At 43.6% G+C, this 66,283-nt stretch overlaps 11 protein-coding genes and 1 pseudogene across 11 annotated transcripts; all 12 read right to left on the bottom strand.

Annotated features, from left to right (window-relative positions):
- Positions 1–10,041, bottom strand: part of LOC136694980 (protocadherin alpha-3-like) — a 116,164-nt pseudogene extending 106,123 nt beyond the window's left edge.
- Positions 10,042–13,354: 3,313 nt separating this feature from the next.
- On the bottom strand, positions 13,355–15,742 carry LOC136694979 (protocadherin gamma-A11-like). Its single transcript, XM_066668792.1, has one exon. It carries the CDS (start codon positions 15,740–15,742, stop codon positions 13,355–13,357), a length of 2,388 nt encoding a protein of 795 aa, XP_066524889.1.
- A 2,269-nt stretch (positions 15,743–18,011) lies between these two features.
- On the bottom strand, positions 18,012–20,399 carry LOC136694978 (protocadherin alpha-8-like). The gene has a single exon (XM_066668791.1). It carries the CDS (start codon positions 20,397–20,399, stop codon positions 18,012–18,014), a length of 2,388 nt encoding a protein of 795 aa, XP_066524888.1.
- A 3,556-nt stretch (positions 20,400–23,955) lies between these two features.
- LOC136694977 (protocadherin alpha-3-like) lies at positions 23,956–26,328 on the bottom strand. Its single transcript, XM_066668789.1, has one exon. It carries the CDS (start codon positions 26,326–26,328, stop codon positions 23,956–23,958), a length of 2,373 nt encoding a protein of 790 aa, XP_066524886.1.
- A 1,823-nt stretch (positions 26,329–28,151) lies between these two features.
- Positions 28,152–30,551, bottom strand: LOC136694976 (protocadherin alpha-13-like). The gene has a single exon (XM_066668788.1). It carries the CDS (start codon positions 30,549–30,551, stop codon positions 28,200–28,202), a length of 2,352 nt encoding a protein of 783 aa, XP_066524885.1. The 3' UTR covers positions 28,152–28,199.
- A 98-nt stretch (positions 30,552–30,649) lies between these two features.
- LOC136694975 (protocadherin alpha-3-like) lies at positions 30,650–34,649 on the bottom strand. Its single transcript, XM_066668787.1, has 2 exons — positions 32,286–34,649; positions 30,650–30,724 (listed from the first exon to the last, which is right to left on the bottom strand). The coding sequence occupies exons 1-2, from the start codon at positions 34,647–34,649 to the stop codon at positions 30,650–30,652; spliced, it is 2,439 nt and encodes an 812-aa protein (XP_066524884.1).
- A 1,552-nt stretch (positions 34,650–36,201) lies between these two features.
- On the bottom strand, positions 36,202–38,649 carry LOC136694973 (protocadherin alpha-3-like). The gene has a single exon (XM_066668786.1). It carries the CDS (start codon positions 38,647–38,649, stop codon positions 36,202–36,204), a length of 2,448 nt encoding a protein of 815 aa, XP_066524883.1.
- A 224-nt stretch (positions 38,650–38,873) lies between these two features.
- Positions 38,874–42,619, bottom strand: LOC136694972 (protocadherin gamma-A11-like). Its single transcript, XM_066668785.1, has 2 exons — positions 40,256–42,619; positions 38,874–38,888 (listed from the first exon to the last, which is right to left on the bottom strand). Exons 1-2 carry the CDS (start codon positions 42,617–42,619, stop codon positions 38,874–38,876), a joined length of 2,379 nt encoding a protein of 792 aa, XP_066524882.1.
- A 2,439-nt stretch (positions 42,620–45,058) lies between these two features.
- LOC136694971 (protocadherin alpha-7-like) lies at positions 45,059–47,482 on the bottom strand. The gene has a single exon (XM_066668784.1). It carries the CDS (start codon positions 47,480–47,482, stop codon positions 45,059–45,061), a length of 2,424 nt encoding a protein of 807 aa, XP_066524881.1.
- A 1,989-nt stretch (positions 47,483–49,471) lies between these two features.
- Positions 49,472–51,900, bottom strand: LOC136694970 (protocadherin alpha-7-like). Its single transcript, XM_066668783.1, has one exon. The coding sequence runs from the start codon at positions 51,869–51,871 to the stop codon at positions 49,472–49,474; it is 2,400 nt and encodes a 799-aa protein (XP_066524880.1). The 5' UTR covers positions 51,872–51,900.
- Positions 51,901–57,312: 5,412 nt separating this feature from the next.
- LOC136694969 (protocadherin alpha-7-like) lies at positions 57,313–59,700 on the bottom strand. The gene has a single exon (XM_066668781.1). It carries the CDS (start codon positions 59,698–59,700, stop codon positions 57,313–57,315), a length of 2,388 nt encoding a protein of 795 aa, XP_066524878.1.
- Positions 59,701–61,327: 1,627 nt separating this feature from the next.
- On the bottom strand, positions 61,328–64,498 carry LOC136694968 (protocadherin alpha-3-like). The gene is made up of 2 exons (XM_066668780.1): positions 62,135–64,498; positions 61,328–61,363 (listed from the first exon to the last, which is right to left on the bottom strand). Exons 1-2 carry the CDS (start codon positions 64,496–64,498, stop codon positions 61,328–61,330), a joined length of 2,400 nt encoding a protein of 799 aa, XP_066524877.1.
- Between the last annotated feature and the right edge of the window lie 1,785 nt (positions 64,499–66,283).

Here is a 66,283-nt window from a genome sequence, read left to right as displayed (position 1 = left end):
CTCAGTAACAAAATCAGTGCCTACAAGCAACCAGTCATGAAGCTTATAGATCAGAATAAATCAGAACCAAGGTTAAACAGTCGACTCTGAGTATTGTCACAGTCGGGACAAAACACTGTATCTCTGCTGTTGACATAATGTGTGCAGGTGAGCTGTGAACGTTTCATGAAGAGTGGACTGAAAGAAAGAGTCCACAAGTTCTTGAATTGTTATATTTGTTATTATTATTATTTTTTAATATCAACATTTAATACATGTAAAATGTGTCCTTCATTTTCTCTTGAAAAAGAAAATAATTTGAAAATGTGTTATTTGCAGGCTGTACAACTAAACAACAGCTGGCTTCACTGTGTGTCCAAAATAAAAGAGCAGTCAACATCATGGGAAAAATAAACATAATATGCTCTGAAACCATTATGTATGTGATTCTTTTCCAATTGTTACTAAGAGCTAAAATGGATTATATCAGCAATCTGTCTGCAGTCAATTCCCATTTGAATGATTTACTCCCACTGAAAAAGGAGTGAAGACCAGCAAAGGCCTCGGGAATCACTGACCTGCATCACTGCAACAACCAACGGCCTGAGAAAGACGTTGTGAAGCTCACCACAAATATTCACTACTGAAGAGACATTTCCTACCGGATGTCCTCATCCAGGCCGTTTAAAACACTTACATCTATTTTAATCCTACAGCAGTGAACCATAGTAAAGACTATGAACCATATAATGTAAGTCCCTGTGATGCAGAAAAGAAATATACACAAGGATGCTGTCTAAGCCCAAATGGACTCATCTGCTCTTACCCTTCGACAGAATCACTGACCACCTCCTGCTTCCTCTCACATCTTCATCACTAATTTATTTACCTTCACATTACCTATACCTCATTATCTCTATCAGTACACTTTTTCTGTTCTGTTGTTTGCTGTGCTCTCTGCTGTCAATAGAGGAGGGTGGGTTACCCCTTATGAGTCTTGGTTCCCACAATGGATTATTATCTTTCAACCTTTCTACAGTGAATTATCACCTATAATGTGTGAAGTATTACTTCAGAGGGTTCATCATTGGACCTCCTGTGGATAAATGAGGGACAGGCTATTTATTAATGGAACCAAAAGTGGTTCTTCCATGGAACCAATCAAATAACCTTTCAAAGCACTGTATAAATATGTATAAATGTAGTGTCGTACCTGAGCAGGGAATTGAACCGTCAGTTCTTATGGGTATGCTTTACCCAAGTTCTGTTTGGGATAAAAGCTGGATAGAATTCTCTATTTATACATTATATGGGACCAAATAATCGTGGATTCACACACCCCTACTGTAAAAGGTGAAATGATAAATTACTAGCCACTGTATGGTTATGACCCCTAAAAGTACAATGAGAGAGAGAGAGAGAGAGAGAGAGAGAGAGAGAGAGAGAGAGAGAGAGAGAGAGAGAGAGAGCATAAAAGCACAGTGATACACTTGAGGCCAGCTGCAGACAGAGATAAAAGGGGCACAGCTACTTATAGCAGAGTGGGATAGAAGTGGAACTGACATGACCCACTAAAGTACTGAACTCCTGTGTTCCTGAGCTGACCCCCTGTGGATCATGGTCCCTGAAGAACTGTCAGCAATTCAATCTCACTGCAGAAATAACAGACTTGCATTCTCCTGTATTCATACTAACCCATTTTCCCCATACTTCTGATTTTTAAACTGATCAAGAAGCTTCATTACCAAACCGGATTACAAGTAGGAACTAAGTGGACTACTTTAAAGAAGCTAACTAAGACCATACACAAAGCAATTAACTGACACCATCACTGGAACAGAATCAGTAAGGACTGAATTGACTGAATTATACTAGAACAAAGAGGTGTCTAATGTTGTGGTGCTCAGCGCAGTTATAGGATCAGATAACATGAGCTTAGTGGAGTTCTGGACCTGAACACATAGGGTATCATTGCTCTGAAATACGTGATGTTCTTATTAAGCCCATATACAGTAATGTTTCAAAATCATAAAGCTGAGGAAGATATCTGCTGTATGTTTCTCATCATATCAACTATTCGAGAACAGAATATGGGGGATAACTGTCCTCTAAACACGTTCAGAATACTGGAGCTCTCTGTACCCAAGAGACCCACTGTCATGCAAGACCTTGGTTGAGTACAGTCCTAAGCCCCTCTCACATCTCAGTAACACACCAGGTCACACTGCTATCAGTTCAGCACCACGGACAGGGCAAAATCCACTACTACCAGTGCACTATCCACACATTCAAAGCCTTTCATTAAGAGCATGCTGACCACTTACTACACTCTCCCCCTCTCCAGAGAGGTTTAAAGGCATCTGTCATTGTCTCAGAGTGCTCTGGTTTCATGTGCACCTCTCTGAAGACACACACACCTTTCACACTCTTACACACAGAGAATGCAGTGGTTGTGTAGTTTTGCTTCCATCGCAAATATTTCAGAACAGAACACAATGTGTTCCAGTGGTCTGTTGCCATGGTAACCATTAAAAAAATCATAAAGTTAGGTGCTTTTGAGGTCAGTTACCATGGCAACTACACAAAATTGTAAGGCGGAAGCTAACAATGCCCCCAGAGTCTGACACCATAGCAACCATTCAGTTTCAGATTTAGAGCACACCCTATTCTGTAGCTCTGGTAAACAGAGCATTCCTGTTACTACCTATATCAATAGAGCTTTATAATATGAAAGCCTAAAATAAATAAATAATAAAATCATGCCACAGTTTGAGAGCACATTGGGGATTGGGAGGATTGTTTCCATGGTTATCCAAAACCTTCACAGAGCATAGTAGTAATGTGGACTGCTAGACAGTGGACATCTTTGTTCTAAAGTTCTCACAGCAGCCTCTCAGAGTTGGATTGTGGTCAAGCAGTGGTTTTTAGTTTTTGGGGACGCTGCACAATTTCCACCAGGGCCAAAAGATGAATCCTATTAATCAGAATGAACAAAAGATGATGTGCTAAACTGATTCAAGTACAGACACAATGTGGCATCGTCCTTTTAATTTCAAACACATACACACAGTGAGAGAGGCAGTGCTGTTTTTGAGAACAGTCAACTACATTAGTCAGAAAGCTTGACACACTGATCCACAGGGCATCTGGCTGAGGCGAGTCATGGGCTTATGTGACGTTGCAGTGGATGATGAATGAAGAGAAAGTGCATGCACAGTGCATGCTAAGAGGGCTGATGTTTATGTTTGATGAAGTGTGTGCAGCTCCACAAACTAAACACACACCTGGAAGATGTTATAACAGATGTATTAATCTAGGGCCATAACATAAAAATATCTCATATTGGTTTACAAATACAGTGGACGTCTGTTGTCATGACAGCCGTTTAGCCTCCGCCTGGAACTTTGTTACTGTGGTTACAAAAATACTAAAGCAACTACCTTTAGCAAATACTAAAGCAAGTACCCGTGTTAAGGAAGTTGCAATGGGATTAAACATTCAGTCCTTCATCATGGTCGGTTACCACAGCAACCAAAGCTGAGCACAACACAGAGGGCCTCGTTTTTCCTGTGCTGAGATTTCAGAAAGTAAGTTCTGACACTGTCAGTGTGCATGCGCATAGGCCCCTGACCAGTAGCACTGCAGTATCTGGAGTAGGACACAGGCTGTTGACCAGGACACAGACTGCACGGAGATCTAGGTGCAGAGCAGAACACGCTGTAAAACTTTACTGCAGTTGACACAGCAGTTCTCTGTCCGTATATCAGTTCAGGAACCTCAGCACTGAGGTAAAGATAGGGATTTCTGAAGCACTCAGATTTCAGTCTGCAGTAATATAATAAAAGTGATACAATGAAAAAAGGAGAGAGAGAGAGAGAGAGAGATGCGTTACTGTTAAGACACAATCGTGTACTTCCAGGTTTTGTAATTATTTAAAAAAAAAATAAATAAAATAAAAATAATAAAAGAAAAAATAAATAAATAAATAAATAATTGACAATTAAATTTTATAAATTCACTCTCCTTTACTTTTGAAATACTTTCAAAATAAATGGACACATAGAAATGGTCCAAGATTATGTAGGGAAAAAAAACATCATAAATTTTCATAAATTCCCTAAATTTTCCTTTTAATTTAAGGATATTATTGTACTTCTGAAAAATTGTAAAGAGTCAAGGTTATTATCTGATATTGAATATAATGTTTACACTATATTTTGTTTATAAAAAAGACTCATGTGCAACAGAACAAACTCAAAGCCATGGCCCCTGCCAAACGTTTCTTGTTGCAGATGTTTCTTCAAATGTAAAATAATAAAAAAAAATAAATTAAATAAAATCACTGTCTATGGAATTGCTACATTGTGTGTGTGTGTGTGTGTGTGTGTGTGTGTGTCACATCACATACTTATCCACTGAGAAAAAGGACAGGACGAAGGAACTAAAGAGGGAGGGGTAGTAGGACTGAGGGAGAGAGAGAGAGAGAGAGAGAGAGAAAGGGATTGATAGACGCAATTGTTAAATCAGAATGATCAGAGCAGATACCACTGGAATTTAAAACAGTACACGTCAAAGACCAGGATCCTTGGGTTTGGTTCTGCTGCAGAAACCGAATCTCAGTCCAGAGGTTTTGAATTTTTAGTTTTGGCAAAAATATTAATTATACCTTCTATATTTTGGCTGATTTTGCCTTATGTAGCATTTAATCTGCTCTCTGTGGTCTGGAAGCCCTGTTCAGAACTTACATCCCAACCACTGAGAGAAACCGCCCCATGGCCTGTGCTTTACACGACTCTGTAGTGTCTGAGGAAATTAATTTGAATATGATTTTTTAATTCAGACTATCCTTTCTACAGCCATATGCAAATATCCAAACGCCCAAGGCCAATGCACATGCTTTGTTGGTTTTCTACGTAAAAATATAAGCACACATCCTCTCAGAGAACACACTGCTGCACACATCCACATAATTACTGTTCATCTGCTGAATGTAATATCCATATGTGTACATATTTAGGTAAAAGAAATGTGTAAAAGATATGACATATTTAGATTTGTTGTTAAAACGTTGATAAACAGAAGAAAAAACACATTTTATCTTGACAGAAATCTATATAACTACTCTATAACTAATATAGAGTTATAACATATGTTTATGAACAAGGGAGAAAAAAGACACAGGGTGTATGTTGTTCCCTACCGGCTGTTTTAAATTTTATATGTACATTAAAAGAACACCCTGCTCATAACAAAGAGAGTGAAGCTAATTCTGAAAACAGATAAGATAAGATAAAAAGAGATGGCGTGAATACAAATCGTTTCCTAAAGATAAATGTGACTCTAATCAGGATGACCGTGGTCACTGCACTGAACCCAGCCCAGAACCACACCACAACTTTACTCCACACTTCTGCAGCTACTCATCCATATTCACTCAAACCGTACCCAAGTGTTTTATTACACTTCCTGATTCACTTCCTGATTCACTTCCTCTGCATGTGCTCCAACAGCCTTATCTTACATCATGGCTAGTATAAAAGTACAGTCGCCTCTGCATCAGGTAGTTTGTAGAGAAAGGCTTGCCGTCCAGTAGAAAGGTGTTAAACACATATATAGGTGTGTGCAGTGTACAATGATCAAACCCCTGCGACATTACACTGATCTAAAACAGTGCTCAACATAAATATGTTTACCTGGGTAAAATACTGACTGCAGTAATTGTACATCCCAGACATCATTTCAGGAGAAGTAAAATAAACAAATAAATAAATAATTTACAGATCTGCAGTGGATCTTCACTACATCTATATCACTCTCACGCTACTCGTGTTTTTATTGGATCTGTTTACACTGTTTTTTATTGGATCTGTTTTGAAGTGAATTTATTTTGTAGTGTTTTGCAGAAACAAAACACACATTAAATGACAGTGAAGCCACATGAGTCCCCAAGCTTTTCCTAAGTGTTTACATGAAACCCAACATTGCTCCAATCGGTTACAACCTGATGCCCAGATCTCACCAAAGACAATCGCCATTCCTCCCTCCTCCCCCTCTTCCTCTCTCCTCATGCTCAGGCTCCTCATTATCCTTTGTTAAAAGGAGTAAAATGTGGGGGTGAAATTAATACTCTACACATAACCTACGTCCTCCTCCAGACTCTGAGGGACTGGAAATGTGAATATATATATATATATATATATATATATATATATATATATATATATATATATATATATATATATATATATATATATATATATATATATATATATATGTGTGTGTGTGTGTGTGTGTGTGTGTGTGTGTATGTTCTCTTTGTACTGCCCAGTGAAATAAAGATTAGTAATGTGCAGAAGCACAGGAGCTGGAAAAGAGAAGCCACTGTCAGCGGTGTTCGCAGCAGTGAATCCGCAGTGGGCTCGGCAGTGTAATTATTTATGCTTATCCTTTCAACCAAAGATCTGAGTGTACAGCTTCATCTGTGAGGTTCTCATCATGCTGAGCATAAGCAATCATCTCTGAATTACAGCAGTGCACTTACTTTAACCACACCTAGTGTGTGATGGACATATCGAGTGAGGTGTAATGCAACATCCTCAAAGTCCTGGTTTAATCTTGTGCTCTGTAATTGTCACCTGAACTTCTGATCAACGTGGGATTATGTTAGAGATGATAAGATATGGGAAATATAAAATTCCATATATTCAAAAGATGTGAAGTATTATAGCACAACTCATGAAAGGGGTAGAGTGTGTGTGTATGTGTGTACCAGATTAAACTAGCATTGTGGGGACCAACATTGACCAAGTTTACACACTCACGTTACAGGGTGCTTCCCTTGCTAGGGTCTACAAGCTATTCACAAAGAAATAATCCATTTACTCTTAGGGTAAAGCATTGAGTTAAGGTTTAAGAAGGTGGGGCAGCAGAGAGAGACACAGAGAGAAAGAGAGAGAGAGAGAGAGAGAGAGAGAGAGAGAGAGAGAGAGAGAAAGAGAGAGAGAGTGAGAGAGAGAGGAGAGAGAGAGAGGAGAGAGAGAGAGAGAGAGAGAGAGGAGAGAGGAGAGCGAGAGAGAGAGAGAGAGGAGAGAGCGAGAGAGAGGAGAGAGAGAGAGAGAGGAGAGAGAGGAGAGAGACAGAGAGAGAGAGAGAGAGAGAGAGAGAGAGAGAGAGAGAGAGGAGAGAAAGAGAGGAGAGAGAGAGAGGAGAGAGAGAGAGAGAGAGAGAGAGAGAGAGAGAGAGAGAGAGAGAGAGGAGAGAGAGATTAGTTTCCCAGTGATGATGGTAGATATTAATCATTCACTGAGGTGAATCACGTTATGAAAGCATTCATAAAGTACTCATTCTTGTTAAAGAGAGTGATGATGGGGAAGTGCATAGTGAAGATCCTTTCGAGAGCAGCCTTCTCTAACAGCCAACACACAGAGAACTGCATAGTGTCTTATTTTACTTGTTTTCCACCTAAACATGAGCAAACACGAGAACATCAGCAATGGCAGTTTAAAAGCTCTTCCTTCATATGCTCCATCTTTCAATCAAACATCTTAGAAACATCATTCAATTGTCCATTTCTCTATTATAAACATGTCCTGCCCTACTATCATTCCATTCCTGTCTCATCCCTCAGTACTTTCTCCATCCTAATTCTGTTCATTAAAAGACATTGAGTCACAAGTTGGACCACAGTACAAGTGACCCACAGCTTACCTCCCCAGAGGCTCTGCTCCTGCGGTCCGGTACCACCAGAGTGTTCCCGTTACTGCCCGGTACTATAGTAGAACCGATACTCATTCTGGGGCCCACTAACATGTAGCGCTTATCTCCGGATCTGTACTGGATGCTGTGGCACAGAGTCCCGTCATAATTTGTATCTTGTAAATCCTTGGAGAAATAGTGTGTAGATTTGGAGCACTGCATTACAATCAGGACAATGACACTGAGCACAAACAGCACTGAGACCGAGCCCAGAGTGATGGTCAGATAAAAAGTCACGTCACTGTCCTCCTCGTCTTTGACTGCGTTGGGAACATCAGAAGCTGCAAAAGCCTCTTTGGGCTCCACAACTTTGATGAGCACAGTCGCTGTCGCCGAGAGGGACACGTTGCCGTTGTCTTTGACCAGTACGAGCAGTTTATGCCGAGCCTCGTCTGTTTCCGTGAACGGCCGAAGGGTCCTTATCTGTCCCGTGTAGCGCTCCAGACCAAACAGACTGTGGTCACTCACTTCCTGCAGGGAGAACAGCAGCCAGCCGTTGTAGCCGATATCTGCGTCGTAGGCTCGGACCTTAGTGACCAGATGTCCTGCGTTCACGTTGCGGGGGACCTCCTCCAGCCCTTCAGCAGATCCGTTAGCGCTGACTGGAGATAAGATCACTGGAGCATTGTCGTTCTGATCCAGAATGAACACCTTCACTGAGACGTTGCTGCTCAGAGCTGGACTTCCAGAGTCTGTAGCGAGCACGTGGAACTGGAACCACTTCACGCTCTCAAAGTCGAAGCTCCTCAGCGCGTGGATGACGCCGGTTTCCGGGTTGATGTTTAAGAAAGTCAAAAACTTATTCTCCTCACCAGAACCTCTCAGTAGGTGGTAGGTTAGTGCAGAGTTTTCATCTAAATCAAGGTCACTGGCCGACACAGAGAACAAGGACGAGCCAGGTACGTTATTTTCAGGTATGTAGAAGGTGTAAGGGTTGAGGGAAAATTCTGGGCTGTTATCGTTTACATCAGATATGAGCACAGAGATGGTTTTAATGGATGATAAAGGTGGATGCCCAGCATCTTTGGCAACAAAGGTAATGTCATACTGGGACACTTTCTCTCGGTCCAGTGGAGACGTGGTCACCAGGGAGTAAATGTTCTCTTGGGAGGACTGCATTAAACTGAACGGTACGTTTTCAGGAACTGAGCAGGACACCTTCCCATTCATCCCCGAGTCTAAATCACTCACGCTGATCAACGCTACCGTTGTCCCGGACTTGGAGTTCTCAGGCACTGTGCTTGAAAATGACGTCACTTCTATTGACGGCGCATTGTCGTTCACGTCAACGATTTGAATGAGGACGCTCTTCTCTGTCGTCAGAGGTGCCAATGCTTTATCCGATGCCTGGATATCAATCTCATACTGGTCTTTGTGCTCGAAATCGATCGGTCCTTTCACCACTATTTCCCCCGTGACAGGGTCGAGATCAAAGAGCCGGCGCATGTCATCGTCCACGTCGTGTCCAAAGCTATAAAACACTTCACCGTTCGCCCCGTCGTCCAGGTCGGTGGCGTTGACCCGGATGACCGTTGTTCCAATCGGAGCGTTTTCACTAAGCTTCACTGAATACGAGTCTTTTGTGAAAACCGGGACGTTGTCGTTTACGTCTATAACATCCACGGTTATCTCCATGGTGCCGGACTTGGGGGGTCTCCCACCGTCCACTGCGGTGAGGAGGAGCTTGAGGCGCGCGCTGCTTTCTCTATCTAACGGTTTCTGCAAAATTAAGAAAGGCATTTTCCGGTCAGAGCCGCGGTCTTTAACCTCGACCCGAAAGTGCTCGTTATGGCTGAGTTTATACATCTGCACCGAATTCATCCCCGCATCTGCATCGCGAGCCGCTTGTAGCTGAAAGCGCGCGCCAACTACCGCTATCTCGGATATTTCTAAACGCTTCTCTTTCTCGGGAAACAGCGGGGAATGATCATTGATATCCGCCACCTCCACCGTCACGTAGTGAATCTCCAGAGGGTTTTCAAGCGCGATTTTCAGGTTGATCGTGCACGAGCTGCTCCTCTCGCACACCTCCTCTCGGTCCAAGTGCCCGTGCACCTGTAAAACCCCGTCATCCTGATTCACCCTGAACAGAGGCTCGCCTGCGGTGGACACGATACGAAACCCTCGCTCCTTCAAAGTTCTGGGATCAATCCCCAGGTCCTTGGCGACGTTTCCCACCACGGTGCCGTTCTTCTGCTCCTCGAGGACCGTGTACCGCGTCTGCGCAAATATCCCCCGCCAAAACACAAGAGTCAGCGCCGCCAGCGCGAGCCTCGGTCGCCATGCTGGGTTCCGCCTTTGCTCCATATTGCAGTTCGAGGAATTAATCCAGAGCTTGTGCACGTCAACGCAGATAACACACGCACCGTACAGCCATGTTATTCGTCGTTAATTCTCATTTAAAAGTAAGCAAGCGCAGAGATGTCCCTCCTAGGACGACGACCCTGCTTCTGTTTGGGAGCGAGTGAAGCCCACGGAGGAGGTTCAGCAACTGAGACAAAGGATTCAGAGCCTTATTTTAGTTTACACTGACACCGTGCGACTCTAGAATTCACTGCAGGAAAACCAACAGTGGGGAAGAGGAGACCACAAATGTAATAACAGTCTCAGAAGAAAAAGTATGTGCAGGTGCAGCGCCACCGTGTAAATGTTCCCTCAAATGTAGCACGGGCGACTTGGGTCTCGTTGTGTACCTTAAAGGAGTAATTCAGCAAAAATCAGACTGACATAATTTGCTACTCAACCCAGACGCAGACAACTGGCTCAAACATATCTGGCGTCCAAGTGTTGCTTCTTTAGTTTAGAACTGGAGCTGCAAGGCTAACAAAGCTAACAAACACTAAAAGTCAATAGTCACCTAATTAGCCTTGGCAAATACATGCCCACTCTCAACCACCTCAAAACACAAACAGGTTTGATTGTGTGCACAATAGACCAGACAAAAGGTTTTAGGACAAAAAACATGAGATATAAAACCAACCACAATTCACAATGCGACTGTCATTTCTGATGAACCGGAATCACAATTATTAATATCGTCCCACACAAGAAGACTGTGAAGTCGTACAGCATGCCCCTGCACTACCACAGGAGGTGCTCATATAAGGCTGAATAGGAAAGTGATATACAATGCAGACAACAATGTAGTTCCAAGGTCACATGGTTTATCAGCAGATTTTGGTGGAAATATGTGAATGTTTTGCCGTGTAAATAAGAAGTCTATTTGGGAGACTATTCACATATAGTTTTTGTTAGTAACATTAGCCACATTTCAGCTCTAAACCTAAATAAAATCTACACTCATTTTTCAAAGAATAGATGGAAGATAGCACCTTTTCACACGATAAACTTCTTAAAATTAAAAAAATATATATATAACAAGAAGCCTGCAGTCAGTGTAACTTAATATTAAAAACTTTCAATGGAGAAAAGAACAGCTCATGGCACAGGCCGTGACAATCCACTATCTATTTTTCAGAGTGTGCCCAAAAAAACTAAAACCACTGCCAAGATCTTAAAAATATAACAATGATCTGAAACACAAAAAAAGCCTAATATTCCAGGTTCTGATTCATGACACACAGCAAATTCACCAGTGATAAATCAACACTACTACTGTTTAATTAACACTGTGAGTGTAAACAGTTAACACTGGTGGATCTGCTGTGCAGAAGTGAAGTTTTGTGCTGTTGATCTGTTTTGGTTAAGATTACAGCTAAAGCAGTAGCGTGTGTGTATAATCAGTACATGTGTGTGTCCCAACTGCAGAGTGTAGTTCCCTTTTAGCACTGTCCTGGAATCACGGTGAAGGGAGAGAAATGGGAACATTGTTTTCCTACCCTCCTCTAAAAGTTACATAGTGCAGCGTCTGCAGTGCTGAGCAGCAACAGAGGTGCTAGTCTCCATATTACAGGTGAGTGAAACATCACAGCCTTGTTGGAGAATTCTAAGGTAAATATATTATTTAGTGCTGGTATAAGTCAAAATATTATCATGAAAAGGGACCATTAAAGTCACGTATCTTTTTAATAGAAAATATGGAATCGATTACATTGTTCCCAGTACACTACTCATTCTAATACCTCAGCTTAACTACATTCCAACTGTCAACAGGTTAATTCTTGTTTACAGTCTTCTAAAAGGGTCTTTAAGGTCACATTTAAGAACATAAACTGATAAGAATCATGATCACAATCCCACAACAATCAGAAACTATCATCTTGTTAACTCCACAGGTGCTAAGCCAGGTGTTGCACTGGGGTGGGTGAGTATTGAAAAATGTTAAAAAAGAAAATTAAAAAAAATATATATATATATATTAAACATCTTGATGGGGTCATGATTTCTCTAAGACAATGAGGTTATAAAGCCTCATACCACATGAAATTATGTGAAGGTCTGGGTATGGATCCAAACTTACACAGAAGAACAAGTTGCTTAGGTTTTTATCAGGTGCAGAACAGACAATCTATTAATAAATCAATCAATCAAAAAATAAATCAAACATTCCCCATTCTCACCTTTCCAGAAGCTCTGCTCCTGAACATCTAACGACTGGAGAGACCAGCCCAAATCTGTCCCAGCCATTGTTTTACAGAAGTATAAAACACACACAGCGTCAAACAATGTTTCATTCCAGTCCCATTCCACTAAGAGGAGCATATTTAAGGCAGAGGTATTAAACTTTATTTCAGTGGAGTCCTCCATAGCTAGTGTTCTTAACACACCCATACCCACACACACACACACACAGACACACACCACACCCACACACACCCACACAGACACACACATACACACACCCACACCAACCGAAACAAACCTGTTTATATGCAGAACTACTACAGCACATGCTTAAACAACTGAGGTCAAACCATCGTATTTGGCCAGATATTTTATGTATTATTATTAACTGACAGTAAAATGTGATAAATGAAGCCATGTTACGATAAGAGCTTCTCCACTTTTCTGCACATATGAAAACCACACTTGCTCCTGCTCTGGGGGGCATTATACCCTCATCCAGGCCTTCAGACGTAGCCTATACCCCCTGATGCTACATGTATGTAACATAAATGTTGGCTAATTATTCGATAAAATAAGCCAATTTTAATAAAAATAAAAGTGTGTTAAAGTGAATATATAAAGAGTAAAAATAGAATAAAATCATGACAGAATGTTTAAAATAACTATTTCTTGCAGTCAGAAATCTTCCTCTCATCACCACACCACCACCACCACAACTTTCTTCAGGGCGCACGCACATTTGGGTTAAACACAAGGCCTGAAGGACAATGGACAGCGCCTGGTCTCACTGCAGAGATGAAGCAGCGTGGAACTGACTGAGAAGTGGTTTTAACCTGAAGAGAGTTACATTTCTGCTGCTGGTGAAAAAACAACATTTTCATTTGCATTATTTTTATAAATAAATAAATTAATACATTATCACACACACTATTTTAATCTGACCAACAATCAATATTTCTAGTTATTTTTTATTTTAAACTTGAGATGATTTCTTTAGTAAGTGATTTTAACTGAGCTTTATATGAGTCACTGTCACAGCATTTTAATGACTATAGAATAGCTGCTAAAACAGCCAAAGAAGCCCAAATAAAAATTATATATCCCTCTTTCTCACCTCCCCAGAGGCTCTGCTCCTGCGGTCCGGTACCACCAGAGTGTTCCCGTTACTGCCCGGTACTATAGTAGAACCGATACTCATTCTGGGGCCCACTAACATGTAGCGCTTATCTCCTGATCTGTACTGGATGCTGTGGCACAGAGTCCCGTCATAATTTGTATCTTGTAAATCCTTGGAGGAATAGTGTGTAGATTTGGAGCACTGCATTACAATCAGGACAATGACACTGAGCACAAACAGCACTGAGACCGAGCCCAGAGTGATGGTCAGATAAAAAGTCACGTCACTGTCCTCCTCGTCTTTGACTGCGTTGGGAACATCAGAAGCTGCAAAAGCCTCTTTGGGCTCCACAACTTTGATGAGCACAGTCGCTGTCGCCGAGAGGGACACGTTGCCGTTGTCTTTGACCAGTACGAGCAGTTTATGCTGAGCCTCGTCTGTTTCCGTGAACGGCCGAAGGGTCCTTATCTGTCCCGTGTAGCGCTCCAGACCAAACAGACTGTGGTCACTCACTTCCTGCAGGGAGAACAGCAGCCAGCCGTTGTAGCCGATATCTGCGTCGTAGGCTCGGACCTTAGTGACCAGATGTCCTGCGTTCACGTTGCGGGGGACCTCCTCCAGCCCTTCAGCAGATCCGTTAGCGCTGACTGGAGATAAGATCACTGGAGCGTTGTCGTTCTGATCCAGAATGAACACCTTCACTGAGACGTTGCTGCTCAGAGCTGGACTTCCAGAGTCTGTAGCGAGCACGTGGAACTGGAACCACTTCACGCTCTCAAAGTCGAAGCTCTTCAGCGCGTGGATGACGCCGGTCTCTGGGTTGATGTTGATGAAGGACGTGTGTTTGTTGTTTTCTTCGTTGTTTTCTCTGAGTATTTCGTAAGTGATGGCAGCGTTTTCATGCGTATCTCGGTCTGAAGCTGAGACAGAAAATAAAGATGAGCCTGGGGAGTTATTTTCTGTCACGTAAAACGTGTACGGGGACAGAGAAAACTGGGGGCTGTTGTCATTCACATCAGAAACTAAAACAGTTATAGTTTTCAATGAAGATAATGGTGGCACTCCTGCGTCTTTGGCAATCAGTGTGATGTCATACTCATACGTTGTCTCTCTGTCCAGAGGTGATGTAGTAACTAAGGAGTAAATATTATCCTGCGTTGAGGGCAGTAGTTTAAAAGGTAATCCCTGTGGAAGAAGGCAGAAGACCTTCCCGTTAGCTCCAGAGTCTAAGTCAGACACGCTTATCAAAGCCACTGTGGTGCCAGGCTTGGAGTCTTCAGAAATGGCGTTTGAAAATGATGCCACCTCTATCTCTGGCGCGTTGTCATTGACGTCCACTATTTTAATGATCACGCTCTTGTCTGATGTCTGGGGTATGGTGCCTTTATCCGAGGCCTGGATGTCAATCTCATACGTGCTCATGGATTCATAGTCGATGTTACCCTTAACAACAATCTCCCCAGTGATGGAGTCGATATCAAAAAGACCGCGCAGGTTAGCGTCCACGTTATTAGCGAATGCGTAAAAGACCTCTCCGTTCGAGCCCTCGTCCAAATCCGTGGCGTTGACCCGTATTACCGTGGAACCGATTGGCGCGTTCTCGTTCAGCGTCACCGAGTACACGTCCTTACTAAACACCGGTATGTTGTCGTTCACATCCAGGACACGCACAGCTATCTCCATCGTTCCAGACCTGGCAGGTTTCCCCCCATCCACTGCGGTGAGTAACATGCTCATGCTCTGCACGGATTCTCGGTCTAAGGACTTCTGTAAGACCAGGATGGGGGTCTTCCCCACTTCTCCGCGGTCCTTCACCTCGAGGCGAAAATGGTCGTTCGGACTGAGTTTATACGTTTGAATGGAGTTGGATCCACTGTCCGGGTCGCGCGCTGCGGGGAGCTGGAAACGCGTCCCCGGTAACGCAGACTCCCATATTTCAAAAACGGTCCTTTTATCCGAGAACAAAGGCGCGTGATCATTTACATCCACGATCTCCACCGTCACATAGTGGATCTCCAGTGGATTCTCCAGAGCGATTTTCAGATTCACCAAACACGGAGCGCTTTTTTCGCACACCTTCTCTCGGTCCAAATGTCCGCCCACAGACAGCGCCCCGTCATTCTGGTTCACCGTGAACAGCGACTCGCCCGAGGTCGACACCAGGCGGAAACCTCGCTCCTTCAGGCTCCTCTGATCAATTCCCATATCCTTCGCGAGGTTTCCGATCACAGTGCCCTCTTTCTGCTCCTCAGACACGGAGTAGCGGACTTGCGCCCACACCGCGCTCCCGAACCACAGCGACAGGATCACGAAGGCCAGCTTCACGCGGGATTTCAGACACGAGCCGCGTCCCCTTTGTTCCATAGCGGGGTCTTTACAACGACGCTCCAAGCAAAATAAAAAAGAAAAAACACTCACCACCGTCGAGCGGGATTAATCCCGTGACCAAACAACAGCTGATCACAACATCTTCAGTGTGGGAGAGCAATGGAGCTAATGCAATGTAGCATCTCACCGAATCAAAATATTCAGCAAATGCAGTAGGGCACTGAAGGGGCGGACACACACACACACCGCCTTAGTCTACGTCATTAAGCTTCTTCTAGTTCTACACTGACATCTAGTGAAACACATATGTCTTGCATCTTTATGCTGTAAACTAGAACAACTAACAACTCACACTGCATGTGTTTAAAGCTCTGTTTACTATACAGTGGGTCCTCGACTTATGACGTTGATCCGTTCCTACGTCGCGTTGTAAACCGATTTTCGGTGTAAGTCGGAACATACGTACATACTGTACGTAAAGAACATACTGTAAGCACTTTTCCTATCCTCACACCTATCCTCCTCGGTCCCGAGCCGCGTAACCGTGTATTCTTCCGCCGCGCCGCGCACACCAAACACGGAGTTCGCGTTACGACGTTTACGACGCAAAACCACTTAAGTCAAAACAAGGCTTTATACAGTAAATGGGAGATGTGTCGTAACCACGAAACGACGTAACCCGAGGACCTCCTGTAATAAGTCCTTCACGTGCTGGGTCAAGTGTGTTAGAAGAAACGCAATACTGAGCAGACCATTGAAACCCCCCAAGTCTGGAAAGGGAAAGCTCTGTTTACTGAGAAGTGTTCAGCACCAGTGTTGTGGACAGGTCCCATTCACAACCTTCCTGAGTATATACCGAGGACAGAGGATCAAAGACCCCATCATAGTGACATTTACAACAGCATGATCAGTGGTAACACTGAATATATTGTTCAGTTTTATACAGTGAACATAAGGATAGCGCATGCACAAGTAGGCCACTTCTAACAAAATGATTCCCATTGCTAGCCCATTGTCTAACTGGCAAACTACCTGTGACCCACATCTGGAAAACATGGTCCACAAGTCACAAATCAGATATGGCTGTACTGACAAAGCGAGCGTGAGTCCAAAAACTGACTCCTGACATCATGTGGCCTTCACACTGCAAGTGGAAATGGTCCCACCAAGTCTCCTAAATCCATTTGGCAACTGAGATAATGAAGTGGAGGGTGTGAGCCAGACAAAGTCCAGAAGGTTTTGCAATCTGGGCTCACATTATATTTGAAAAATCCACAAGTAACTGTAAACGTCTAATGCCTGGAGAGACAAGGCCAAATCTGTCCGAGCCATTGTTTTACAGAAGCATAAAATAAACAGAATGTCAAACAAAACAATGTTTCATTCAAGTCATATTCCACTAAGAGGAGTACATTTAAGGCAGAGGTATCAAACTTTATTTCATTGGAGGCCTCCATAGCCAGTTGTTTTGAGAACACACCACACACACACACACACACACACACACACACACCAAAACAAACCTGTTTATATGCTCAACTACTACAGCACATGCATAAACTAATGAGGTCAGACATTTGTATATATTGTTAACCGACTATAAAATTTGATAAATGCAGCCATGTTACAATAAGAGCTTCTCCACTTTTCTGCACATATGAAAACCACACTTGTTCCTGCACTAGGGGGCATTATACCCTCATCCAGGCCTTCAGACGTAGCCTATACCCCCCCACCCCCCCCCCCCATGCTACATGTATGTAACATAAATGTTGCCTATTTATTCGATAAAATAAGCCAATTTTAATGAAAATAAAAGTGTGTTAAAGTGAATATATAAAGACTGAAAATAGAATAAAATCATGACAGAATGTTTAAAATAACTATTTCTTGCAGTCAGAAATCTTCCTCTCATCACCACACCACCACCACCACAACTTCCTTCAGGGCGCACACACATTTGGGTTAAACACAAGGCCTGAAGGACAATGGACAGCGCCTGGTCTCACTGCAGAGATGAAGTAGCGTGGAACTGACTGAGAAGTGGTTTTAACCTGAAGAGAGTTACATTTCTGCTGCTGGTGATAAAACAACATTTTCATTTATACTTTAATAAATAAATTAATACATTATCACACACACTATTTTAATCTGACCATCAATCTATTTCTAGTTATTTTTTCTTTTAAACTTGAGATGATTTCTTTAGTAAGTGGTTTTAACTGAGCTTTATATGAGTCACTGTCACAGCATTTTAATGACTATAGAATAGCTGCTAAAACAGCCAAAGAAGCCCAAATAAAAATTATATATCCCTCTTTCTCACCTCCCCAGAGGCTCTGCTCCTGCGGTCCGGTACCACCAGAGTGTTCCCGTTACTGCCCGGTACTATAGTAGAACCGATACTCATTCTGGGGCCCACTAACATGTAGCGCTTATCTCCGGATCTGTACTGGATGCTGTGGCACAGAGTCCCGTCATAATTTGTATCTTGTAAATCCTTGGAGGAATAGTGTGTAGATTTGGAGCACTGCATTACAATCAGGACAATGACACTGAGCACAAACAGCACTGAGACCGAGCCCAGAGTGATGGTCAGATAAAAAGTCACGTCACTGTCCTCCTCGTCTTTGACTGCGTTGGGAACATCAGAAGCTGCAAAAGCCTCTTTGGGCTCCACAACTTTGATGAGCACAGTCGCTGTCGCCGAGAGGGACACGTTGCCGTTGTCTTTGACCAGTACGAGCAGTTTGTGCTGAGCCTCGTCTGTTTCCGTGAACGGCCGAAGGGTCCTTATCTGTCCCGTGTAGCGCTCCAAACCAAACAGACTGTGGTCACTCACTTCCTGCAGGGAGAACAGCAGCCAGCCGTTGTAGCCGATATCTGCGTCGTAGGCTCGGACCTTAGTGACCAGATGTCCTGCGTTCACGTTGCGGGGCACCTCCTCCAGCCCTTCAGCAGATCCGTTAGCGCTGACTGGAGATAAGATCACTGGAGCGTTGTCGTTCTGATCCAGAATGAACACCTTCACTGAGACGTTGCTGCTCAGAGCTGGACTTCCAGAGTCTGTAGCGAGCACGTGGAACTGGAACCACTTCACGCTCTCAAAGTCGAAGCTCTTCAGCGCGTGGATGACGCCGGTCTCTGGGTTGATGTTGATGAAGGACATGTGTTTGTTGTTTTCTTCACTGTTTTCTCTGAGTATTTCGTAAGTGATGGCAGCGTTTTCGTGCGTATCTCGGTCTGAAGCTGAGACAGAGAATAAAGATGAGCCTGGGGGGTTATTTTCTGTCACGTAAAACGTGTACGGGGACAGAGAAAACTTGGGGCTGTTGTCATTCACATCTGACACGTGGACAGTGATGGTTTTGACAGAAGATAGAGGTGGCACCCCTGCGTCTCTTGCCTGTAATTTAATCTCATACTCAGAAGTGGACTCTCTGTCCAGCACAGAGTCTGTCACTAAAGAGTAAACATTCTCATGAGATGATGGGACTAGTTTGAAAGGCATGTCCTCAGACAGGGAGCAGAACACTTTCCCGTTCATCCCAGAGTCCAAGTCTGAGACGCTTATCAACGCCACCGTGGTCCCGGTCCTGGAGTCCTCTGGAATGGCGCTTGAAAAGGACGTCACTTCAATCTCTGGCTCATTGTCATTGACGTCCACAATCTTAATGACCACGCTTTTATCTGACGTCATTGGCACGGACCCTTTATCAGACGCTTGGATGTCTATTTCATACTTGTCTTTTGCCTCAAAATCCAGAAGCCCTTTCACTATGATCTCACCAGTGATGGGGTTTATTTCGAAAAGCTGGCGTATTTTGTTTTTAACGTTATTACCAATGGAATAAATGATCTCACCGTTAGCTCCTTCGTCTAGATCTGTGGCGTTGACTTGGATTACGGTGGTCCCTAGAGGCACGTTCTCATTAACCAGAACCGTATAGTCATCTTTGGTGAAAACAGGCACGTTATCATTTATATCCAAGACATCAATGATTATGTCCATTGCGCCAGATTTGGGAGGTTTCCCGCCATCCAGAGCAGTTATTAACAGCCTCACGTGTCTAGCAGCCTCTCGGTCTAACGGTTTTTGTAAAAGTAATATAGGGATTTTACCATCTTCATCGCGGTCTTTAACTTCCAGGCGAAAGTGGTCGTTGGGGCTGAGTATATAATTCTGCACTGAATTGCTCCCACTGTCCGGGTCCTGCGCGGCCTGGAGCTGGAATCGTGTTCCAGCCAAAACAGACTCCCCTATTTCCAAACGTTTTTCCTTCTGGCTAAAAACCGGAGCGTGGTCGTTGATATCCAGTATTTCCACAGTGACGTAATGAATCTCCAGCGGGTTTTCAAGCGCAATCTTCACGTTTAACAAACACGCGCTGCTCGTCTCGCACACCTCCTCTCTGTCTATCTTTCCGTTCACATACAGCCCTCCATCCTCCTGCTTTACCTTGAACAGCGACTCCCCGGTGGCGGACACGATCCGAAACCCCCGCTCCTTTAAAGCCCTGTGGTCAATCCCTAAATCTTTCGCGAGGTTTCCGATCAGGGTCCCGTCTTTCTGCTCCTCCGGAACCGAGTAGCGTATCTGCGCACACGCCGCCCTCGCACACAGCAGCGCGACAGCCACCAGAGAGAATCGGATGTACCGCTCCCGCCACGGCGCGCGCACGCTTTGTTCCATTTTGCCGGTGAACACGAGCGTGTTTCACAAACCACTAGCAATGCTCCATTGATGATGGCTCTGTAGCTATTACAGACATCAGATGAGCACCGAGAAAACGTGCAGCTACAACAAAGACACCGCGGTCCTCCAGCTCCGTGTTCAAGCACAAAGCCAAGGGTAGGAATGACAGAACGGTGAAAGCGAAGGGGCGGGAGGAGTTTAGATGGAGAGGGCTTTAGCTGGTTTTGCACTGACACCTCGCGGGGTTTATTGCAATTGGAAAAGCCAGAGTTGCACCTAATGACTTCAGAACTACAAACTGTGGACCATGAGACGCTGCTGAAGGTGTGACTGGGCAGAGTTTAACGTTCTTATCTAAGTGAATAAGTGCTGATAATGGAATGGGCTTAGGGAGGAATTAATGAGCTATGTATTTGTATTTGTAGTAATGGATTATGTAATATTAATTTAATAAGTATTATTTACAAAATGTAACAAATATTAATAATGTAAGGGACTCATAAAACGAAGAGGCTTTTTATCTGAGCTCTTAAGTCATTTGCTAAAACCCGTCCTCCAATATGAAAACAACACGTGGAACCCAATGGAAATGAAACATGCTTTAAAGCAACACTAGGTTGCATTTTAATCTTTAAAGAAAACAGCTTTAGAGTCACTGTAATATTTCACTGACATACAATCAGAAGGATAGAGCCTCTGTCATTGTTAATTTGGGCTCAGCACTGCAGAAACTGCACTATATAACTTCTGGAGGCAGGCAGAGAACGACCCCCTCGCCCTTGATTTCAGGACAGTGCTGTAAAAGACAATTAAACTCTGAGCTCAGGAGCACAAACACCACATCTTATCCAGTGTTGCTTTAAATATTCATAGAACGTAGAGTATTAATGATGGATATTTGAATGTGTAGGTCATCTGGAAAATCCACCATCAGTTCATTCACAGTCACCACACACCAAAAGAAACACATAATAATAGCTAAGCTTCACATCAGCCATGTGATTCTTGTCCATTTGAAAATAAAATAACATCCTAATTACATTCTAAACCAATGAGTGATTTCACCTACGTTTCTGCTACAGTTTCAATTAGGTTTATCACAGCTTTCTATACGATAGACCACAATGTTCTCCTAGAAAGGCTAGAAAACATGGTTGGAATCACAGGGACAGCCCTATTATGGTTCAAATCTTATTTAACGGAATGTTATCAATTTGTAAAAGTAAACAATTTAAATTCAAATTATTCTAAAGTAAGATTTGGAATTCCACAAGGCTCTATTTTAGGACCATTATTGTTTACATTATACATGTTACCGCTAGGCACAGTTATAAGAAACCATGACATTAACTTTCACTGTTACGCAGACGACACGCAATTGTATATTTCAGCCAAGCCCGATGACAAACACAGATTAAAGAAAATAGAGGACTGTGTAAAAGACGTGAAAGGCTGGATGTTGCGTAACTTCCTCCTTCTAAACAGCAACAAAACAGAGGTCCTGCTTTTGGGTCCAAAAGTGGCAAGAAAAAATTATCAAATTTAATTTTTTAAATCTCACTGACTTTCCAGTTAAACCTGGTTCAGCAGCAAAAAATCTTGGTGTCATAATTGACCCGGATTTATCATTTGATCAACACATAGGTAGTATCACTAGGACAGCTTTTTTACATCTTCGCAATATTGCTAAGATTAGAAATGCCTTATCCCTCCAGGACGCAGAAACATTAGTACATGCCTTTATTACTTCAAGGCTTGACTACTGTAACGCACTACTGTCAGGATGCACCAGCAGCAATTTAAGAAAACTTCAACTAGTTCAAAATGCTGCAGCTAGGGTCTTCACTAAAACTAGAAAATTTGAACATATCAGCCCAGTTTTATCATCACTTCATTGGCTGCCTGTTAAATTCCGCATTGACTACAAAATTTTGTTATTAACATATAAAGCTCTACATGGGCTTGCTCCAGAATATCTTTGAGATACTATTTCCTATTATGAGCCTCCATGTTCACTCAGATCACAGAATACTGGATTTTTAATTGTTCCCAGAATTCAGAAGGAGTCAGATCTGCCGGAGTCATTAGCCACACTCTGTAAATGTTCATATTTTCTACTTTACAAACACCAAACAGTTCAAAACTAATTCCATCCCTTTGACTTTTTCAGAGTAACCGACTGCCCACCTGTCTGTCTGGACACTGATGGATGACTGTCGAGATCCTCCTCCACGCTTCAGACCAGCTGCCCACGCTCCAGCAACCACCAAGTGCCTTGATGCTGCCCCTACACTGAAGTTCTCACAGACTCCTAACTATCATCACCAGTAGATTGACCAGAGGAGGATGGGTCACCCCTTGTGAGCCTTGGTTCCTCCCAAGGTTTCTTCCTCAGCTGGGGGAGTTTTTCCTTGCCACTGTCGCCCCTGGCCTGCTCACCTGGGGATTTTTACATTTCATGTCAAATCTTTGTCTTACAGGAATTCTGTGAAGCTGCTTTGTGACAACATCAGTTGTAAAAAGCGCTAAATAAATACATTTGATTTGATTTGAGTTTATTCTGAAGTTGATTCAGTTAAATTTGTGGAGCTTTTTTAACAAGGGTGTAGACACAACGTCGCCTTACAGATTTCTGGGTCCTGGCTCCAAATCAGCGAAACAAACTTTAAAAAGGGTATCCATCTTTCTCAGGTCGACACTGTATGACCAATACGAATTAAGAATTATGGCTTTACAGTGAATGTAAAGTATACATCAACTTCACATTCTGAGTGTGTACTAAGAGCAGTGTTGAGTGAGGCAGGTGGATAGTGGTCAGTTCTATTCAGACTGTTTTGTATAAATACTAAATGCTGTATGTAGCTTCTGCTGTCTATAAGAATGAATCCAGTGAAGGGTAACAGTGCCATGTTGAAAAGGTGTGATCAACAAATACTTTACAGTCAAACTAATGTCAATATTCAGTTCAAGAAAAAAACAAACTGCTGCTGATTAACACTTTACAGGAAGCTATCTGCAGTAATGTGTGAACTTACACCAACAGCGTGGAGTACTTCATTTAATTCACCAATGATTCAAACTATTAACAAATGTGAAACTGTTTCGATGTTAAATAAAAAAGTAATTCTTTTACACAACGCAGGTTCATGCAACACTTACAGTCTAGTGTTAATTTAACACTAATAATGTTGATTTTAAAGTGCAGAATTGTCTATGTGCTGATTGGACACATCTAACCTCAGGGTGATGGAACAGTGAAGTGGAAAGAGGAAGGAGTTGTATATTTTTTTTTCAGTTCAGAGCAACACTTTGGCAAAATATCTGTGTAGGTCCCAGTCCACAATACATCACTCTATTTACAACTCGACTTGTTTCAGCACCAAGCAACTCACATTCAGAACTTCACAGTCCAAACATTACACCTTCAGCATAAACTCAAACCTCCACTGGTTCCAACAAAGTAGAAGCAATGGAATTTTCAGCTGAAATTATAACCCATGAATGAAGTGGATATAAAATACAAGTTGCCACACGCCTTACACCAGAACTTAGATCACAGGCTTACCTCCCCAGAGGCTCTGCTCCTGCGGTCCGGTACCACCAGAGTGTTCCCGTTACTGCCCGGTACTATAGTAGAACCGATACTCATTCTGGGGCCCACTAACATGTAGCGCTTATCTCCGGATCTGTACTGGATGCTGTGGCACAGAGTCCCGTCATAATTTGTATCTTGTAAATCCTTGGAGGAATAGTGTGTAGATTTGGAGCACTGCATCACAATCAGGACAATGACACTGAGCACAAACAGCACTGAGACCGAGCCCAGAGTGATGGTCAGATAAAAAGTCACGTCACTGTCCTCCTCGTCTTTGACTGCGTTGGGAACATCAGAAGCTGCAAAAGCCTCTTTGGGCTCCACAACTTTGATGAGCACAGTCGCTGTCGCCGAGAGGGACACGTTGCCGTTGTCTTTGACCAGTACGAGCAGTTTATGCTGAGCCTCGTCTGTTTCCGTGAACGGCCGAAGGGTCCTTATCTGTCCCGTGTAGCGCTCCAGACCAAACAGACTGTGGTCACTCACTTCCTGCAGGGAGAACAGCAGCCAGCCGTTGTAGCCGATATCTGCGTCGTAGGCTCGGACCTTAGTGACCAGATGTCCTGCGTTCACGTTGCGGGGGACCTCCTCCAGCCCTTCAGCAGATCCGTTAGCGCTGACTGGAGATAAGATCACTGGAGCGTTGTCGTTCTGATCCAGAATGAACACCTTCACTGAGACGTTGCTGCTCAGAGCTGGACTTCCAGAGTCTGTAGCGAGCACGTGGAACTGGAACCACTTCACGCTTTCAAAGTCGAAGCTCTTCAGCGCGTGGATGATGCCGGTCTCTGGGTTGATGTTGATAAAGGAGAGCTGATTGCTATCACCACTCTCTCTCCAGATGTGATAGTTCACTACTGCGTTCTCATTAATGTCTCTGTCAGAGGCAGAGACAGAAAAGAGGGATGCTCCTGGAGAGTTGTTCTCAGACACATAAAACATATAAGGATTGTGGAGAAATTCTGGGATGTTGTCATTCACATCAGAAATCTGGACAGTGATGGTTTTAACAGAGGATAACGGCGGCTGCCCTTCATCTCTGGCGACTAAAGTGACGTCATACGCATTGATCTTTTCTCTGTCGAGTGATGACGTTGTGACTAATGAGTGGAGGTTTTTTTGTGAGGAGGGGGTTAATTTAAACGGTATATCTTCAGACAGTGAGCAGTAAACATTGCCGTTGGCTCCAGAGTCTAAATCACTGAGGCTTATTAACGCCACCGTGGTTCCAGGTCTAGAGTCTTCTGGGATTGAACTCGAAAATGACGTTACTTCTATCTCGGGGGCGTTGTCGTTGACGTCACCAATTTTTATAAGCACGCTTTTATCTGCTGTGAGAGGAGGGCTGCCCTTGTCAGATGCCTGGATGTCTATTTCATAACTGTCTTTGGCCTCGAAGTCCACCTGTCCCTTCACTACTATTTCACCAGTGAGCGGGTTAACATCAAACAACCTGCGCAGTTTATCGCTCACGTGATTCCCAAACGAATACACCACCTCTCCGTTTGAGCCCTCATCCAAATCCGTGGCGTTGACTTGTATTATTGTTGTGCCAATGGGAGCGTTCTCGTTTAGCAAGGCTGAGTAAACGTCCTTAGCAAAAACAGGCATGTTATCATTGATATCCAACACGTCTACAACAATCTCCATGGACCCGGATTTCGGGGGTCTTCCTCCGTCCACAGCAGTGAGCACTAACCCAACGCTCCTCGTCGTTTCTCGGTCTAATGGGGTTTTAAGAACAAGGACAGGGATTTTACCGTCTTCCCCTCGATCCTTCACCTCCAGATTAAAGTTTACATTCTGGCTGAGTCTGTAGTGCTGTATGGAGTTACTGCCACCGTCAGGGTCGCGCGCCGCTTGAAGCTGATAGCGCGAGCCTGGGACAGCGCTTTCTGAAATTTCCAAACGCTTCTGCTTCTCGTGAAAACGCGGCGCGTGGTCATTTATGTCGAGGATTTCTACGGACACGTAATGAATCTCCAGCGGGTTTTCAAAAGCGATTTTCACATTGACTAAACACGAGCTGCCCCCGTCACACACCTCTTCCCTGTCCACGTTTCCATTCAGATACAACACTCCGTCCTCCTGGTTTACCTTGAACAGAGACCCTCCTGTGGTTGACACGATGCGGAATCCCCGCTCCTTTAGGCTCCTGGAATCAATTCCCAAATCCTTTGCTATATTCCCAACCACCGCGCCGTTCTTCTGCTCCTCGGAAACGGAGTATCGGATCTGCGCCCACACCGCCTTCTCAAACAGCAGCGATGCAGCGATGAAGACCAGTCCCAGACGCAGGCTCCGCCATGGCGCGGCTTCTCTTTGTTTCATTTTGCCAGTGTCACTGCGTCGTTTTCCCTCAAACCGCGACCACCGGGGTCTAGATTAGTCTCGAAAACTCATCACCACAGCGCTGTACTGTGCGTGAGTGTAGACAATTGTATGAGAATTGAAATGCAGCTGAAAGCCAGTGTGGCAGTGTGACGTTCCTCTCGCGCTAACAGTGAAATAGTCTGTGCGAGGGGCTCACGCCAAGCACCCAACCAACGTTAACAAGCAGTACTCTGGTTTCACACTGACATCTTGTGACCAAAAAGGTTAGTGCAGTCTAAAAATATGTCCAGAATCAACGTGACGAACGCCTAGAGCATTTCCACAAGCTTAGAGCAGCCGAGCCGTGGGTACAGACCATATGTGTAATTAGACCCTTCTACACACACTAACTACACTGAGCGTAAGGAGGTAGAATCTGTGTGTGCATAAAGCAGCAGTGTGTGCTGTGGTCAGTACACTGATCATTGATAGTTGTCCTCAGTGATTAAAGTGGTCCTTATATAAAGCAAGGGTTCTATTTTGGCAGTAGTGGCTGCACATAGACCATATTAAACCACCACATCATCCAAACCTTTAGCACTTCTCCATAGGTATGGGGCACAGGGATGGGGTGGACAAGAGCCATTTAAAAAAACATGACACAAAGTAATGTCCCCTGCCATATGACACATTAGCATCCAGAAATTATCAACACCTCAGAGAGCTCTGGGAGTCTTTTGATGTGAATGGATTAAGGCAAAAAATGGTTTAACAAATAAGTTTCTCTCTGAAATGAAACGTCTACTTAGCTTCTACTTCCAAACTACGCACAGCTCACAGTTCTGACTTTTTATATGGAGCATTTTTACATTGGTGTTGTCACAAAGCAGCTTCTCTGAGTTCTGGGTTGTAGCTCCAAGTGAACATCACTGAGTAGACAGTGGCAAAGAAAAGTCTCTCAGAAAAACAGAATGAAAGCTTTAGAGGAACCGAGATTCAAAAAGGGAACAGGACACCGGAGAAAAACATAAACAGTATGAGCAGTGTGGATGAAGAATAATGGTGTTACATTGAGAGTAGAGTAGTATACAACAACTTCACATTCTGAGTGTGTACTAAGAGCAGTGTTGAGTGAGGCAGGTAGATAATGATCAGTTCTGTTCAGACTGTTTTGTATAAATACTAAATGCTGTATGTAGCTTCTGCTGTCTATAAGAATGAATCCAGTGAAGGGTAACAGTGCCATGTTGAAAAGGTGGGATCAACAAATACTTTACAATCAAACTGATGTCAATATTCAGTTCAAGAAAAAAACAAACTGCTGCTGATTAACACTTTACAGGAAGCTATCTGCAGTAATGTGTGAACTTACACCAACAGCGTGGAGTACTTCATTTAATTCACCAATGATTCAAACTATTAACAAATGTGAAACTGTTTTGTTGTTAAATAAAAAAGTAATTCTTTTACACAACGCAGGTTCATGCAACACTTACAGTCTATTGTTAATTTAACACTAATAATGTTGATTTTAAAGTGCAGAATTGTCTATGTGCTGATTGGACACATCTAACCTCAGGGTGATGGAACAGTGAAGTGGAAAGAGGAAGGAGTTGTATATTTTTTTTCAGTTCAGAGCAACACTTTGGCAAAATATCTGTGTAGGTCCCAGTCCACAATACATCACTCTATTTACATCTCGACTTGTTTCAGCACCAAGCAACTCACATTCAGAACTTCACAGTCCAAAAACTATACCTTCAGCATAAACTCAAACCTCCACTGGTTCCAATAAAGGAGAAGCAATTGAATTTTCAGCTGAAATTATAACCCATGCATGAGGTGGATTTAAAATATTAGTTGCCACACGCCTTACACCAGAACTTAGATCACAGGCTTACCTCCCCAGAGGCTCTGCTCCTGCGGTCCGGTACCACCAGAGTGTTCCCGTTACTGCCCGGTACTATAGTAGAACCGATACTCATTCTGGGGCCCACTAACATGTAGCGCTTATCTCCGGATCTGTACTGGATGCTGTGGCACAGAGTCCCGTCATAATTTGTATCTTGTAAATCCTTGGAGGAATAGTGTGTAGATTTGGAGCACTGCATTACAATCAGGACAATGACACTGAGCACAAACAGCACTGAGACCGAGCCCAGAGTGATGGTCAGATAAAAAGTCACGTCACTGTCCTCCTCGTCTTTGACTGCGTTGGGAACATCAGAAGCTGCAAAAGCCTCTTTGGGCTCCACAACTTTGATGAGCACAGTCGCTGTCACAGAGAGGGACACGTTGCCGTTGTCTTTGACCAGTACGAGCAGTTTATGCTGAGCCTCGTCTGTTTCCGTGAACGGCCGAAGGGTCCTTATCTGTCCCGTGTAGCGCTCCAGACCAAACAGACTGTGGTCACTCACTTCCTGCAGGGAGAACAGCAGCCAGCCGTTGTAGCCGATATCTGCGTCGTAGGCTCGGACCTTAGTGACCAGATGTCCTGCGTTCACGTTGCGGGGGACCTCCTCCAGCCCTTCAGCAGATCCGTTAGCGCTGACTGGAGATAAGATCACTGGAGCGTTGTCGTTCTGATCCAGAATGAACACCTTCACTGAGACGTTGCTGCTCAGAGCTGGACTTCCAGAGTCTGTAGCGAGCACGTGGAACTGGAACCACTTCACGCTCTCAAAGTCGAAGCTCCTCAGGGCGTGGACAGTTCCGTCTTCAGAATTAATGTTGAGGAAGGACACTATGGATGGATCAGCGTTTTCATGTTTTATAATGTGGTAAGAGATGTGAGCGTTTTCGTTCAGGTCCAGGTCTAAAGCACTGACGGAGAGTATGGCTGCTCCTGGGGTATTATTTTCAGTGATGTAAAAGGTGTATGGGCTTTGGGTAAACACTGGACTATTGTCGTTTACATCTGACACCTCGACTTTTATTGTCTTCTCTGAGGACAAAGGGGGTTCACCTCTATCTGAGCACATTAATGTGATCGTGTATACGGAGACCCTCTCTCTGTCCAAGTGGTGCTGAGTAACCAGAGAGTACATACTCTTTTGGAAAGAGGGTTTCAGCTCGAAAGGGACATCATCCATGAGTTTACATATCACAACTCCGTTCTCTCCTGAATCTGTGTCAGAAACACTGATGAGTGCTATAGCTGCACCTGGGCGGGAGTCCTCTGGGATCTGACTGGAGAGCGAGGTCACATCTATCACAGGAGTGTTATCATTGATGTCCTTTACATTAATGACAACACTGCAGTGACCAATCAGAACGACTGGACCTTTGTCTGAGGCTTGGATATCTATTTCATACACCTTCTGTTCCTCAAAATCTAAAGGTTCTTTCACAGTCAGGACCCCTGAATTAGCATTGATTTCAAACTTATCAAAGGCTTTGTTCATAAGGCTTTGGTCAAAGGCATATACGACCTGGCCATTTGCGCCCTCGTCTAGATCAGTAGCGTGCAGCTTTAAGACAGAAGTGCCTGCTGTAATATCTTCCTCCAGTGTAACTGTATACACCTGTCTGTCAAAAACAGGGGCATTATCGTTAATATCAATGACATTAATGGTGATATTAACTGCCCCAGACCTTTCAGGCTTCCCTCCGTCATATGCAGTCAGGGTCAGATTCAACTGGGAATGCTGCTCCCTGTCCAGAGGCTTTTTCAAAATCAGGAACGGGATTTTATCCTCTCCGCGAGTTTTGACGTCTAACTCAAAGTGGCTGTTCGGGCTGAGAATGTACCTGTGCAGAGAATTCACGCCCACGTCCAAATCCCGCGCAGCGTCCAGAGGGACTCGCGTCGTCTGGGGCACTGCATTTTCCGAGATCTCCAGCTGTTTGACGCGCACAGGAAAGCTGGGAGAGTGGTCATTGATATCGCGGACATCAACCTCTATGTAATGAACGTCCAGTGGGTTTTCGGCCACGGTCTTTAGGTTGACTGAGCACGCGCTGCTCCTCTCACACAGCTCCTCCCTGTCGATCCTGCCGCTCACGTACAGAGCTCCATTGTCCTGGTTTACGGCCAAGAAGCCGTCGCTGGACGCGGAGACGATGCGAAAACGTCGCTCTTTCAGTTTCTCCACGTCGAAGCCCAAATCCTTCGCCACGTTTCCCACAACAGATCCGGGTTTAGATTCCTCCGCGATGGAGTAGCGGACCTGAGCCACAGCTCCGACACAAAAGGACAACAGAAAGAAGCAGCGCAGGAAGGGGGTTCGCACGGCTGTCATGGTGGAAAGGCAGCGATCCTCTGCACCATTGCATGCCGAGGGCTCGCTTCTCCTTGGTGTGTTGATGATCCTATAAAACCAGGCTTTCTAAAACACGCTTAAATAATGTAGTCCGTAAACGTCGCTTCAGCTCCGAGATGAAACAACATCGCAGTCCTCGCAGTGGGCATGCGCTTCGGAGGGAGGGCGGAGCATCAAACACGGGATCACACGCGAGTCTCGTGCGCTGTCTTTGCAACATAACCTGTAAAGTAGCGCCACCAAGCGTGCTCTCCTCCGAGAATCACGTCATTCATTCACCAGTTCATCTCAGCTATTGGGTGCTGATAACAATGGAACGTAAATAAACAAAGCAAAGATGCACGTGAATGATAAGCTCATCGCAAAATGCCGTATATCTGTTTGAAACGCGTATGAATACTATCATTTCTTAAAAGTAACCACTGCTGAAATATAATGCAACCACAGCCCTGAATACGTTTTAACGCTTAGCTTTAGCAGCTAATGCAGAGTCCTTCCACAGACCACAGCAGCACCATCTCCTATTAATATCCGTTTAGCCAGATGTGCAGCTCATCGCCCTCAATATCAAGTGTTAGAACATTCTCCTAAGATCACTGATCATCTCCCAGATTTGAGCTGATTCTAGCTCTGTATCCAAGGCCACACTGTTGGATATTGTGACTCTAGGTGTTCCCTAAATCTCTTATGTGCCACCGAAGCCAAATAAAAAGAACGCAAACGTTCACTTTTTATTTCAGTAATCTCCCGTGCGTCTTGAAACAAACCCTTTCAAATCCAGAGAATATCCAGAGCAGAATTATTCCACTCAGACTGGATCCACCTCGACACTTTCAACCCACATTTCCTCTTTGACAGGAAGTAACTAGAATAATGACTGTTTACTGTTTAGCTCAGGTTTAAAACGAAATATGATCCACACTAATATTAAACAATTGCCACCGCCATAATTAGCACTTTTCTTTAAATGTTAAATTTGAAACGATTAGGAAAACATCCAGAGGGCATAATAACCAAATAATAATAATATTAATAATAATAACCTACTGCCTTATGAATCTAGTGCAGATTCTTAATACACAGCAACTACATCACAGCAGAAGTCTCCTTCAGAAATCTACCCCCCCCCCACACCACCACCACCACACACACACACACACACACACACACACATATATATATATATAAAAATCAATTGAAAAATATTGACTGGGGTGGTACCTTCGATGGTCGTCCTTACATTTGATTATTATAATTCTACAATAATTATAAAAATAAGTGTACATAAGTGTATTTTATTTTGTATCAGTGTTTATTAATTATAGTTTGGCTTCTACTCAATAGTTTTCAGTGATTCCAAGGTCAATCAGAAACTCTGTTACACTATTTTTTTATATTAGTTATATTTCTTAAAAGCAAAAGAAAATCCTGAAACTGCTCTGATTTAATTGAGGGGAAAAATCACAAATAACGTTAAATATTCTGCTGCTCGCAAGCGTCATATTACAAATACTAAATTTGAGAATAATTGTAACCAAAAGCCAAAGAAACCTCATATCGTTTTTTTTTCTCACGTCTCCATAAAGCAAAAATGCATTGTCCTCAAAGCAATCATTAAAAGAGCTTCAGCACCACAGACAGCACCGACCTTATCCACACCAAAAAATCTAACCAACTCGCGCATTTTGGAAAAATGTTTATAATCACTCCTACCTCCCCAGAGGCTCTGCTCCTGCGGTCCGGTACCACCAGAGTGTTCCCGTTACTGCCCGGTACTATAGTAGAACCGATACTCATTCTGGGGCCCACTAACATGTAGCGCTTATCTCCGGATCTGTACTGGATGCTGTGGCACAGAGTCCCGTCATAATTTGTATCTTGTAAATCCTTGGAGGAATAGTGTGTAGATTTGGAGCACTGCATTACAATCAGGACAATGACACTGAGCACAAACAGCACTGAGACCGAGCCCAGAGTGATGGTCAGATAAAAAGTCACGTCACTGTCCTCCTCGTCTTTGACTGCGTTGGGAACATCAGAAGCTGCAAAAGCCTCTTTGGGCTCCACAACTTTGATGAGCACGGTCGCTGTCGCCGAGAGGGACACGTTGCCGTTGTCTTTGACCAGTACGAGCAGTTTATGCCGAGCCTCGTCTGTTTCCGTGAACGGCCGAAGGGTCCTTATCTGTCCCGTGTAGCGCTCCAGACCAAACAGACTGTGGTCACTCACTTCCTGCAGGGAGAACAGCAGCCAGCCGTTGTAGCCGATATCTGCGTCGTAGGCTCGGACCTTAGTGACCAGATGTCCTGCGTTCACGTTGCGGGGGACCTCCTCCAGCCCTTCAGCAGATCCGTTAGCGCTGACTGGAGATAAGATCACTGGAGCGTTGTCGTTCTGATCCAGAATGAACACCTTCACTGAGACGTTGCTGCTCAGAGCTGGACTTCCAGAGTCTGTAGCGAGCACGTGGAACTGGAACCACTTCACGCTCTCAAAGTCGAAGCTCTTCAGCGCGTGGATGACGCCGGTTTCGGGGTTGATGTTCAGGAATGACGTCATGTCGCTGTGTGAACTGCCCTCTCTGATGATGGAGTACGTGATTGCTGCGTTGTCATTTAAATCTTTGTCAGTTGCAGTAACGGAGAATAAGGACGCTCCAGGGGAGTTATTCTCCAGCAGATAAAGTTCAAGCGGATTCTGGGAGAACTCAGGACTGTTGTCGTTGACGTCAGCCACCTGCACTGTTATGGTTTTGTGGGAGGACTGTGGGGGCCGACCTAGGTCCGTTGCTGTTATCGTAAGCTCATAGTAAGACACAAGTTCTCGATCTAAGAGGCCTTTGGTCACTATCGAGTACATGTTGTCTTTGACTGAGGGTTTTAACTCGAATGGTACGTTATCTGAAAGACTGCAGATGACCCTGCCATTGAGTCCAGAGTCTTTGTCCCTAACACTAACCAGAGCAATCACTGTTTCCCGCTTAGAGTCCTCAGGGACGTTGCTGGACAGTGACGTCACATCTATTTCAGGTTTATTATCGTTCACGTCTAGAACTTTTATGACAACCCTACAGTCTGCGGTCATCGGAGGTGTTCCCTTGTCAGTGGCCTGGACATTTAACCTGTACACCTCATTCTCCTCATGGTCAACGTTTCCTTTCACACTGATCTGACCAGTGACGCTGTCTAAATGAAACACCTCGGTCAGTTTGGATTGTGAGGACCTCCTGAGGGTATACACCAGCTCACCATTTATACCCTCGTCTGCGTCACTGGCATTGACGGTAGCAACAACCGTTCCTATTGGTGCATTCTCGTTTAACGTCACCGTGTAGGTTTCCTGAGTGAAAACAGGCCTGTTGTCGTTGATATCACTAACCGAAACTGTGATGTTCAAAGCGCCAGATTTTGGAGGGGTCCCTCCGTCCAGCGCAGTGAGAAGCAGGGTGTGTCGGTCGTGTTTTTCTCTGTCTAACTGCTTTTGTAAAACTAAGAACACGATTTTATCCTCGTCATCGCCGTCTCTCAGCTGCAACTGAAAATGCTCGTTCTGTGCTAATTTATAAGAGCGGACAGAATTGATCCCAGCGTCCAGGTCACGTGCTGCCGGTAGCTCAAATCGTGCCCCTGGTAGCGTATGTTCAGGTATTTCTAAATACACACTGACTTCTGGAAAAACGGGAGTGTTATCATTAACATCAACCACTTCTACCTCAACGTAATGTATTTCCAAAGGGTTCTCGACCACGATTTTCAGGTTTACGGTGCAAGCTTTGTTTCTGCCGCACAGCTCCTCTCTGTCAATCTTCCTATGAACCGACAACACGCCATTGTTCGGGTTTACCTGGAAAAGAGCGTCCTCGGCTCCAGAAACGATCCGAAAGTGCCTGTCCGCTAAAGCACTGACCTCAAGACCCAAATCCTTCGCAATGTTTCCCACAGTGTGCCCCTTTTTCACCTCCTCTGGAATAGAGTAGCGTATCTGAGTGGATACACGCTCCACCAAAAACAGCAGCGATGAGATCCACAGAGCAATCCGCCTGCCCTCGCATCTGCGCCTTTGTCTGCCGTCCTCCATCCCTCAGAACAACGAATATTCCTCCTTCCAGCAGCAGAAATCCCTCGCACGCCTTAGAACCCGTATTTGTCTAAAAGTGTGCACGACACTACATTTGGGCCGTGAAGAAATACAAATATTAAATGGAAAAGCCCGCAGTGATGTTATCGCGGCATCTCCATCGCTGTGTAGCGAAAAAATACAGCTCTGCACGTCATCAGAAAAGGGGCAGGGGCAAAACCGTGGCATTTCCTTGTGTCACACTGACACCAAGCGCTTTCTGTGACAACGTTCGTTTTTGTGTTTTGTTTTGGCAGTTCACGGCAAAATATTTCACATCGAGTCACAAGCAGAGGCACACAACTATAACTCATAGTATTTCCACAAAATTTGACAAAACATGAGATGAGAAAAAGAGGGAAATAAATCAAACACTTTTAAAACAAGCAAGGAATAGTGACCAACCAAATAAAACCAAAGTGTCTAGCCACGCCTCAGCATTCATAATTCAAACAGTATCATTGCCAAGTTCACATCTCTGGGACTGAAACACCGATAGGAAGTCCACAAGGCATAAACAAGACAGTTTTATAAGTTATTATATCTGTATCAATCTAAATAATACCGTCAGGTGGATTTAAAACTCACAAACCTTTATTAGTTAACTGACCGTGACAGCACTGTACTCTAGAGCCCTGAGGCTGAAATTATACAGAAAACTCTGGACCACACAGTTATGACCTTAATAGTTTTTACATTTAAAATATATATTTAAAAACAGAGCTTTTGAATAATTATGAATATTACGTCTACAAGGACAAAAACATCCGATGACTAATAACATGGCATGATGCATAATGCTTCACAATTCATAACGCATTAAAACATAAGAACCCCTAATGTGTAGTGCGTCATAATGCGTTATATTCCTGGATCTGTTTCAAAACAATGCTCAAAATAGTGCCACAGGAGCCCACTCGAAGCTCATACAATGCATTATAGTACTCTTAATTCCATTATTTCCCTACAGTAACATGATCTGGAATTAAATAATGAACTAATAGCATTTACTATAATGAAAAATGTGCTTGTGGGATTCAAGATAATTACAGAAGATTATATAGCGTTGATTTATTGATAATAAAATCTAAGACAAACATTACAGCGTAACAGAAGTAAAATAAATATTACAACATTTATTTTCTGAGTATAAGCTATAGGTAAATTTATTTAAGCTGGCAGCATCTGTTTAAATATCATCAAATCATAAGGCGCTATGCAAATATGTCTATTTATTTTTCATATATTTATTTCTTGGTATTTGTTGCCAAGTTTAAAATAATGACGTTTAATTATTGTTAATTCATAGAAACGTACAGAAAGTATAATCAAAATAAAATAACTAATTATTAGAAAATATAATGTAAGAGTTTCGTTATGTATTATTGTAAATGAACGTATTTCACTCAATATTCCAAAAGAAAGTGGGTAAAAAAAAAACACAGAGCCTCTTTCTGTTTTAACGTAGTCGTCGTTAAATTTAAGACCTTCAGCACCGCGGACAGCATCGACCTTATTCCATACCAGAACTGAACCAGCTCATGCACTGTGGCAGAGCGATGTAGGGAAATTTAAAAAAAATGTTTATAATCACTCCTACCTCCACAGAGGCTCTGCTCCTGCGGTCCGGTACCACCAGAGTGTTCCCGTTACTGCCCGGTACTATAGTAGAACCGATACTCATTCTGGGGCCCACTAACATGTAGCGCTTATCTCCGGATCTGTACTGGATGCTGTGGCACAGAGTCCCGTCATAATTTGTATCTTGTAAATCCTTGGAGGAATAGTGTGTAGATTTGGAGCACTGCATTACAATCAGGACAATGACACTGAGCACAAACAGCACTGAGACCGAGCCCAGAGTGATGGTCAGATAAAAAGTCACGTCACTGTCCTCCTCGTCTTTGACTGCGTTGGGAACATCAGAAGCTGCAAAAGCCTCTTTGGGCTCCACAACTTTGATGAGCACGGTCGCTGTCGCCGAGAGGGACACGTTGCCGTTGTCTTTAACCAGTACGAGCAGTTTATGCTGAGCCTCGTCTGTTTCCGTGAACGGCCGAAGGGTCCTTATCTGTCCCGTGTAGCGCTCCAGACCAAACAGACTGTGGTCACTCACTTCCTGCAGGGAGAACAGCAGCCAGCCGTTGTAGCCGATATCTGCGTCGTAGGCTCGGACCTTAGTGACCAGATGTCCTGCGTTCACGTTGCGGGGGACCTCCTCCAGCCCTTCAGCAGATCCGTTAGCGCTGACTGGAGATAAGATCACTGGAGCATTGTCGTTCTGATCCAGAATGAACACCTTCACTGAGACGTTGCTGCTCAGAGCTGGACTTCCAGAGTCTGTAGCGAGCACGTGGAACTGGAACCACTTCACGCTCTCAAAGTCGAAGCTCTTCAGCGCGTGGATGACGCCGGTTTCCGGGTTGATGTTCAGGAATGACGTCATGTCGCTGTGTGCTCCCGCTCCTCTCAGTATGTTGTAGGTTATTGCTGCGTTATCATCTGAGTCTTGGTCAGTTGCAGTCACGGAGAAGATAGATGCCCCGGGGGCATTATTTTCCAGCAAGTACAGTTCTAGAAAGCTGTGAGGAAACTGTGGACTGTTATCATTCACATCAGACACCAGCACACTCATTGTTTTCATGCTGGACAATGGAGGGCTCCCCAGGTCTGTGGCTGTTATAACAATGTCGTAGCGTGAGACCTCCTCGCGGTCTAATTTCTCCTTCGTCTCTAAGGAATACGTGTTTTCTTGAAAGGACGGTTTGAGCTCGAAAGGGACTCCATCTGAAAGAGTGCAAACGACCCTCCCGTTAAGGCCGGAGTCTTTGTCCGAGACGCTGATTAAGGATATAACGGTGCCGACTTTAGAGTCCTCGGCCACCACGTTGGACAAAGACGTTACATCAATCTCCGGTTCATTGTCATTCAGGTCTAAAACCTTTATGACCACCCTGCTCTCCACGGTCAGAGGAGGCTGCCCTTTGTCAGAGGCCTGCACGTCTAGTTTAAAGACCTCTGTGTCCTCAAAGTCCACTTCACCTTTGACTCGTATCTCACCTGTAGCAGCATCCAACTGAAACACGTCGTAAACCTCGCGCTTCAACGTTTTGGAAAAACTGTATTCGATCTCGCTGTTGGAGCCCTGGTCGCGGTCAGTCGCGTTGACGGTGGTCACAACGGTGCCAACAGGCGCGTTTTCCGCTAAGACCGCGGAGTATGTGTTTTGGCTGAACACAGGGCGATTATCGTTTATATCAAGAACTGTAACGGTGACGTTGAGGGTACCTGATTTTGGGGTGGTTCCACCGTCCACCGCTGTTACAAGCAGACGGTAATCCGCCGTGTGCTCGCGGTCAAGCGCTTTCTTCAACACCAGGAACGGTATTTTATCCTCATCGCTGGTCTTTGTGTCAATTTCAAAATTGTCGTTCTGACTTAGTTTATAGCTGCGGATTGAGTTCGGCGCCGTGTCCTGGTCACGCGCCGCGTGCAGCTGAAAGCTCGTCCCTATAGGGGTATGTTCCGCGATCTCAAAATGCTGACGCCTCTCCGAAAAACTGGGAACGTTGTCGTTGATATCCGTCACTTCCACAATAACGTGGTGGATTTCCAGAGGATTCTCAACCGCGATTTTCAGATTCATCAAACAGGCGCCGTTCCCGCCACACAGCTCCTCTCTGTCCAGCTTCTTTACAACGTACATGACGCCATTGTCCTGGTCCGCACGGAAAAATGCGTCTTTGGACCCAGATACGATCCGAAACCGTCTGCTCCCCAACGTACTCAAGTCAAGACCTAAATCCTTCGCAATGTTTCCCACTACCGAGCCCTCCTTCACCTCCTCGGGAAGAGAGTACCGTATCTGACACGACACCAGCTCCGCGAAGCACAGCAGCAGAGACAAACACAGGGGAATCCACCAGTCTTTCCAAACGGGTCTGTGAGCTCCAGCCTCCATCGCGCACGGGGCTTTTACCGCAGATCCGCTACAACAGCACGTCGAGTTTGAATCCGGAATCACGCCCTGAACCGTTCATGATTTTCTGTCATTTCAAACGCTGCAGTTTCCTCCTGGTGCTCGCTCTATTGTCTCTCGCTCATCGGAGGGCTCTGTTCCGTCTGAACAGCTCATGCGCAACACACACCCGTGGGCAGGGCATAATATACAAATCTAACCCTAGGTTACACTGACACCGTCTGGTGTACAAACACAGAAAGCACGAGCAGAACACACACTGCAATGACTTTTAATAAAAGCAAGCTGAGAATATCGCTTTAACAAGTGCAGGACCCTTCAGGACGTCATATGTCATTTAATACACAACTACATACCATTAGAGGAAATGTATGAGTACCAGCCTGTCTGATTTCATTCATACAGATGTGGTCCGTACTTTACTCATTAAACTGATGATACAGCGGTGCATATAAGTTGCTATAATATGTTTTTTAAGTAAAATATGCGTGTTATAAATTTAGCTATCATTGATATACATGGAAATGGACCAGTCACCATTTTTACTTCAGTTTCCAGGTCTGTCTTAAAAGCTCTGTTCTCACCACAGCGCACATTCTATGCACAACGTCACACGTGTTAGCTTTTACTTCAGTGTTTAAAGGTGTATACAGTGTGTAAACAATCTCACACTAATTTATAAATGCTGCAACATGTTTGGGGTTAATTAGGGAGGTTTAGAAAAGCTATTGCCTTTCACTGTGTGGCTATGGGTTACAGAGTGGTGTGATGTGAAGGTTGTTTATTTCAACAAAATATTTCATAATGTTGTCTGTGTGTTTACCTTTGTGTAATTCATACAATACACACATTTAACTTCTGATTTTGTTCTTTCCAGTAATTTATTTCTGCCCACTTTCACGTTGCATTATCTGTAGCCATTTATATAATTCTCCATCCACTATAAACACCTGCTGTTACACCTCAACCCCAGCTGTTACTTATTTCAAAGTATGTCTGTTATGGTGAGGCATGCATAATAAAGTGCTCTGAAAGATATATCCATTAAATACTCAGAAATACTTTACACAAGCTACAATACCCAATATAGTTGGATAATAACAAGTGACAACCACAGAGAGGCTAAAAAATAAAATATACTCATGTACACGATTTAAAATGGACATATAACAGTGGTATGTGACTGTATGTGAAAATAAGAGCTACACAAAAAAAAAAAAAAAAAAAACATCACCATGGTGATTCCCTGTTAATACTGTTGTTTTAATTTACACAGTTCTGTAATGAAAGCTTATGAATTCACACCTCCTTCTGGAGAAGAGAATGTAATGTACCTCTAGGGAACAAAATTACACTTCATTTACACTGATTAAACATTTGGTAAGCAATAATGTATATGTATGGTACTTTATTCCAACAAGGTACCATAATAAAAGCCAACAAAATTCACTGTCCACAAAGCCAATATAACAAGAGATTCAGCACAATGGACAGCACCAACCTTTTTCACAATCATGAATATATCCACCCTATGCATTTTTTTAGATGGATGTAAGGGGAATAAATGAGCATAGATGATAACTCCTACCTCCACAGAGGCTCTGCTCCTGCGGTCCGGTACCACCAGAGTGTTCCCGTTACTGCCCGGTACTATAGTAGAACCGATACTCATTCTGGGGCCCACTAACATGTAGCGCTTATCTCCGGATCTGTACTGGATGCTGTGGCACAGAGTCCCGTCATAATTTGTATCTTGTAAATCCTTGGAAGAATAGTGTGTAGATTTGGAGCACTGCATTACAATCAGGACAATGACACTGAGCACAAACAGCACTGAGACCGAGCCCAGAGTGATGGTCAGATAAAAAGTCACGTCACTGTCCTCCTCGTCTTTGACTGCGTTGGGAACATCAGAAGCTGCAAAAGCCTCTTTGGGCTCCACAACTTTGATGAGCACGGTCGCCGTCGCCGAGAGGGACACGTTGCCATTGTCTTTGACCAGTACGAGCAGTTTATGCCGAGCCTCGTCTGTTTCCGTGAACGACCGAAGGGTCCTTATCTGTCCCGTGTAGCGCTCCAGACCAAACAGACTGTGGTCACTCACTTCCTGCAGGGAGAACAGCAGCCAGCCGTTGTAGCCGATATCTGCGTCGTAGGCTCGGACCTTAGTGACCAGATGTCCTGCGTTCACGTTGCGGGGGACCTCCTCCAGCCCTTCAGCAGATCCGTTAGCGCTGACTGGAGATAAGATCACTGGAGCGTTGTCGTTCTGATCCAGAATGAACACCTTCACTGAGACGTTGCTGCTCAGAGCTGGACTTCCAGAGTCTGTAGCGAGCACGTGGAACTGGAACCACTTCACGCTCTCAAAGTCGAAGCTCTTCAGCGCGTGGATGACGCCGGTTTCGGGGTTGATGTTCAGGAATGACGTCATGTCGCTCAGTGCTCCATCTCCTCTGGGAATGTGGTATGAGATCACAGCGTTCTCATTAATGTCTTTGTCAAAGGCGTGGACAGAACATATGGATGCTCCAGGGGCGTTGTTTTCAGGAAGGTACAGGTGAAGAGGGTTGACAGGAAACTCTGGTCTATTGTCGTTTACATCCGACACCCGTATTTTCAGCGTCTTGGAGGAGGATAAAGGTGGCTGACCCAGATCCACTGCAGTGATGGTGATGTCGTACTGAGAAACCAGCTCTCTGTCCAGGCGGTTATTGGTCACTAAGGAAAACATGTTGTCCTGCACAGATGGTTTCAACTCAAATGGTATGTTGTCATTAAGGCGACAGATCACTTTACCGTTCACACCGGAGTCCTTATCTGTAACACTGATCAGAGAGATGACAGTGCCAGGCTGGGAACCTTCAGATATCTCATTGGTGAGTGCTGTGATCTCTATTTCAGGAGTGTTGTCGTTTACATCCACTATTTTTATGATAATTCCACTTTCACCAGTTAATGGTGGCTGGCCTTTATCTGTTGCTTGAATATCTAACTTATAGACTTCATTGTTCTCAAAATCAAGGACACCCTTCATTCGAATCTCCCCAGTCTTGTTGTCCATACTGAACATATCTCGGATTCTCGTGCTCACCTCAGACCCAAAAGAGTAGACCACATCTCCATTAGGACCTTCATCTAAATCCGTAGCACTCACCTTCAGGATCAGGACTCCAGGCTCCGCGTTTTCTGCCACTGTGGTGGAATACACATCTTGGCTGAAAACAGGGGGGTTATCGTTTGAGTCTAGAACCACGATGGTGACATTGAGAGCCCCTGATTTTGGTGGAGTGCCACCATCGCTTGCGGTGAGTGTGATTCTATGCTCCGCCTTTTTCTCGCGGTCCAAATGTTTCTGTAAAACGAGGTAAGGGATTTGTTCTTCTCCACGCTCTCGGACTTGTAATTCGAAGTGCTCGTTCTGACTTATTTTATACACACGGACTGAATTGACGCCGATATCAGGGTCACGCGCGGCCTGGAGCTGGAAACGTGCCCCCGTGAGTCTGTTCTCTGCTATTTCCAGTATTTTCTCTTTCTCGGGAAAGCTGGGTGAGTGGTCGTTAATGTCTGTGACCTCTACCCCTACGTGGTGGATCTCTAGAGGACCCTCTACTGCTATTTTAAGATTCAAAATGCAGGCAACATTTCCATCACAGATCTCCTCTCTGTCGATTCTCCTGAGCACATACAAGGCGCCGCTGTTCTGATTTACCTGGAAAAGCGCCTCCTTAGATCCAGACACGATACGAAAGCGTCTGTCCACCAGAGCACCGACATCAAGACCCAAATCCTTAGCAAGATTCCCCACAACGTACCCCTCTTTCCGCTCCTCTGGAATAGAGTAGCGCACCTGAGCCGAAACCTGCTCCTCCTCAAACGGACGCAGCAGAAAGAAGCACAGCACAACCCAGCAGTGGTCACGTTTACTCCTTTGTCCTCCGGCAGTCATCGTGAACGACGCCTTTAAACCCGTTTCCACGTGTCAGATCTCCAGATCGTCCTCATTTAGAGAGCGGGTCCATACAGTTTAGGTGCTGAACGTTAATAATGCATTAAAAATGCGGTGGTTTCGGAATATAACCGAGTCCTCCGCTGAATAACCACCCGCTTCTTCCTCGGAGAGATTCTGCTCAGGGGACAAACAGACATGCGCCACACGGACCAATGAGCAGAGACTAAACCCAGCCTCTATCTCTGTGCAACAGTGACATCCTCTGGAGTAACACGACTAGTTTAAAACCTTGGGAATATAACTAAAAATCAAGTATCAATCTTTGTTTAACTCTTAATTACTTCTTCCAAAGACTGTTTGATTAAAAAAATACAGATGCATTATTGTTCTCTAAATGTACAGACCGTGAAAACACACAGCAGTGGTCTTAAAGTCCTGTTGTGCACATTGGAGGTTCATTACATCCTCTTCTTCAGAGAAAAATAAACTGAATATATGTGCGCTTTCATATTAAAACTGTTTTAAATGGAAAAACAAAATAAAAGCATGGAGTTGAAATACAATTTATGAAATCATTGTTGCTCCAAAAGCAGCATTTAAAACATAAAACGATACAATGCCATTCCTGAATTAAATATAGCACGCACCATCAATGGCCTCACCACAGAGAGAGAGAAAGGTACATGTAGAGTCAGGTGAAAGCTTCCATAGGAAGACGTCTCAGTCATACACAGCACCGCAGAGGTCCGTTACATTTAAGCGAGAAGGTTAAGACGGTTTATTAATGAATCTTCAATGTAAAACAAATATTATCAGAGTTTAAATAAATAAAACCATACGCGCATTTTAAACAGTCACGTGTAACGCGTTACAGGGATTTATTTAATAGCACTATCCTCATTCTTAATTTGACATATGGACTGTTCATCCAAGAACTTAACAAAGCTGCCACTGGAAGAGCTTTGAATAACAAGCTGAAGTTTGGATGTAATTAAATGTATACGTTTTTGAGAGCAAATAAAAACTACCAGGCGAAAAGATGTGAAAATCCAATTGTATCATATTCACAAGTTTTTAAAATAGCACAAACACACAAAGCATTTTCAAAACCCATTGAAAACTTTGTCTGACACAAGCTACACAATCCAGTCCAGTCCAACAACATCATCTGTGTCCTAAATCCGCTTGTGTTAAAAAAAATAATAATACAACATGCTACACATACAGCGTAGTTGATTACGTCTGTAAGGAAACGGGGTGGACAGCATTCCCCCACTTTTTTCCCAGGGAGGGAACGCGATCCCCGTTTTTTGAGAAATCCGTTTAAAGAAAGCCCAGTTTCAGCTGCTCACTGGACGTAAGTAGAGGACAGAGACAAACCTGAGTAGTCTGGGCTTTATTACAAAAAAGGGCAAAGCGGAAACGAGAAAAACAAGCAGAAACCAAGCCCGCGAAATATTCCCGAGCCCTCTAGGACTAAAACCAGAGGCAAAAATAAATGAAACAAAGCAAGAATTCTGTACACGTGAAGATAAAATAGAAGAAATTTAATTTGCATGCTTTTACACAAAGTTATTTATTTTAAAAAACGCAATATATATAAACACAACGAAAACATGCAAAATTCCTTCAAGATTTTGCCTTATGCCCTCGGAACAGGGGAAGAACCAGGGACGCGCATCTTTCTGTGGTAAGACTCATAGGTTTAGGTTTGATACCGGGTGGTACTTGGTTTAAAAGGTTTGAGAACCACTGCTCTAAATGGTTACATTTCATGCAAAACCTTGACATTAAAATAAGTAAATTTGAGAAGACATTTTTTTCAGAGTACCAAGACAGTAAAACACGTCCCTGCGGCAAAAATAAAAGTAAGACTTCATATCGAAGCTTTTGATAAACAGCTTCAGCGCTGTGCTCAGTATGTTTGTATGACAGAAGTAAATAAACACACACACGCATAATATAACATATTTGAAGAGGAGATTTCTCTCTCTCTCTCTCTGTCTCTCTGTCTCTCTCTCTCTCTCTCTCTCTCTCTCTCTGTCTCTCTCTGTCTCTCTCTGTCTCTCTGTCTCTCTCTCTCTCTTTCTCCCTCTCTCTCTCTCTCTCTCTCTCTCTCTCTCTCTCTCTCTGTCTCTCTCTCTCTGTCTCTCTCTCTCTCTCTCTCTGTCTCTCTCTCTCTGTCTCTCTCTCTCTGTCTCTCTCTCTCTCTGTCTCTCTCTCTCTCTGTCTCTCTCACACACACACACACACACACACACACACACACACACACACACACACACACACACACCTTTCCAGAAGCCCTGATTCTGCAGGAATTAATTATATGGCTGTGATCTAGTAGATCTAGTAAACACATTTGATGAATGATCAACAAAGCAAAACTCCAGCACCAAGGACAGCACCGACAACATCCACTCGACCAAATCCTACTCAAGCATTTTGGGGAAACGTTGGTGGGAAAGAATAAACGCATATAACATCTCCTACCTCCCCAGAGGCTCTGCTCCTGCGGTCCGGTACCACCAGAGTGTTCCCGTTACTGCCCGGTACTATAGTAGAACCGATACTCATTCTGGGGCCCACTAACATGTAGCGCTTATCTCCGGATCTGTACTGGATGCTGTGGCACAGAGTCCCGTCATAATTTGTATCTTGTAAATCCTTGGAGGAATAGTGTGTAGATTTGGAGCACTGCATTACAATCAGGACAATGACACTGAGCACAAACAGCACTGAGACCGAGCCCAGAGTGATGGTCAGATAAAAAGTCACGTCACTGTCCTCCTCGTCTTTGACTGCGTTGGGAACATCAGAAGCTGCAAAAGCCTCTTTGGGCTCCACAACTTTGATGAGCACAGTCGCTGTCGCCGAGAGGGACACGTTGCCGTTGTCTTTGACCAGTACGAGCAGTTTATGCCGAGCCTCGTCTGTTTCCGTGAACGGCCGAAGGGTCCTTATCTGTCCCGTGTAGCGCTCCAGACCAAACAGACTGTGGTCACTCACTTCCTGCAGGGAGAACAGCAGCCAGCCGTTGTAGCCGATATCTGCGTCGTAGGCTCGGACCTTAGTGACCAGATGTCCTGCGTTCACGTTGCGGGGGACCTCCTCCAGCCCTTCAGCAGATCCGTTAGCGCTGACTGGAGATAAGATCACTGGAGCGTTGTCGTTCTGATCCAGAATGAACACCTTCACTGAGACGTTGCTGCTCAGAGCTGGACTTCCAGAGTCTGTAGCGAGCACGTGGAACTGGAACCACTTCACGCTCTCAAAGTCGAAGCTCTTCAGCGCGTGGATGACGCCGGTCTCTGGGTTGATGTTCAGAAATGACGTCATGTCATTTTTGGAGTCATCGGTTTTGAGAAGTTGATAAGTAACGACAGCATTTTCGTTTAAGTCTCTATCAGAGGCGGTTACAGAAAATATCGAGGCTCCTGGGATATTGTTCTCCATGAGGTACAGTTCTAGAGATCTCTGAGAAAACTCTGGGCTGTTATCGTTAATGTCCGATATCTGTACGCTGAGGGTTTTGTAGGATGATAACGGATCTTGACCGAGATCTGTGGCTGTTATTGTTATTTCGAAATGGTCCATGTTCTCCCTGTCTAAGCTCTGTTTTGTCACTAAAGAAAACATATTTTCCTGGACTGACGGTTTCAGCTCGAAAGGCACGTTGTCTGACAATTTACACACCACTTTCCCATTAAGTCCAGAGTCTTTGTCTGTGACGCTTATTAGAGAAATGACGGTTCCAGGTTTCGCGTCCTCTGGAACTAAGCTGGACAAGGAGGTGACTTCAATCTCCGGCTTATTATCATTCACATCTAATACCTTAATAACCACCCTGCACTCAACGGTTAATGGAGGCTGTCCCCTGTCTGCGGCTTGTACGTCTAGTTTATAAACCTCCGTGTCCTCAAAGTCCACCTGCCCTTTCACTTTGATCTCCCCTGTTAAATGGTCCAAATCAAAGACATCATACACTTTACGCTTGAGGTTTCTCACAAAGGAATATTCTACGTCACCATTCATCCCTTCATCCTGATCTGAAGCATTCAGTTTAATCACTACAATCCCAATGGGCGCATTTTCCTGTATAGTCACTGAATACGAGTCTTGGCTAAACACAGGACGATTGTCGTTAGAATCAAGGACATTGACCATAATATTCAAAGTGCCTGACCTCGGAGGGTTTCCTCCATCAATCGCTGTTAAAACTAGACCATGCTTATGCTTATCTTCCCGGTCCAGTGATTTCCTCAGAACCAAAAATGGAATTTTGTCTTCGTCGCTGTCTCTAACGTCTATCTCAAAGTTTTCATTGCGGCTTAATCTGTAAGATCGCACGGAGTTAGTGCCTGTGTCAGGGTCACGCGCGGCTTGGACCTGGAATCGAGTCCCTAATGCCGTTTGTTCGCCTATTTCGAAATGCTGTTGCTTATCTGGGAAGACTGGTGAATGATCATTAACATCTGCAATTTCCACAGCAACGTAATGCAGCTCAAGAGGATTTTCCAGCGCAATTTTTATATTTAATAAACAGCTTGGATTCCCGTTGCATATCTCTTCCCTATCAATCTTCTTATGAACAAACAAAACGCCATTGTTCGGATTTACCTCCAGGAAAGCGTCCTTAGCTCCGGAGACGATGCGAAAGCGCCTGTCTGCCAACGTACTGACATCCAGGCCCAGATCCTTAGCTAGGTTTGCCACAGTGGACCCTTCTTTCACCTCCTCGGGAATGGAGTACCGTGTCTGAGCCCAAACCTGCTCCCCGGATAAAAGCAGTAGACAAAATCGCAGGGCTAGCGAGATAAGACCGAGCCTCCGTTTGTTCCTTTGTCCTCTGTCTCCCATCGTTAATGACCACACAAACCGAGGCAGAACAGGTAAAGGATTTCCACGGTCAGTCACCGCAGTGATGGGTGAGCAGCGGCAACAAAAAAATCCTTCATAATTCAATGAGATATATTGTAATGCCTGGCAATAACGGACACAAACCCCGTAGCGTCACATTGCCTTAGCTCCCATCCGCTTCTCCGTTCTCAGAAACAAAACGCCACTGCGCATGTCACGAACAGGGGCAGAGCCACATGCCTGAAAGCCAAAACTAAGACCAACACTGACACCGAGTGGTCTCTGGTCGTTTAGACAACACTGAATTAATGTTATTTTTAAATCACTATCAGGGTTTCACAACATAAATGATCAAATCTCAATTCACACACAGTACTGCTTTACACACAATAAAAGATGGTATCTGGGTTTCCACATTGTTAGCAAAGAAAAACATCGCTTTGGTGCAGAAGGAAGCAGGTTTCAGCACCACGGACAGTAGCGAAGTGTCCAAATCTAAATCTCTAAAAGCGGTGGGCAGTGTCATGTGGATGAAATGAAATGGCCGTGGGGTTTACTATTGAAATAACATGCAAGCTAAGCTTAGACTTTATTTTCATGTGGGAAAGCGGCTCTGTGATACGTCGAGGGTGTTGCGTAATGCTGTTTAATGCAAGTTAAAGCAATGTTTAAAACTGATGTACATTTAAAAGATACAACAATGTGTTAAAGTGCAGTTGTGTTCTCTATATGTACATTACAATTTCTTAGAGGGAAGGAGGGGTGAATACTCCAAATCTTTCTTTGAAGAACTGTGTAAAATAAATAAATAAATGTAAGTCCCGGATATGAAATGCAGTGTATGAAATCAACACAGTTTTAACATTTACAGGTACAACAGAATAAGCAACAATTACGTTCCCCCAAACTAAAGGTACTGGAAACGTTCCCTTGATGGTACCACCACAGTGACAGTTTTTCTAATAGTGTACGTTCATTTAAAGCAGAACTCTCTCAGTTCGAAAAAAACTGAAAATTGGCACCGTGTTCTGCGAGTTCTGAGGAATGTTATCCTTTTTCCTTTTCAACCCCGTACACACTTCAGAACGAAAACACACAACAAAACCAGCACTTTAAACTCTAAACCATTATCCACTGACCCCGTAGATACCAAACACTCGAGCCCAGCACTTAGTCATATCAAGTATATCAGCAAACTTATTATAACAACAGCCTCAGTAAAGTCTATAAAACGTTCTTCTTAGGAGACCGCTATAAATAAATGCAGCATTTTAAATGAAAGAAAAACAAACAACTTTAAATATTTTGTCTTGTTTAAAACTATTTTAAATATATTTCTTAAATAATGCAGATAGTCTATTATTATGTGTGTAGACCACACGCTTTAAAATAAATTATTTTGAACACAATTCTAACGGATTGTGAATAAAAAAAAAACGTAAAGGTACATTACAAACTCTTCTTCAGAAAGAGGGGCGAATGTTTCTGAAATTTTATTACAGAACTGTGAACGGAAAAAATGGCGATGAAATGCGGTGCATGAAATAAACACAATTTAAAACTCCACAATTATAATAGAGAAAGGTACAATTATGTTCCCTAAATAAACCTACGAATATGTACCCTTCAGGGAACCACCACAGTGACGGTTTTACTAACGTTTACTAACAATCCCCTTCCATTGTCCTTCCTGAGATGCCGCTATGTACTTAATGTCCGGGTGTCGTTTACCTTACTGTACAAATAAATACCTTTAAAGAAGCAACCAAATGAGAACAAACCAGGGCTGGGTTTATCCAAAGAATCTTACAGCAAATAATATTCTTAAGTGAACATCACACTGAACACGCTTTCTCCCTGTTAACATGATCTCAACACTAAGAAGTTGTGGGGAAACTGGGCACGGCTTTTACGCACAGCTTCAAAGAAAAATAACGCTTTACATTAAGTAAGAAAAATGTTTAAAACAATTAGGAGTGTATAAAACTATCATTTTACGTAATCACACGTAATGAGGTAAACTCCTACCTCCCCAGAGGCTCTGCTCCTGCGGTCCGGTACCACCAGAGTGTTCCCGTTACTGCCCGGTACTATAGTAGAACCGATACTCATTCTGGGGCCCACTAACATGTAGCGCTTATCTCCGGATCTGTACTGGATGCTGTGGCACAGAGTCCCGTCATAATTTGTATCTTGTAAATCCTTGGAGGAATAGTGTGTAGATTTGGAGCACTGCATTACAATCAGGACAATGACACTGAGCACAAACAGCACTGAGACCGAGCCCAGAGTGATGGTCAGATAAAAAGTCACGTCACTGTCCTCCTCGTCTTTGACTGCGTTGGGAACATCAGAAGCTGCAAAAGCCTCTTTGGGCTCCACAACTTTGATGAGCACAGTCGCTGTCGCCGAGAGGGACACGTTGCCGTTGTCTTTGACCAGTACGAGCAGTTTATGCTGAGCCTCGTCTGTTTCCGTGAACGGCCGAAGGGTCCTTATCTGTCCCGTGTAGCGCTCCAGACCAAACAGACTGTGGTCACTCACTTCCTGCAGGGAGAACAGCAGCCAGCCGTTGTAGCCGATATCTGCGTCGTAGGCTCGGACCTTAGTGACCAGATGTCCTGCGTTCACGTTGCGGGGGACCTCCTCCAGCCCTTCAGCAGATCCGTTAGCGCTGACTGGAGATAAGATCACTGGAGCGTTGTCGTTCTGATCCAGAATGAACACCTTCACTGAGACGTTGCTGCTCAGAGCTGGACTTCCAGAGTCTGTAGCGAGCACGTGGAACTGGAACCACTTCACGCTCTCAAAGTCGAAGCTCTTCAGCGCGTGGATGACGCCGGTTTCCGGGTTAATGTTCAGGAATGACGTCATGTCGCTATGTGAACTGCCCTCTCGGAGAATACTGTAGAAAACGGCAGCGTTTTCGTTGATGTCGTTGTCTGTTGCAGTGACGGTCAAAATGGCGGCTCCGGGAGCGTTGTTTTCCAGTAAATATAGTTCTAGAGGGTTGTGAGGAAACTGTGGGCTGTTATCATTCACATCGGAGACCTGCACCTTCAGAGTCTTTACTGAGGACAGAGGAGGCTGACCGAGGTCAGTGGCTATTACTATGATTTCGTAACTGGACGTTTCCTCTCGGTCCAGACGTGTTTTTGTGACTAAAGAGTACATGTGGTCCTTTATAGACGGTTTCAGCTCGAAGGGAAGATCAGGAGACAAAGTACACACCACTTTCCCGTTCACTCCGGAGTCTTTATCTAATACACTGATCAGGGAGATGACGGTCCCGGGTTTGGAGTCTTCAGGAACTAAATTAGAGAGTGATGTAACCTCTATTTCCGGGCTGTTATCGTTCACATCTAAAACTTTCACTATGACCCTGCAGTCCACCGTCATCGGAGGAGTGCCTTTATCAGACGCTAAAACATCTAATCTGTAAACGTCACTGCTTTCGAAATCTATTTCACCATTTACACGAATTTCACCAGAAATATTATTTAGTTCAAATAGATCATGGAGTTTCCTATTTATTTTACTACTAAAGGAGTAAATAACTGCTCCGTTTAAACCCTCATCCAGATCAGTAGCATTAACTTTTATCACAAGAGTGCCAACTGGAACATTCTCTTTGATTAGAGCTGTGTAAACGTCTTGACTGAACACGGGTCGGTTGTCGTTAATGTCTAGAACAGTCACGGTTATATTTAAAGTCCCAGACTTTGGTGGATTTCCACCGTCTACCGCTGTCAGTAATAGTTTATGTTCAGATTTACGCTCTCTGTCCAGTGCTCTCTGTAAAACTAGAAACGGCACTTTGTCGTCGCCTCTGTCTCTTATTTCCAGATCAAAATGTTCATTATGTGATAATTTGTAAGAGCGTAAATAATTTACACCAACGTCTGGATCGTGTGCACTCTCCAATTGAAAGCTAGCACCCGGAAAAGTGCTCTCTGCGATTTCCACCCTCTGTTGTTTATCTGGAAATCTAGGCGCATGATCATTCACATCTGTGATCTCCACCGCCACATAATGGATCTCCAGAGGGTTTTCTACCACTATTTTCAGGTCTATTACACACGAGCTCGTGCCGTCACATATTCGCTCCCTGTCAATTTTCTGATCAACACACAACACGCCATTGTTCTGATTCACCAGGAACAGAGCCTCATTAGATCCAGAAACGATACGGAATCCTCTGTCGACCAAAGAACTGACATCAAGACCCAGATCTTTAGCCAGGTTTCCCACAATGTGTCCTTCTCTGACTTCTTCTGGAACAGAGTACCTGATCTGAGACGATCCTTGATCCACCAAACACAGCAGTAAACACAAGCGTAGAGCGGTCCACCAGCGCTCCCACCTCCGCCTTTGTCTGCTGTCCTCCATGACGCTGATTTCCCCAAAACCGAGACCACGAGCACACCGCAGATCCCCGACTTTCAGAACTCGCAGTGATTCAGCACCAGAATCATCATCAAACACTGTCCAGTGAACCCTTTAAATCTGTTCTTTCTGCTGAAGAAAAGAGACCCCGAGTCCACAGAGCGACATTCCCCCTGCTCAGTGTTCTCTCGTTCATCAGGAACAAAGAGGCACTGCGCATGTCAGTGATAAGGGGAAGGGACCGTTAGAGCATCCTCACAATGTTAGAACAACACTGACACCGAGTGGTCTTTCACCACTGAGACACTGCTGAGAAAATATATCCATGTGTTTCATTTCGAGGATGTCTGCATTCACTGGGTTTAACTCGTAGGTCGCCTACCTCTGTCCCAAAAACAATCAGCAGTGTACTTTAGAAAATATTCCAGTTTGGGACAAATACAGACTGAGCCTAAGGTATTTCTAAGGCCTAAATATATTGATAAACCATAACATTATGACCACCTTATTCTTTCTACACTCACTAGCCATTGTTGGAGTTCCACTCAGGAGCAATTTATATTTCTACAGAATCCATCTGTCGCCCTGTATACATTTCTCCCCCTTTTACACTGTTCTTCAATGGTCAGGACCCCCACAGGACCACCATAGAGCATATATAATTTGGATTGTGGTCATGTGTTAGTGTGTTACATTGGTACAATTGGATCAGACACAGGAGCGCTGCGATAATTTTTAAATTTAATATTAATGAATACAGGACATCAACTGGACTATAGTCTAATTATAAAACTTAAAAGTGCCCCTGTGTATTTAGTGGAACACACTGAGAGTGAGGGTAGAAACGAGGAGGTGGTCATATGTTTGGTTGGGGTATAATAGATATTTAGTTTCTTGTTTACAGCAACAACATCACATTATTTATTCATTCATTTTCTGTAAATGCTTCATACTCTTCACGATCACGATAGGTCTGGAGCCTCAATCATTGGGTGCAAGGCAAGTACACACCAGTATACACCACTCCATCACAGGGCACCACACACTCACTTACTTATTTACACAAACACGTATGGAAACTTTCTGAAACAAAAATGGACAGTGGACTGAGATCAGAGCACCAAGAGGAAACCCACACAGACACAGAGAGACCTCACCAAACCATTCAGACAACACCTGGAGCCCTGGATATGTGTCACAGCAACACATAAATATTTAAAACTCTTTATTTAACCAGTGGTAATGATTATGAGCTTTTTCATGAATGTAGCAAGAATAATTGTTATTATTATTATTATTATTATTATTATTATTATTATTATTATTGCTGCTGCTACTGTTATTGTTTTAATATTAATTATCATGTGTAATAAAATAAGTTGTAGTAAACTAGTAGTCCTGTAGTTGTGGGTTTTTAATTTATTTAATTTTTTAAGGGTTTTAGTACCAGTAGTAGTTAAGTAATATCAGTCGTTGTTTTGTTGTTGTAGACTAGCAGTAGTAGTTGTTTTGGCTGTTGCTGTAGTACTAGCTAGTAGCAGTAGGCTGTGTATTTTGAAGTTGTCCTACATATGTGATTGAAGACGGAAAAAGGCGAAAATATTATTTTAAAAAGTTTATATTGTTTTAATATTGTACTACTTTTCATAGCTATATGTGGTTCCATGTTGGGGTTGTGTCAGCTGGTAGTAGGGGGTGGGGGACGCTAAAGAGTGCGACACAGCGCCGTTTCCCCGGCAACCGTCAGTAGCTTTGATGAAATCTGTGGTGATTTTGTTTTTCTTTATTTCTTCCCTGTTTCTTCTTAAAAGTGTTAAACTGGGTACCTTATAGTATACTTTAACCTTATAGACTACGTTATTCTACATGTTGCTCTGAGGTGTATCTGTGTGCTGTGTTAATCCCGGATTTAGGTGTTCAAATATTAGAGTTTAACCGTTAGCGTTAGCGGCAAACGTTGCAGCTAATGAGTGTTGTAAAAGCTGGTCAGACGCTAGAGTGGTTTGTTACTGGGTGTTTGTAGACATTTACTGCAGTTGTTCTTAGTCCTGGGGGGCATCTGTCTTCATGTTGTAGTTTTCTCCTCGCTCCACCAAACACTTCAGCTTCTGACGGGGCTGTTATGCTAATTACCTCATTAGTTAAATCAGGTGTGTTGGGGCAGAGGAATCTCTAAAATGTGCCGGGCAGGATCCGGACTCAGAACCACTGATTTACTGAGAGATTATTTTAAAAAGGAATATAAAGCATGTAAATAGTTTCTCGTGCTGTAACACTGTCTTTTTTAAAATTTGATTTAAATAAGTTTCTATGGAGGAAGATACTGTTAAAATACATCCTCTTTAGATGCAGTGGTGATCATTAAAACTCACATTGCTTTAATTAACAATATGATTTACACTTGATATTTAGTTTTTACATTTACGATTTACAATTGATATTTACAGTTAATTTACTTTACTGTTATATACAGATCAGCCATAACATTAAAGCCAGTGACTTGTTTCTGCACTCGTTCTCCACTGTATCAGCTCCACCTCTGTGCATTTTGTATTTCTATATTTACAGATTTTTATACTTGAGCTGAGAATAATCTACCATCCAAATAATGCCTGCTCTGTGGTGGTTTTGTGGGGGTCCTGACCATTAAAGAACAAGGAGAAAGAAGACCATCAGTCTATGTATCACTGTATTCACCATTTTACACCACATTGCTTTTTTGGACATAAAAGCCACCAGGAAGCTCAAGCTAAGGACAGGGCTTAACTGCTACGTGTGTGTGTGTGTTTTCACTCCAATGTGTTAAATGCACTAAACACATTTTGCTGTACATTGTACAATGACAAACACGTGGACATTTATGTTCATTTCGTTCTCTCAATAGATGTTCATCAGGAATAAATTACACAGACCTCCATTTTCCTTTTAGAGTTCCCCCCTGTTCAGTTTGTTTCAGCAGTGTCTCTAATCAAGTCAAGTCATATTTATTTATATAGCACATTTCAAAGTGCTGCACAATAAAAATCAACTAACAAACAAAACCAGATAAAATTATAAAACATACATATACAAGAAATAAAACAAGTGAAAGAATCTAATAATAAAATGTTGTGGAGGAAATACTGATGGCAAGGCAACATGAACCAAGGCAGAACAAATGGCTGAAATCATTTAAAAAGACCCAAACGCCAGAGAAAATAAATAGGTTTTCAAATTGGACTTAAAAGTCACTATTGTAGGGGACTGCTTTATGAAGAGTGGGAGACTATTCCAAAGTCTTGGAGTGGCTACAGGAAGTGTCAGATCTCCTTTGAACCGAGAATGAGGGGTGTCTAAAAGCAAATGGTTAGAGGAACGTAGGGCACGTGGGGTAGATCGAAGTCAAAGAAAAACCGAAATATATTTTGGAGCCAGGCCATGGAGAACTTTAAAGGCAAACAGTAACACTTTAATTTCAACTCTGTATTTCACCGGTAGCCAGTGCAATGCCGACACGGGTAACTCTCTCCCTTTTCTTAGTACCATTTTGGACCAGTTGCAATAGTAACAGGCTTGAATGAGAGATCCCCAGGTACAGAGAATTACAATAGGAGGAGATAAACGCATGAATACGTGTTTAAAGGTCTTTAAAAGACACTATTCCCTGTCCTGGTGTCTTTTACATTAACACACTGATCAGGCCCTATCAGGCATAATGTACATCAGCACAGTGTCTGATCCACCCCTAACAGCACAACATACAATGTTACACCACGACGTGGTCAGTGTCCCACTGCAGCACTGAGAATAATCCAGCACCTCCTTCATTATTTGATCTGAGTTGGACCAGTGGGGTTCCTGTCTACTGAAGAAGGTAAAAGGAAGCTACCAATGAACGCAGAGCAAATGATGGACTACTGTGTAACTGCAGGATTTTGAAGTGCACCTAAGAGTAAGTGAAGTGGTAAGATTAAGAATGAGTGTATATACATTGTCATTTTCATGTGAGTGATGTTTTAATTCTCTCATGTGTTTGAAGCAGGAATCAACTACACAGACCTCCATGTTCCTTCCTGTGGGGAAACCTCTAGATTTGAAAAACATGAAAATTGTTGAGGACGCTGTTCTATATATTCTCCATAGGTGGGTAATATTACCTTAGTTTTACTGTTACAGATTACTTAAGGTGGAACTGACTCCAAATATGAGTTACCGCTAACTGCATTAAAAGGTAAACAAATACCAAGAGTGTTACAAATGAAAGAGTTAAAAATGAGTTTCTGTGGTACTTCACACAGTGGATGGAAACTTACAAATTATATTTCAGCCATGTGCACACTACAGTCGGTTTCTAATTCAAACAGAGGTTTTGACCTTAAAAGATGCAGGGCTTCTGTATGAACACAGACAGTGGGCCCCCAGAATCAATGTGTTTCTTTGACATTTACAGAGAGACACTCTGACTGTCTCTCTGACATATCTACATGGATGAAGGAACATTACCTCCATTTGAATTTATCCAAAACTGAACTACTGGTCCTCCCAGCCAAGCAAGCTATTCTCCACAACATCAGCATCAAGCTAGAGTCCCTATCAGTGGCTCCCACCAAGGTTGTAAGACCAGCTGAGCTTTGCAGATCATGTTACCGCTGTAGCTCGATCGTGCCGCTTCTCCCTATTCAACATAAGGAAGAATAGGCCATACCTAACTCAACATACAACTCAGCTCCTCGTTCAGACGTTAGTAATCTCCCGTCTTGCAATGCCCTCCTGACAGGTCTTCCGGCCTGTGTTCTGAGACCGCTACAGATGATCCAGAATGCTGCAGCAGGCCTGGTGTTCAACCAGCCTAAAAGAGCACATGTCACGCCCCTATTAGTTGAGCTGCATTGGCTACCCTTAGCTGCTCGCATCAAATTTAAATCACTAATGATGGCCTTCAGAGTATTCACTGGTTCTGCTCCCATCTACCTCAATAGACTCTTAAAACCATACGTTAGTGCCCGCCCTCTCCGTTCCTCAAAGGAGCGCCAACTAACACGGCCAACCCCCCGTACAGGTCAGTCGAGGCTATTCTCATCTCTGGTACCACACTGGTGGAACAAGCTTCCAAGCGCTATCAGAGCAACAGAAACCCTCTCCGCATTCAAGAAATCCTTGAAGACCCAGCTGTTCCGAGAGTATCTCTTGCACTGAAAGTCTTTCTTTAATGCACTTATTACTTCCTGGCATATTGCACTCAATGTAAAGTATTTTGTATAATTTGTGCTGTAGTTCGAATGTTAGATCCTCTTTTGTAAGTCGCTTTGGATAAAAACATCTGCCAAATGCATAAATTTAAATTTAGATGAACACTTTTTGTTTAAAAGCAAATAAACGAGGGAACATTCTGGCCTTCGGTACAACACCAAGACAAACATAGCACTTGAACCATTCAAAAATTGAAGCATTCATAAAAATTGATTTCACATATTTAGGTAATCTCCTACCTCCACAGAGGCTCTGCTCCTGCGGTCCGGTACCACCAGAGTGTTCCCGTTACTGCCCGGTACTATAGTAGAACCGATACTCATTCTGGGGCCCACTAACATGTAGCGCTTATCTCCGGATCTGTACTGGATGCTGTGGCACAGAGTCCCGTCATAATTTGTATCTTGTAAATCCTTGGAGGAATAGTGTGTAGATTTGGAGCACTGCATTACAATCAGGACAATGACACTGAGCACAAACAGCACTGAGACCGAGCCCAGAGTGATGGTCAGATAAAAAGTCACGTCACTGTCCTCCTCGTCTTTGACTGCGTTGGGAACATCAGAAGCTGCAAAAGCCTCTTTGGGCTCCACAACTTTGATGAGCACGGTCGCCGTCGCCGAGAGGGACACGTTGCCGTTGTCTTTGACCAGTACGAGCAGTTTATGCTGAGCCTCGTCTGTTTCCGTGAACGGCCGAAGGGTCCTTATCTGTCCCGTGTAGCGCTCCAGACCAAACAGACTGTGGTCACTCACTTCCTGCAGGGAGAACAGCAGCCAGCCGTTGTAGCCGATATCTGCGTCGTAGGCTCGGACCTTAGTGACCAGATGTCCTGCGTTCACGTTGCGGGGGACCTCCTCCAGCCCTTCAGCAGATCCGTTAGCGCTGACTGGAGATAAGATCACTGGAGCGTTGTCGTTCTGATCCAGAATGAACACCTTCACTGAGACGTTGCTGCTCAGAGCTGGACTTCCAGAGTCTGTAGCGAGCACGTGGAACTGGAACCACTTCACACACTCAAAGTCGAAGCTCCTCAGCGCGTGGATGACGCCGGTCTCTGGGTTGATGTTCAGGAATGACGCCATTCCGTCCTGTGCTCCATCATCTCTCATAAACTGATATGAGATCTGGGCATTCTCGTTTTCATCTTTGTCAGAAGCGCTCACTGAGAATATAGAGCCACCAGGAGAGTTATTCTCAAACATGTAAAGTTCTAGAGGGTTTTTCTCAAACAGCGGGGGGTTGTCATTCACGTCTGAGACCTCCACAGTCAGAGTTTTGAAAGAGGATAAAGGCGGCTGTCCCAAGTCCACTGCAAATATGGTAATGTCATAATGTGAAGCCACCTCACGATCCAAATGACCTTTTGTGACCAGAGAATACATGTTTTCCTGAAAGGATGGTTTTAACTCAAATGGGGCGTGGTCAGAGAGACTGCAGACTACTTTACCATTAAGTCCAGAGTCTTTATCTGTGACACTGATGAGTGAGACTACAGTCCCTGGCTTGGAATTTTCAGGGACCAGACTGGAGAGTGAGGTCACGTCTATCTCTGGACTGTTATCGTTCATATCAGTCACTTTAATTATTACTCTACAGTTTGTTTTCATGGGGGGTTCTCCTCGATCAGACGCAGTAACATCAGCCCTGTATACCTCAGCATCCTCAAAGTCAACCATGCCTTTCACACGAATTTCTCCTGTGTTTTCATCCAGTTCAAACGTTTCATACACTTTTTTCTTTAAGTTGCCAGCAAAAGAAAAAATTATATCACCATTCAGACCATTATCAGCATCAGTGGCATTGACTTTCATCAATAAACTGTGTCTAGGGATATTTTCCTGAATTGTCACAGTGTACTCACTTTTACTACACACTGGTTTATTGTCATTAATGTCAAGTACAGTTATTGATATATTCAGAGATCCAGACCTCGGTGGACTTCCACCATCCACTGCAGTTAATATTAAATTGTGAGTTGCATGACGCTCCCTGTCTAGGGCTCTCTGTAGTTTTAAAACTGGTATTTTATTGTTTTCCCCACCATCTCGAATCTCTAGCTCAAAATGCTCGTTAGGACTCAGTTTATACGTACGAAGGGAATTTACACCAGAATCAGGGTCGCGCGCGGCCACGAGCTGAAATTCATCTCCAATTAAGGTGTTTTCTGCAATCTGCAAATGTTGCTGTTTTTCTGGGAAAACGGGCGCGTGGTCATTGACGTCCGTTATTTCTACTGCTACGTAATGAATTTCCAGAGGATTTTCGACAGCAATTTTGAGATTCATTGAGCAGACAGCGTTATCCTCACACAGCTCCTCCCGGTCGATTTTCCTGTGAACGTACAGCTCGCCATTGTTCGTGTTTACCTGGAACACAGCGTCTTTAGACCCAGAAACAACGCGAAACCGTCTCTCCGCCAAAGAACTCACATCCAGACCCAAATCCTTGGCAATATTTCCGACAACAGACCCTTCCTTCAGCTCCTCCAGAATAGAGTACTGTATCTGAGCTGAAACGTACTCCACAACGCAGAGAAGAAGAGAGAAAAGCAGCGCAAGCCGCCAGTGTTTCCATCTGCGCCTTTGTTCGCTGTAATCCATCATCAATAACGAAGCCAGTGGCGTGTACTCACAAATATCCTCTTTCTGAGAAATAGATCAATAAGGCACGGAGACCAAAAGCAAATATTCAGACATTCCACCTTCATTTACAGAGACATTTACCCGTAGAATCACCGCGTTCATCTTCTTACAGCGCACTGCTTTCTCCGGACTGAGGAGACTAAAACATCCACCGGGAAGCTCGAGCTAAGGGCAGGGCTTAGCGTCTACACCGTTTCCTGGTGACATGCTGACACCTTTTGGAGTACCCACAGAATGACCAATACAGAGGATGAGGTATATGAACAAGAGCTGGGAAAACGCTAATGTTGAAGCGCTCTAACGATTAAAAATCAACTCGAGACGAAACTCATGATGGAATTAATGAACTCCGTGTAAACAATAAAGAATGTACAAGAAAATTATTTAAGAAAAACTATGAATTGTTTTTGAAGAAATCCTGAGTAGATGGAATTTTAGTGAACACAGGACCATGGACAGTTCCCTGAAATGGCGTATGGCCTGTAATTAATAGTAAATAATTTAAATTTTAATTTCATTAAGTAAAGTTAATATAATCTTGGAAACCGTTGTACTGATAATTATTTAAATAAACTTTTAAAAGCCACAAATATATTTAAAGTGATTACTATAAACCCAGGGAAAACATGGAATTGCGATGCCGCGTGTGTAACTGTACAGTAAACAGTATTTTCCTGAGGTTCCCACAACACCGTGTGTTGTATAAAGAACGGTGAAGGTAAGTACATCTCTAATAAATGCCATAAGAACAGTTCAGTAACTCAAACAGTAACGGACATAGTTCTTTAACCTCAGGTCATTTGTTTATTTGTTTTAAGGGAAGCTTCAGAAGAAGGAAATGTGTTTGTGAATACAGCACCATGGATAGCTCCCTGAAATTGCGTAAAACATGTAATTTGTAATTTAGAATCATTCCAGTTTTATTAATTATATTTTATTCATTTATTTTATTCATTCATCTATTCATCGCCTTTTTAGATTCCCAATGACGTTTTTACAATCAACACTGCTCCGAACGCCATTCCATATCTGGGCATGAAAAACATTCACTCACACACACACACACACACACACACACACTTTTTTATTATGCATATACTCGTATGTAAGAGTTTATATCATACTTAGTATTATTTCAACGCCGTTTTCATCTCGTTTTGGATGCGATTAACTGATTATTTTATAACAATAATAAAAATAATAATAATAATAATAATAATAATAATAATAACAATAATAATAATAATAATGTATATATAAATAGTGACTGAAATTAAGGCAGTGAAAACATGGCGGTGCAGGAACCATGAGGCAAGCCCAATCTAGTACACAGCTAAATATTGGCACAGACACCTTGTATGTCATTGATTTCAGGGTTCTGAAGAGGAGTCCGGGTCCGGCTGATCCTCGCAACTCAGCGCACAGTGAAATAAAATTTCTGGAATCCAGGGAACGATAAGTGGGGGTAAACTCCAGAGGGCTGAAGATTGAAGCTGGAATAAACACACAGATGTAATGCTTATGTTCTTAAGATGTGTGGCGCGGGTTAGTGCACAGCTTACGTCACTGTGTCACCTGTCACTAATCACGCTCCCGGGAACAGCGGAGTTAACGGACGGTTCTGAATACGAGAAGGGACGATAAACACATCAAATTAAACAAAAACAGTGCACGTGGCGAACAAACAAAATAAGTTCAGCAAGTAAACAACAGGTCTTTAAATATATGCTGTCAAATTGACATTAAATATTACTCTATTTTATTCCTTTTAGGTTCCATAAAAAGTGCAAAAATCATGTCTTGAATTATAGTGGATTATTATTTATTTACTTTCTAATATTTTTATAGTGTTTTCTTAAAACATTTCGTACATTCCCTAACTCTCTGCTCTGTTGTTCAGCCTACTTCATAAGTATTTTTGTTTTTCTTTTGATACAGCTGTCACGCGTTGGTATACCTGTCTGGTCTCGTAATGTAATATGGTTCCACTGAAGTGTCATGTGATGTGTTTGCCATGTGCCTTTGTTTTTGTTTTGTTGTTGTAACATGCAAGTCTAGTTGTGTCCAGTTCACAGGTGTTTATTGTAATGAGATCATTGTATAAGCCCTGTGTTTGTGAATCGAATATTGACTTAAATTGTGGTTACAGTGACGTTAACGGAGTTTGTAGTGTTTCGTTTAGTATTTATTAAATCCACATTCGCACCTGCATCCCGGTTTCCTCGCTTTCACTCCCCGTGACAACAGCAATTGGGACCTCAATTTGGCGTAACGCATTTTCAAAAATGATGATGATCACGACGGGGATGGTACTCATTTACAAACGATACGAAAATCATGTTTCCCCAAAAAACAAGAAAAAAACTAAAGTCAAAGTCATCCAGCACCTTACCTCCCCAGAGGCTCTGCTCCTGCGGTCCGGTACCACCAGAGTGTTCCCGTTACTGCCCGGTACTATAGTAGAACCGATACTCATTCTGGGGCCCACTAACATGTAGCGCTTATCTCCGGATCTGTACTGGATGCTGTGGCACAGAGTCCCGTCATAATTTGCATCTTGTAAATCCTTGGAGGAATAGTGTGTAGATTTGGAGCACTGCATTACAATCAGGACAATAACACTGAGCACAAACAGCACTGAGACCGAGCCCAGAGTGATGGTCAGATAAAAAGTCACGTCACTGTCCTCCTCGTCTTTGACTGCGTTGGGAACATCAGAAGCTGCAAAAGCCTCTTTGGGCTCCACAACTTTGATGAGCACGGTCGCTGTCGCCGAGAGGGACACGTTGCCGTTGTCTTTGACCAGTACGAGCAGTTTATGCTGAGCCTCGTCTGTTTCCGTGAACGGCCGAAGGGTCCTTATCTGTCCCGTGTAGCGCTCCAGACCAAACAGACTGTGGTCACTCACTTCCTGCAGAGAGAACAGCAGCCAGCCGTTGTAGCCGATATCTGCGTCGTAGGCTCGGACCTTAGTGACCAGATGTCCTGCGTTCACGTTGCGGGGGACCTCCTCCAGCCCTTCAGCAGATCCGTTAGCGCTGACTGGAGATAAGATCACTGGAGCGTTGTCGTTCTGATCCAGAATGAACACCTTCACTGAGACGTTGCTGCTCAGAGCTGGACTTCCAGAGTCTGTAGCGAGCACGTGGAACTGGAACCACTTCACGCTCTCAAAGTCGAAGCTCTTCAGCGCGTGGATGACGCCGGTTTCCGGGTTAATGTTCAGGAATGACGTCATGTCGCTATGTGAACTGCCCTCTCGGAGAATACTGTAGAAAACGGCAGCGTTTTCGTTGATGTCGTTGTCTGTTGCAGTGACGGTCAAAATGGCGGCTCCGGGAGCGTTGTTTTCCAGTAAATAAAGTTCTAGAGGGTTGTGAGGAAACTGTGGGCTGTTATCATTCACATCGGAGACCTGCACCTTCAGAGTCTTTACTGAGGACAGAGGAGGCTGACCGAGGTCAGTGGCTGTTACTGTGATTTCGTAACTGGACGTTTCCTCTCGGTCCAGACGTGTCTTTGTAACCAGTGAATACATGTTATCTTGCACTGACGGTTTCAGCTCGAAGGGAAGATCAGGAGACAAAGTACACACCACTTTCCCGTTCACTCCGGAGTCTTTATCTAATACACTGATCAGGGAGATGACGGTCCCGGGTTTGGAGTCTTCAGGAACTAAATTAGAGAGTGATGTAACCTCTATTTCCGGGCTGTTATCGTTCACATCTAAAACTTTCACTATGACCCTGCAGTCCACCGTCATCGGAGGAGTGCCTTTATCAGACGCTAAAACGTCTAATCTGTAAACGTCAGTGCTTTCAAAATCTATTTCACCATTTACACGAATTTCACCTGAAATATTATTCAGTTCAAATAGATCCAATAGTTTGCGGTTTAATTTATTACTAAATGAGTAAATGACATCTCCATTCGAACCCTCGTCCAGATCAGTAGCATAAACCTTTACCACCAAAGTGCCTCTAGGTACAGTTTCCTTTATTTGTGTTGCGTAAAAGTCCTGAGTAAACACCGGACGGTTGTCGTTGTTATCTAGAACAGTCACTGTGATGTTTAAGGTTCCAGATCTTGGTGGATTTCCTCCATCTACTGCTGTGAGTATTAACTCGTGTTGAGCTTTCCGCTCTCTGTCCAGTGCTCTTTGTAAAACCAGAAACGGCTCTTTTACATCGCCCATGTCTCTAATCTCCAAATTAAAATGCTCGTTCTGGCTTAATGTGTAAGACCGCACGGAGTTTACACCCACATCTGGATCACGCGCCCCCTGTAACTGGAAGCGCGCCCCAGGGAGCGTGCTTTCTGCAATCTCCACACTTTGTTGACCGTCTGAAAAAATCGGAGCGTGGTCATTTACGTCTGTAATCTCTACTCGAACATAATGAATCTCCAGTGGGTTTTCCACTACCAGTTTGAGGTTGATAACACAGGGACCGCTGCCCTCGCATATCTCCTCTCGGTCGATTTTCTTATGAACATATAAGACTCCATTGTTCTGGTTTACCTGAAAAAAGTCGTCCTTTGATCCTGACACGATACGGAACCTTCTCTCCACCAAAGAACTGACATCAAGACCCAGATCCTTAGCAGCGTTCCCAACAACTAATCCCTCCTTTACCTCTTCTGGAACTGAGTATCGTATCTGCGCTGAAACGTTCGCCCCGAGAAACAGAAGCAAAGAGCAGCGCAGAGCAGTCCTCCAGCTCTGCCATCCCTGCCTTTGTCTGCAGTCCTCCATCATCAGCGTCTCTCTCCAAACCGAACGTCCGTCTAAAAATAAAGCTCCAACTTGTAGAGACCTCAGCAATGCGTGAACTGCACGGTCATTTTCTAAAGTAGTTTAGTGGGTTTAAAGCTTTTGTTTATTAAATCCAGTAAACAGGCTCCGTACAGAGACATCCTCCTAGCTTCCACAGCCGCCTCCTTCATCAGGGTGAAAGACGGACTGCGCATGTCAGCATTAGATAGGGCAGGACTTCAGTCCACCCCCAAATAAATAAATAAATAAATAAATACATAATAATGATAAAATCTTAGGACAACACTGACACCTAGCGGCGTCTGTCTATGTGTACACTATAGATACATTCTATGTCTGTTTTATCTCTCAGAAATACGTACTGACTCTAAAAGGCTTCGTGCATTTAATCGGTTCCTGTTTATTTTGTATCATGTTTCTGTGGGGGTTCCTCTTTTTCATTTTCTTATATCCTGAGAGGAAAACACTCTACTGTAGTTCATTGACGCTGCATTTAAACACATTTGCAAAATAAACAAGTACATAAATAAATAAACGTCATACTCAGCACAGGCAACGTTAACCCGGAGCATCGTTCACAACAACATATGCACACGCATTTCTATACAGAGGCATCGTTTATTTCTCTTTTTTTTTTTTTTGGTTGGTCGGTCGACCTCAAATATGTGCACACTGTTGATCTACTCTTAGTCCTCCTGAAAACCAAAACGACTAATTAAAAAGACCTCTGACAGCTCCTTCCCCAGGTGTACCTTACTAAATACAAACGTAGCTGAGCTGATTTTTCTGGAACAGCGCGTAATCAGGGGAAAGACAGAAACAGCGCCACATTCTTCATAAACACAATGCGCTTTGAGGAGGGGAAAGGCACATTTCAGAAACAAGAACATCTTATTAACGTGAATGAGCCCTATGTCATAATCACAACCAGATAAAACCCAATCTAAAAACACACGGCTTTATAAACATGCCACGATAACACTTTATGGCAAACACGCATGCGTAAACATTATAGGGCGCAAAATATTTATGTAAGTCCACTTTAGTGTTATATACAAAGTAAATCACAACCCTTAACACCAGCATTTCTTCGAGCTGGGAAAAAGGTCATGTTGATAATATCAGAGAACAGAATATTGGCACGAACACCTTGTATGTCATTGATTTCAGGGTTTTGGAGAGGAGTCCAAACCCTGTGAAATAAAATTTCTGGAAACCAGGGAACGATAAGTGGGGGTAAACTCCAGAGGGCTGAAGATTGAAGCTGGAATAAACACACACACACTCTAAAAAGTCTTTCTATTGGCCTTTAGCCAATACTTAAATATACGCACTGCTTTAAGATAAAAATGTAATTGAATGATTTTTGTAGAGTTTTTATATTCGTGTGGTGTGTTATTGAGTTTTGGATAATAACATAAGTGTGGTTTCAACACTATTTCCTGACAAACCTGAACCCAACATATTCCATTAAATACTAAAAACCAAACATCATTTTCTGGCAACTCAGTTATTTGTGTTGGACAACGTCATTTTCTCATTCATTTGCTTTCTCCCGCCCACTCGAACAAGACGGATTTTACCGGAGAAAGCTGCTTCAGTTTGCTCCAGGCACGTCTTATTGTGGATAAGGCACAAAAAAGCTACCAGGGTGAGGGTTATAACCATTTTCATGACCCAAAGTGGTTTATTTTATTGGTGTGTTTAGGTTTGCCCGTTTTTCTGTTGTGTTGATGGTCTGTGTCTGGTGGAAATAGTGATAAGCAG

The sequence above is a fragment of the Hoplias malabaricus genome, chromosome 4 (assembly GCF_029633855.1).
Source record: "Hoplias malabaricus isolate fHopMal1 chromosome 4, fHopMal1.hap1, whole genome shotgun sequence".
NCBI lineage: Eukaryota > Metazoa > Chordata > Actinopteri > Characiformes > Erythrinidae > Hoplias > Hoplias malabaricus.
The sequence above is the reverse complement of the archived record's forward strand: the minus strand, read 5'-3'. Positions and strand labels throughout refer to the sequence as shown.

What these genes read in the sequence shown, in the direction of transcription:
- LOC136694975 (XM_066668787.1), bottom strand. Translation starts at nt 34,649, where the DNA reads ATGGAGGACGGCAGACAAAGGCGCAGATGCGAGGGCAGGCGGATTGCT. An exon ending in GGAGCAGAGCCTCTGGGGAG is followed by an intron (nt 30,725 to 32,285) that starts GTAGGAGTGATT and finishes CTCCCTCCGAAG; the next exon opens with CGCATGCCCACTGCGAGGAC.
- LOC136694979 (XM_066668792.1), bottom strand. Translation starts at nt 15,742, where the DNA reads ATGGAACAAAGGGGACGCGGCTCGTGTCTGAAATCCCGCGTGAAGCTG.
- LOC136694969 (XM_066668781.1), bottom strand. Translation starts at nt 59,700, where the DNA reads ATGGATTACAGCGAACAAAGGCGCAGATGGAAACACTGGCGGCTTGCG.
- LOC136694977 (XM_066668789.1), bottom strand. Translation starts at nt 26,328, where the DNA reads ATGAAACAAAGAGAAGCCGCGCCATGGCGGAGCCTGCGTCTGGGACTG.
- LOC136694970 (XM_066668783.1), bottom strand. Translation starts at nt 51,871, where the DNA reads ATGGAGGACAGCAGACAAAGGCGGAGGTGGGAGCGCTGGTGGACCGCT.
- LOC136694973 (XM_066668786.1), bottom strand. Translation starts at nt 38,649, where the DNA reads ATGGAGGCTGGAGCTCACAGACCCGTTTGGAAAGACTGGTGGATTCCC.
- LOC136694968 (XM_066668780.1), bottom strand. Translation starts at nt 64,498, where the DNA reads ATGATGGAGGACTGCAGACAAAGGCAGGGATGGCAGAGCTGGAGGACT. An exon ending in GGAGCAGAGCCTCTGGGGAG is followed by an intron (nt 61,364 to 62,134) that starts GTAAGGTGCTGG and finishes TCTCGTATTCAG; the next exon opens with AACCGTCCGTTAACTCCGCT.
- LOC136694978 (XM_066668791.1), bottom strand. Translation starts at nt 20,399, where the DNA reads ATGGAACAAAGCGTGCGCGCGCCGTGGCGGGAGCGGTACATCCGATTC.
- LOC136694971 (XM_066668784.1), bottom strand. Translation starts at nt 47,482, where the DNA reads ATGGGAGACAGAGGACAAAGGAACAAACGGAGGCTCGGTCTTATCTCG.
- LOC136694972 (XM_066668785.1), bottom strand. Translation starts at nt 42,619, where the DNA reads ATGACTGCCGGAGGACAAAGGAGTAAACGTGACCACTGCTGGGTTGTG.
- LOC136694976 (XM_066668788.1), bottom strand. Translation starts at nt 30,551, where the DNA reads ATGACAGCCGTGCGAACCCCCTTCCTGCGCTGCTTCTTTCTGTTGTCC.